Genomic DNA, 71,285 nt, shown 5'->3' on the forward strand with positions numbered 1-71,285 from the left:
GAACCTGAGCCCGACCCGACCATCGAGCCTATGTCTTGAGCCCGAGCCTGAGCCTCATATAAAGCCCAAAGTCCGGGCCTAAGCTCGAGCCCGACCAAAAATTTGAAAACATAATTTTTTCTTTTTTTATTCAATAAAAAATATTTTATTTATATTAAAAATATTCAAAACTAAAAAATAATAAACATCTCACAATTAGTTGAAAAAATAGAAGAAGAAGAAAGAAAAATATGGTATATATATTTTTTATTATTTAATGTATAGTATCATGTCAGGCTCGGGATTTTTTGAGAAAGCCCGAGCTTGGCCCAAAAAATGTTTGGCCCGGTGCTTTAGACCCAAGCCTGAGCCCGCGGGCCTAAAATTATGACCAAGCCCAACTTATAACTGGCTAGGCCATTGGGCTAGCCGACCCATGAACAAGTCTAGTTGGAACTGCCCTGGGTTGGGATCCCCCTTGACGGTTCGTGTAGTGAAAGAGACCTAGAGAAAAGATGGACCAAAAATTATCTTTTTCAATGGAACAAAAACCAACTTGATAAATTGTAGGAAAAAATTTAAAAATTTGAGAAGATGGAACTGCTGGGGAGTTGATTTGGTTGGTCTTGTTTGGGGGTTGGCTTTGTTTTGGGATGAATTTGTAAAGTTACAAGTAATCTGTGCAAACAGAAATGTAATTCATACAAAATTAGAGGATTAGGAATTCGATAGAAGCTGGTAGTGCACCTTCATATATAGGGAACCTGAAAAAAGCCAATGAACTCAATTTTGTGAGAAGTTATGTGGGATAGCGGTGAGAACATTTGGTCCTTGGTGTTGCATTGGGGTTTGTAATATGATTTTTAACTTGGATGATAAAATAGGACGGGAAGTTCTAACATTGTCCCTCATTAGGAAAAATAGAGGAATCATGAGAAATTGGGGGCTTGAAGAAATTCCAAGTAATGGACTAAGGTTTACTTGGTCAAATAGTTCCTGGATGCTAAGGTTTTTGTTTCAACTTCTTATGGATCAGACCATCTCCCTTTTTGTTTAAACACAAACCCTATAGAACTAAAACATAGAAGATCTTTTTTGCTTTGAGGAAATGTGGGTCACACATGAGAAATGTGAAGAGAGTTTTGGGGATGGGTGGAGAAACCAACATGGTAGAGAGGGGAACGTGTCTATGTCAAAAAAATGCAGAGGCCTTAGCAAAGTGCTGAAGAAATGGAATAAAGAGGAGTTTGGGAAAGTGTAGGAAAGAATTGAGACAATAAAATGAGAGTTGGAAGCTGAATTATCTAAGCATGGATCTGACTACAATCACCACAAAGTCTTTGGCTTAGAAAAACAACTGGATCTTTGGCTCAAGAGAGAAGAAATATTATGGGCCCAGAAATCTAGAGTGAACTAAATTAATTCTGGTGATACGACACAAGGTTTTTTTCATAATTCAACTACAAGAATAAGAGCAAAGAATAGAATTATGAAAATCAAAAGTGAGGATGGACGATGGATAGAGGGTGGGAACCATATTAAGAATGTTTTAGTTTCCTATTTTTAGGGGATTTATACCTCATCTAATCCAATTAATATTAATGAAGTTCTAGAAGGTATTAGTTGTATGATCAACAATGAAGATAATGAAGGCCTTCAAAGGGCTATCTTTGAGGAAGAAATCAAGGATGCTCTATTTCCAATGGTTCCTAGGAAAGCTTCCAGACTTGATGGCTTCCCATCTATTTTTTCAATGGTTTTGGTAGATTGTAAAAGAAGATGTGGTGAGGGAAGTAAGTGCTTTCTTTAGAGAGGGCTCCCTTAACAGGACATAAGCTTCGCTTGTATAGCTTTGATCCTAAAGGTTAAGAATTCAGAAACCCGTACTCATTTCAGACTGACCAGTCTGTGTAATACTATTTATCAATTAGTAGCAAAAATTATGGCCAATAGGTTGAAGTCTCTTCTTGATCAGCTAATCCCCAAGAATCAAAGATCTTTTATTCCAGGAATATCTATCTCAGATAATATTCTTATTGCATATGAAATAATGCACTTCATGTGCCACACAAAAGCCAAGTCAGGCTTTATGGCAATCAAGCTAGACATGAGTAAAGCCTAAGACAAGCTTGAACGAGTTTTCCTAAAAAAGCTATGGAGAAGATGGGTTTTGGTAGAAAATGGATTGATTGGGTCATGACTTGTGTGTCTTTTGTCACATATCAAATTCTAGTCAATGGCTCCCCAAACAGGAGGATCTATCCCAAGAAGGGATTACGCCAGGGAGATCCTCTCTCCCCTACCTTTTCCTCCTTTGTTTTGATGTTTTCTTTACTATTATGAATTACAAAGTTGAACATAATGAGTTTTTTGGTATTAAAATTTGCAACCAGGCTCCAATAATATCTTACCCGTTTTTTTTTTTTTTTTTTTGCAGCTGACAACTTTATTTTCTCTAAAGCTGAATTAGAGAGGTCGGCGCACTTCGAGAATCCATCTCTCTCTATGAAAGAGCATATGGTCAATAGGTGAATTATGGCAAATCTAAAGTCTTTTTTAGCCAATACCTACATTCTAAACTAAAAAAATTGGTATCTTCTTGTCGACACATTAAAAGAGTAGAAAAACCTTCTCTTTATCTAGGTACTCATCCCTTAATTGGAAGAAGGAAAAGTCGACTTTCGAATACCTAGCTGAAAGGGTGGAGAGCAAAGCAAATGGGTGGAGAAGAGCTCTACTATCTCAGGCTGGAAAAGAAGATTGATCAAATTAGTCCTCTCTACTTTGCTGGCTTACTACATGTCATGCTTCCTTCTCCCAAAGAAAACTTGTGAGTCAATGAAAAAATCTCAGAAAAGTTTTTGGTGGGGAGATAGCGTGGAAAAGAAAAAATTAAGATGGTTCCAATGGAATCAGATTTGCAAAAATAAATTAAATGGGCGTTTGGGGTTCAGAGATCCACATTCTTTCAATTTAGCATTGTTAGTTAAGCTAGCCTGGAAACTTTGTTCAGATACATCTTGCCTTTGGGCTAGGACTCTTAAAGCTAAGTATTATCCAAACACCCATTTTCTACATGCTGAATTAAAAAGTAGCCTATCTTGGGGTTGGAGAAGTGTATTCTTTGGAGGGTTAGTAATGGTGCTAATATTTAGGTGTGGGATGATCTATGGGTTCAGACCATTGAGGGTTTCATGCCAATGGGACCCCAGCCTATAGTTAATGCAAACCTTGTGGTAGCTGATCTAATTGATCATGTGCATAGATGTTGGAAGAACATGAAGATTAACTTAATTTTCCCCCTTTTATAGCTCAGCTCAGAAAATCCTTGAGATTGACCTCCTTCTAAACAAGGGGGAAAGATTAACTTCGTGTATATATAATTTTTTTTTAAAATTTTTATAAAACATTTTTTTTTCTCAAGTTGAGCCAAGCTCAAGCTTACGAGTTTTTGACTCAAACCGAGCTCGAACTCGAGCCTCGTACTATTCGGCTTGGCTCGGCTCAAATCCAACCCTACTAATAGGGCGGATAGGGGTGTAAACAGATTGAATTCGAATCGGATCAGGCAATATCCAAATTCGAATCCAATTAGAAAATATGATATTCGACGGATATTGGAAATTAATATCCAAATTCGAATCCAAATAAATATTTGAATATTCGATCTGATTAGAATTTGATTAATTAATTATTTTAGATATTTAATAAATATATAAAATAAATATTTTATTGATATAAAGTATATAAATATATAAATTATTTATATAACTTAATTATTATACAAATTATATAAAATATTTTATATAAGAATGAAATAATCGATCGAATTTGGATATTTATCGAATCAAATCAAGTCATATCCGAATTTGATCGATTAGATATTTGAATTATCCGAATTCGATTTAATTATGTTGAATATCGAATTCAAAATTAGATTTACGAATACCATTGACACCCCTAGATGCAGCTAAGTGTGAATGGAAGAAGTTGTTCAAATCTATGTGTGAAATCCCAATGGACATTTCTGAAGCCTTTGCTAAAGACTTTATCAGATGTAACTAGTTGCTTAGGTTTTTTTTTTTTTTTTTTATTTTGTTTTTCTTGTTTCTGTCTTTATGTTGCATTTCTGTTGTTTTGTCTTTGCTCTTACTTTTCTTCCCAAAAAATGAGAAGTACAGAAGACACAAATGGAGATCGCCTTAAAATCCCTACTATCCAGGTACAACTATTTTGGCACTCATGAATGTCCACATGTTAATTGAGTTGACTCCATAGATATAGTGGAATATAGGAATACTTGCCTCCAACCCCGTTGGAGGACATGGTCCTGCCACCTCAGATTTTAAATCTAAACCCTTAAGCCCTAAAAGCTAACCCTAAATCTTATACCCTATAATCTAAAATCTATACCCTTAAACCCTAAAGTTTAAATCCCAAAACCCTTAAATCCTAACTTTAAAAACCTTAGATCCTAAACTCTAAATTCAAACCTTAAAACCTAATGCGTTAATGCCTAAATCACTAAAGCCTTAGAGCCTAACTCTAAAGCTAACATTTATTGTATAAAATAGGATGCATGTCTTCCAAATGGAAAAGAGCCTAGTATTTTCTGTTGGTTCTCATGAATTTTAATGTTTTATCTGAATGACAAAGCAATCAGTCATGCAGTTGAGTTCGGCTTCAGTCCAAGCACCCTTGTCTCAAAGCCTTTTCCATCTTCTTTCCCCTTTGCCAACCGTACCTTGTTTACCTTTATTTTCATTGTGAACTAGATCTATGAATAAAAAAAAGCAGGTTTTCTTCTTAGCTTGTTTATTCATCGATCTGGGTTTGATTGGTTTTACTGCATAATCCATCCTTAAAAGAGGGATGACTGGTTCTCCGTTTTTCCTGGGTCAAACCGCAACGCAAACGATAGAAGAGGTTTCTTCTCATTATTTTGCATACGACCACCAAACAACAAGAAAACAATATCCTAGAAATGTGTTTCTGGAAATTTATATTCATAAAATCCATTTCTTTTCTTCGCTTTTGCTTTCCCACCGAACGAAAAAAATGGAAAAAGGTTGTGGATCATTGGAGCTTTACTGAAAACAAGTGATGAACAGGGACAATGGAAGGGAGATAAGTTGGAAATTGGAGGATATATTTTGAGATGGTAGAACGTTGTGGAACAGCTTGAAAGGAGGAGGGAAAAGAGCTGTGTACCTCCAAATGTGGCAGGAAAAAGGAGGCTGAATTCAGAGTTCAGACTTGAGACGACAAAACTGAACATGGGATCACTTTCCCATGAGGAATCAAAGTTGGGTATAAGGCCACAGGAGCCCATGTCACACCATACCTACACCATAACCATGTTCACGAGATCCACCACCCAAAACTGCTCTGCGACTATCCCTTCTTTATCTCTCTGCCCATTTAATATCCAAAAACTTTTTTTGTTCTCAGTCTGTCATATCTCTAGGGCTTCATTTAGTACTTCTCTCATATCTCTCTCTGGTCGTGTGAAGTGATAAACCCATTAAAGTTTGTCTGTTATCTGGTTAAAAATGTTTGTTTTCTGCTTCATACTCTCGCTTACTCCCCCCTCATTCTTTTTCCATATAACCTGTCCTAACTTTTTAAAGATTTATTTTTTGTTGCGTGAAAGATACATGTTATGATCTCCCCACATGGAAAATTTATTATCAATTCATTGATGCTGAACCCAAACCCCCTAGAAAGAAACATAATGAACACGAGTCAGAAAGCCATTCCTATTGTTAATGTTAATGTAAATGGACATAGAGCTGCAAACTATACCTGTTTGTTCAGGTTCTAAGTGGAATCTGATTAAGGCAATCTGAATTTGATCCCAAAATGGGTCCACTCCAATATTGAAATACATGTTTATATTAATAAACCTAAGGAAAATACACTTCTGTATTTTTTCGAAGCTGGAGTCTGGAGATCTAATATGCTTCTGTTAATAGGAAAAGTCATACAATCAACTCTTATAGAACTTATTTTCAAGTTATTTCATCATGATATTGATATACAATATGAAAAATATTTTGATCATTAGTATTAGATATCCCAAATGAATTTGATTTATAACTAAGATTCATCTGAACCAGGCATACCAATTGGATCTGATCTGTCTGCAGCGTCATTTGAAAGAGCATAAATCAAATTTTGTTTTAAATGAATAAGGGAAACTTTTAGAAAATGTTAAAAAAACTGTTATTTAAGTGCACGCTTATAAATTATAACAGGCAGAACTGGTGAATTGTCTTTATTATTATTATATATTTTTTTCTTTTTTCTTTGCAAAAGAGAGAAACAGGCGAAGGGGGTGTAGGATCTTTAACGTTTTTCATTTTAAATTTTGATGAGCCTAGGTTATTTAATGGGTGAAGCATTAAACCAGCTCGACCCTCGGGTTGACAGCAACAGATCCTTGGGCTTAGATTTCCCTTGGTTTTAGCAACCCATGCACTGTCAAATCTAAGGGCATGAAGCATTGAAATCAGTACCATTACTTCTTTTGTGCCATTGGTTAAAAACTCCAGCGGCCCAATTCCTAACAGATCATAACCTGTTCCCCTCTAAACAAGATAGAATCCATAGGCGGCTACACAGCGGAACCAGCGCTCTTTATAAACACTGCTCGACACTCTCCCTCTCTCCAGGTCTCATTCGTCGAACTCCTGTCTACGGGGGCTTTCAGTCCAATCGGCTTCTCCCGTCTCCACCAGATTCTACGGTCTTGCCGCCTCCTCCCCTTCCCGATTCTTTCTGTAGGAATAAAAAGGAGGGTTCCTCTACTTCAACAAAAGCATACGGTCTTTCTCCTTTGGGAAAAACCATTCTTCATCTGTTTCGTTGGGATTGGTTGGTTTCGTTGGAATATCCGTTTTACTCTAAGAGGGAAGTAATCCTTAATGGGGTTAGTGGGGTGCTCTGTTACGATCACAATGATTTGGGTTCATCTTACTTTTGGTATTATTCATCTAAGGTCTTGCATGTGGGAATGAGGTATCGTAGTGCAGCCAAGGATGACTTGCCGGCGACATATCTGTGTAGCAGTTGTTTCCTTTCATTTTGAAACCATGGCTCTGTTATAATTAAAATGGATATGTCTGTGTATTAACATGCTTAGCGAAGTAAAAAAAAATGTATTTAATTAACTTTGAGCATAACATGCAACTGTTAGACGATTCCCATGCTGGAGAAAAGGTTTCATCTTTCATGTAGAGAAGTCGATCGGCAAGTTGTCTTTGACTATATTTCTACCTCGTTTTCTCATGCTGGATCTGTGATGACTACGACGATGACGACGGCAGCTTGCGGTTCTGGTGGTGGTGCTCGTGAATCGTGATGATATGGTTTGGTAGCGAGATTTTAAATCGTTAGAAGATACATTTTTCCCTGTTTTGTTTTGTTTTTGCCTGGTTATCTCATTATTTTTGTTTCTCAAACTCAATATATCTCTGTTTGCAGATTTTGCCGAACTGACCACAATACAGCAAGGTGGTATTTGTTATATCTCCCAGCAAACTTGTGCTACACATTATTTACTATTTACTAATGGTGTTTCTTCTCTTCTGCTTTTGTTTTTCTGCATGAAGGAAAACAACTTCGTTCGAATAGTGGTGATGGCCTTTTTTATTGATGCCTTTGCCTTTTGCAGTATACCAGTTTTCCAAAACTTGTGCTAAACAAATGTTTCTGCAGTGAAATCAATCTATGGACGGGGAACAAAAGAGGTCATGTCTTTTTTATTTTTCCCCTTAAATGATGCGACCCACAAATTTGGCCAGAAATCTGAATGAGAAAATCCTAGTCTTCCTGGCTTTTTATTTTTTAATCTTCATTTTTCGTCTTCTTTCCATCGTTTCGTGCAAGCGGTTCAATACTGATCAGTTGTTAGAATTCTCGCTTACAGTTGGATTTTCTGTTTTTCTTTTCTTGTTACGTGGCTGGCAGGATTAGCTTTTAACAATCCCATGATCAAAACATGTTATTAACCGTTCAAACTGCTCACTGTGATTAATTCCACCTGAGCTACTGTGCCGGTTGCCTCCGGGAAGTGTCACATCGTGGATCGTGGTGAATGGTGGTGGCGAGTGGAAATGTGTAATAGACCGACAGATGTGGAGATAGACCCAGACGTAGCCTGGATTGATTAGTCTTCTACTTTTGTTGAGCGTGAAGTCAGCTCACCTCTTGAGTTTTGATAGTTTCGCTTTTGGCTCACCTGTACCTCTTTTTGTTTCGCCTTTTGCTTTCCTCCTGTATCTGATCAGGTGACAATTCTGTTTGGATGACATCTACAATTCTGCTCTCCCAACCGTCCAAAAGTTGTTCTTGATTTGCCACGCGTGGTGCATACGCGTTGGAATGGAGCAGTTGATGGCTTGGTACCAACCATTTGCCACGTTTCCTGGTGACCTGTCAGAGGCCAGACTCCAGTCCACAAAGCTAAATGACCAGATAACTCGTTTGTACAAAAGATTATTACCATCCTTTTTGCTGCAAAATTTTGTTTTCTGTTCTGTAAATTATAAAAGCGGCAAGCGTTTCATCCTGAAAAGCACTCTAATGTAAGAATATAAGCTTAGAATCGATGGGTTCGGTTGTTTTGGTTTGATATCTAACCAGTTTCAAACCATTTGTTGGTTCAAACTAATTCTATCTCTCTGGTTGAGAGATTTTCATTCTCTTTAATTAGACGCCATGATGCAACTCTGCGAGTGAATTAATTGTCCCGAAAACATGAAGCTACCTCGTTCCAATATTTTACTTGCAACGAATTGATTCCTGTTTGATGAAGTTGTTTTGTGACATGTAATGAATTCCGTGTCGTTGTATTTTTAGATGGCATATCTTTAAGCATGAATTTGATATAAGGCAAGATTTGGAGGATTTTAATTAAAGATTTAATTACTAAAGGCTTTCTGTTTTTCTGGGACATTTTAGCAATTATGGTCCGGCCAATTTCAAAAGACAGGACTTGAGAGACTTCCTTCAAAAATAACTTTTCCCCACAAATACTAGATTTTGGTCATCTACGTTATATCGCTTGGTTCCACCTTTTATATTATCAGCCAATGTGGATCAAAACCATGACAAAAGCTAATTTATTATGTTAGATTTTTAAAGCTTTGGCTTTAGTAGCATTTGGGTTGATTTAATAATGTTGTGTATATGCAACAGTTCTTTATTACTATTATATAGGTTTTATATAGGTTTGAAGCAAGGATACTCCTAAGGTTATTATTATTATTGTTCAAGAGGTTTTTATTTGATGCCTGAAAATTATTTATGAAAATGATCATGTTCTTTATTACTCAATGCGAAGAGGGTGTCACAAGATCTCTTTTATTTAGAGATGATACAATTGTTACTAAATCAAGCAAAAGAGGCCTCTAGAATTTAATGCGTTTCATTCTAGTCTATATGAAATGGCTTCTGGTAATTACAAAACAAAGAGAAATTGTGCTTTAATTGTTTACAAAACTGTGAAGTTTTTGGTCTTGATCAAACAGGTGATAGGTTTAACTTAGAATCAATCAATTTCCCTTCACATACTTGTTCGAAGTTTTTGGTCAAAATGGCGGTAAACTAACTCTCATCAAACATGTATTACAGAGTTTAGTTATTGATCATACTATTGGTGTTGTCGCTCCTTTCAAAGCAGTAAAAAATAAAATAAATAGCCTCCATGTTTGCTAATTTTCTTTGGTGAAATTCAGATTTTGGAAAGATACTGCATTGGATAATTAGTTGGCAAAAAAAAAAAAAAAACCGTAAACCTACCATAGAAGGCGGCTTGGGCATTAGATCTTTGTTTGATGTTATTATTGTTTACAGTGTGAAAGCTTGGTTTAGAGTACTTAGGGCTGCCTTTGGAAACAATGCAAATGGAGTGTAAATCTCACTTCGGAGTAAATTTGCACTCTAGTTCATTTTTGCCCGTATTTGGCAATATTAGTTTATGCATTGACAAATGAAAGACCAATGCATATTTACATTGATGATAAGATGTAAAAGTACATCAATAAAAAAGAAGTAAATTTGTATTCAAGTGGGCTTTTAATAAAAGAAAAACATGCTTTATTAAAATTCATATTTGCATCTATTACAACTAAAAGTCTGTTTGGTAAGAAGGGAAAATGGTCGGTTCAAAACTAACCCAATTTTATAATTTATATAAACCGTTTTACACTTTACATTTTTGCATTTGCACTTATTTGCATCGTTTCCAAATGCAGCCAAATGACCAAAGCAACATTTGGGCTAAATTTATTCACTCTAAATAGTAAGTAATACATCAAAGCAACTTCATTTCCTATGCTCTAAGTTTTGGAAAGAGATGATCAAAATTAAGGATGTGACTTTCATGAATAGTCAATAAATGGGAAATTTCCTTCTGGTATGATAATTGGAGTGATTTTGGTCCATTAATCTATGAGATTGAAGACACATTGGTTGAAGAAATCATGCATGTTCTCCAATTAAATGGGGAGTGATCTTGTCAGTCCAAGTTTAAAGTCCCAACCCCAACCCCAAACCAAGGCACATAAAACATATATGAAAGGGGACGACCTTCACAACTTTATCTGCTTGGAATGATATTAGATCTAGATATCCGATTGTTTCGTGGCATAAAATTTGTGTGGAATATAGGCCTCTTTGATAAAACCTCTTTCTTCATGTGGAAATTCTTGCGTGAAGTCGATCCTTGTTGATGATTGTTAATGTTAGGAAGCAGGGAGTTTCCATGGTCTCTAAGTGTGTTTGCTAAGGTAATAATCCAATATAAAAAGACTTTTCAGCATCTATTTGTTGCATGTGTTATGGATAGAGGTGTCAATTGGAATTGATTTGGTCTAATCTGATTCAGTCCACTGTGAACCTATTATAAATGGATCAGATCCAATCCAATCTAATGAATATTTTGGATCATTCCAATGCAATGTCTGGACTGCCCAAAACGTTTGATTGGTTTCTACCCAGACCCGGTCCATTGTTGACACCTATATTCTTATCTTATGCCAATGGATCAGATATTGGCTTAATCCAACCCAATCCAACATAAATTTATTACAGACGGACCAGGCCCAATCCAATCTAATAAATATTTTGGAATGGATTGGTCAAATCCAATATGTCTTGTTGGCCCGTCTAAATTGATTTTGGACTGGACGGGGTCCAATCCAATGTCTTTCAACTCAATCTCTTATTAATTAAGAAAGTAACTATGGCCATGTTTGGTTCAACTCTCATTCTTTCTCATTCTTACCCAAAATTCTAAAATGGACAAGAATGAGTACAAATGGGCAGAATTAGAAAATATTGTTATGAACTAAACACTTTTTCCTAAAATATGTTTTTTTTTTTTAAATTGACAAGTGTCCTATATTGCTCATTTTCATTCTTCAAAAAACTCTACCAATGGGCATAAACTGACGCCTAATTTTCCAAAACCATCAACATAAATATTTACTGATGGATAACCGGTAGTCAATGTCCATTGGTGTAAGTTTCCACAGCAATATGCTAATAAACATTCGTGGCAACGGTTTTGTAGATCTAAACAATTGTTGGCATAGAATTTTTTTAAAGAATGAAAATGAGCAAAATGGGGCATGATTATTTTTCATGCTGCAGGTTATCTTAATTTTTAAACTATGGGTTTATTTTTCATTCAGAAAAGAATGAAAATTGAGCAAGAATTAAAATATTGACGCCATAAAATCCCCATTCTATTCATATTCATAAACTTCTATAAAAAAAAGACAGATTCTGTTGCTCTTCATGTTTTGCGTATCTCCATAAAATCCCCATTGTATTAAAGCAAAGAATTTAGATGAGTTGCGTGGAATTATCCAAGTGCTTACTTTGGATTTAGAGAAAAGCGATAGTTTCTTGCTTGTTGAAGCTATGTTGGATAAGATTCAGCATCCTCAAGTGTATAACATATATCATGAGGAAAATTGCAGCATGCAAATTAAATTCATGCATAGTGTGCTAAGTTCTTAGCAAACCTGGGCTTGAAAGGAGAAAGAATTGTAGTTTTTGAGGATAGGAGTTCTTTAATTCTTTTCCTGCTACATTATTGAGTTTGATCAGGGAAGATCATCTTTAAATTCCCTCTGTTTTGATTGATTAGTTTGGTGGCTTCTTCTACTTTTGTTTGTTTGGTTTGCTGCTTCTTTGATAATGCTTAGTGCTCCCATGTATTCTTTGTTTTATGTTGGTGCGTTTGCAATGGGCTGGATTGAGTTTGTAAGGGAGAGCTATTTGTATCTTAGGTTAGAGGTAAGGTAGGCTATTTACTCCTCTGTAATATTTTGTTTTGTTATTGAGAATAGTTAATAAAATTTTAAGGTGGGCACCCCGACGCATCCAAGAATTAAAGTATTGGTATCAAGTATCGTATCAGACAAGTTGGATATGAATACAAGTATGAATGCGCTTCGGAAACACATGGATACGCTATGGAAATACATACGAATTTCATAAATATATTAATAACACTAAATTTAAGATCAAAATGAACACAAAATAGTATGTAAATACATAAAAAATGTATATATTAAGGATATATATATATATATATATGAAGAAATATATTACGATTAATGAACCGGGATGCATAATTTTATTTGTAGTGCATCAATCAAGGGTCCAAGACACTAAACATATGCACCTATTACATTTTAATTATTATATCAATTATTCTTTTTATTTTATTCTTTTCATTTTTTAACATTAAGAAAAAGTCAACTAAATATTAAAATTTTAAGTGCAAATTAAAATACCAATTAATAATTTTTAAAAATTTCTAAGATGCATATCATGTACAAATTCATAGTTTTTATTACTAAAATAATTATTCCATTATTCCTATTTTTATTTATATAAATTTTATGAAATAAAAAATCATTTTTTGAAATAAATGTAGATTAGTGGATTTGATAGATTCAATTTAATATTATATACTTCAATATTTTGTATATAATATTTTTATTTTTTTGTAAATAAAAAATATGTTATTATTACTTATTAATGTAAATTAAAATATTAGTTAATAACTAATAAAAGTATATAAAAATTTTAAGATTTATATCATGTGCAAATTTATTAATTTTAAGTATTAAAATAATTATTCTATTATTAATATTCTATTTGTATAAATTTCTTGATACTAAAAATCATATTTTTATATAAATGTGGGTTTGATACATTATTTATTCTATTAGTTTATAAAAGATTATTTTTAAATATTATTTTTTAACTTTTAGTTAGAGTTATTAAATATGAATGTGTGTTTTTTATTTAAATTGCTTTTGAATAGAAGAAGTTAATAAAAATTATTTTATTTTACTTTATATCACAAAATGTAGCATGACTTATTGGTTTGGAAACGCAACGAATTCTAAATGAGTGTAAGGTTATGGAGATTACTGAATGGATGCATCGCATACCAATGCATATCGGCGATGCGCATCCGTATCCGTTCGATACGAATGATCGATGGGATACTCTTGTATTCATAGTGTATTCTGTATCGTTACAAGGCGATACCGATACGTTACGTCCCGTATCGGGCGTATCGATATTTAAATCCTTGGATGTACCTACATTAAAGTTTGGGGGTTTAAAAAAGCACTTTAATTTTAGGAAAAATTGCTGATTAGTACCATGTACTTTGGGCCTAGTGGTCTCCCCACTTTAAAACGCAACAATTTAGTATCCAAACTTTCAAAACATATCAATCTATTACCCGCCGTTAACCGGCCATTAAATGAAATTTGAAAAGATACAAAAACCTTTGGAGTGTCATCTAAATTTCTTTATCAACCATCCAAACGTTGATAAAAAATGAAGAGTCCCAAGTCCTTGCTTCTTCTATTCATAAATGTCGGGGTCACCAGAATGTCCACAGAAAAGACCCTAATTTTCTTGAATAAAAGAGACCAAAATTTGGAACTGTTGATTTTTTATCAATTAAATTAATTTATTTTGGTTACAATTTTTCTGCAATCACCAACTGATGATGAGTTTGGAGTTAGACTTGAAAGAATCAATTCTTATAATAAAATTTGAGCCCACAAAAGAATTAGATCCTACGATTTTTATAATTTCAGGCTTAGAACCACAAAAGTAATGAGAGAATCAATTCTCTGAAGGCATATGAAATGCACCTACACAGAAACCCCAAACTAATGAGCTTGTGGATGATTTCAATTCTAGTGTTTTGTACTAGTGACGAAATCATCCGGTTGGTGCTCTGGGTTTTGTAGTTTGTGGATTTAAGGCATGCTCTGTACCATACTACCTTCAAGAATCTCATTTGTGGATTAAGCCAAGTTCTTGCCATGATCAGATAAGTTTACAAGACAAGGAAGAATGATTGGACCCTTTTTATGTTAGATCGGCATGAGATGCAACTTCTCTCCGGGCGGAGGGATGAGCTCTGAATTAATATTTCTATGTAATTTCGTTAGAAAGAGAGACACCTTTTAACTTGACACAGGGTAGAAAAACAGAAAATCATCAATCAGAACAGAACACTCAGAATACAGGATGGTTGTATAGATCAGCAGGTAACACACCAAAACGTACAATAATCACAATAACTCAGAATACTATATAAACCCAGAATTCTCTGTAGTGTTTGGAGTCTCACCTCAGAAGAAACTGCATTGTTTACAGAGAAATCAGACCTTCCCTTACAAGCAGACCGAACAAGAGAACCACGAGACCAAGTGTGACGCATTGGGTGGTGGAGATGAGGGTCTGTGTATAGGCAGACAATGTCATCGCCGCACCGATCACTCCGATTAGAAAGGAGGTCCAGATCCGATCCATTTGTCCTTCTTCTTGTCCCCCCTTGTTTCGTTTCTTCCGGGGAGAAAGAGTGGGGATTTTATATTTTGTCGGTAAACCCTGGAAGCTTAATTTCATCGTTTAGCTGAATCAAAAGAATAAAAAAAGCAGAGCCCAGAAGTGAGCGATTAGAGTGGGTGCAGATTGCCAGACTGTAGACCCAATTGGGAATTTGGGATGGATCTACATCTAGTCTAGTTCCCTTTGTTCATCGCTTTGGTTATGTAATCACAGCCATCCAATCGTGGCATTAATCGTTCCTTCTCATGTTCTTCTCAATCTCAACTACTGATTACTTCCTGAGGCATTTATATTGTTGGGGCTCAACTCATGAAGGGGATAACTGTGAGGGATAATGTCGAATAGGATGCTCCGAAGGAACCAACCTTTGAGGATGCAATATTTAGAGCTCTGTTCGTTAGTTTTTTTTTTTTTTTTTTTGCAAGGAAAGAGACCTATAACAGCTTCATCAATGTAGGGGATCTTGCAGGGTAGAATAAATTGTAACTAGATTTAAAAGTTGTAGACCACTAGTCTAGTAGATCATCTATGCCAAATAGCTTAAAAAAGCGTTAAAACTGATTTTGTAAACCAGTATTCGTTCAGCTTCTGATACTACTTGCATCACATGCGTTATTTGATTGAAGCATGTAGAGAATACAAACCATCAATTACCCTTTACATAAGATTCAAAACATCATTAAGGCCCCATTTGATTTATAGGAATAGGGGCCTAGAATTGGAATTGAAATGGTTTATTCTCATTCCACCCGGTGAAATGAAATTCTCTCATTTGAGTCCTTTGGGAATAAAATCCCATTCTTGTTAATTTTAATTTTCATTCTTATTCCTGTTTAAATCAGATAAATTATGAGAATAAATCATTCTGATTCTAAAAGATTTTAATTCTAACTGCAAACCAAACAAACCCAACACATAATACATAAGCTCAAATGTCTTCCACAGCAATTTAAGGGGCGTTCTTTTCATGGTTGTATTTGTGTTTTATTTGGTTAGAAGGCATTTTCATTTTGTTGGTTTTTGAATCAGCAAATCATGGTTCTAGAACCAACAAAATCCCTGTTTTTTTTTTTTTTTTTTTATCTTTGACCACTATGAATGATAACTTAACACAACGTAACCAAATGGTTCAAAAAGAATGGCCAAGTGATTATGTATATCTTGAGCCATATTACTATATTACATAAAATGTAATATATGTTTTATACCCGTGCAAAAGATATATAATTATATATTGTTAATAAAATATATGTATTTTCACATGTTGTATTATAGTTTTGACATATGATACACAAATACTCATACGGTGAAAGTTGAATGATGGGGGATGAATTGCTTCAATACATGAATCACATAAAAAACTAACCATATTGAATCCAAAAAAAAAGTGAACCATGGAAAAAATAGCAATTGTATTTTTGTGAGATTCATAACACAACCACAACCATAGACATGAATCTCACACGACCTCACAGCATGTGCCAGTTGCACATTGGAAACATCTATATGAAAATGTTCCCAATGTGGCTGTGAAGTCGGTGTGAAGAGCATAACCCAATTCCATACACCGCAGATGTTTTGAAACACAACACCCTATTTTTAACTATGAAAAATTGAAAATTACATCTCCTTATTATAGAATTTTAATAAAGTCAATATATAAGTCAAAAAGGGTTGGGTTTAGCCCAATATTATATTTTATCCGTACTTGTATATCCGGTGTAAAATCTCAAAACCCATTTAGCTAAAAAAAAAAAAAATCGAAACTCATTTATGCCCAGAAGGAGAAGGAGGATTAAATGGCGATGTAAATAGAAAAAGAGGATTAAAAATAAATAGGAATAAATGAACTACAATCCACCTCAAAAATCTGAATTACGTCCCTCTTAATCTATCATTAATAGTCCTCTTATAAATCGCATCCTGTTCGAAAATTTAATATCAATTCACTGTGAAAATTCAGTAATCCCCTAAAAATCTTAACTCTATCGTAAGAGTGGACTAAACTATAAAACCCAAAAAAATAAAAAAGAAATTATTAAGAAAGAGAAGAGGGAGAATGATAATGAAGAATGAAGACAAAAAAATCCGAGTCACATATGGGTCAGCGCCGCGTACACATGACATGGTGTATAATTTCAATCCGAATCGGCTGCAATTGTGGTGTTTGTGCACCTCCATTCTTACATGCATGTTTGGTCGCATATACATTGGTACTTGACAGTTGACACGTGTATAATTTCTGATCCACAAAATTTGAAACAACATGTGGGCACCGTGGAATCTGATTAGACGGGACCCACGTTTCGCCAAAACCAACTGCCCAGAGACTGTTATAGAGAAACACAATACGTGGCTCCTACCTGTCAACGGCCTTCTGATTGGCTGGTGTTTTTTTGGGTACGTCGCTGCTTTTTGTTTTTGTTTTTTCTTCCCTTTTTGCGTCGGTGTAATTGGGCATTGGGCATTGGGCTGGGCTGATTGTCCCCACTCCCCAGACACGGAGGAGTCTACAATTTTGGCCCCTTTTTACTCTCTCTCATTAGAAATTTAGAACTACTCTCCTCATTCTCTCGGTCTCGGACCACCCAGCTCTACAATCGAAGTTCTAAGCCTGTCACTTCAATAAAAATAGAATACGATTTTACTGTTGCCGTGAATATGTTTGGTTTGATAGAAAATAATGCAAACACGGAAAATTGAGGGAAATAAAATTTATGAAAATACTTAACAAACATGTCTCTTTTCTTACCCATTGGATTCTCAAAAATGAATTTCAAACTATTACCCAAATGTTTAAAAGCAGCAGTGTCGTGCAGGGCCTACGGCTGCAAATGGATCTGGCTAAATCGGACATAAAGTGTTTCTGTATTTTTCCATTCAAATTCAATCCTATCTATTCAGATTAAATTTAAATTCAAATTGCAATCAATCAAAACCATGTGGTTTCAAAACAGATTATTTCTCAAAATGAAAACACAAAAATCATATTCTCAATTGTGTCTATTTTTTGTTCTCAAAACTAAAATAAAAAACATGTTCTTGAATAAGATTTTAAAAACATATTTCCATCTAATCATTCAACTTTATGTTCTATGAATCATATAGTTTCTATACCAAGAAATTTATTTTTATTTTAAAAATTAATATTTTATTAGTTTCAAAAACATATTTTATTTTTTAAATAAAATCAATTTATATTTGCAAAAATAAATAAAAATAAAAACATTTCTTGTTGTAAAACGCTCATTATACATTAACCAATAATCAGAAGTTCATCTAAATTTATGGAATCCGATCTGATTTGTGAGTTATATGGATAGGGTTTGGATGTGGATAGATGATTCTAATGCAGTTAGTACCTTGTGGATAGGGTATCAGATCCCGGCTCAAAAAATTAAGAGTGAGTGGTTGTGGTTGTGGTTGTGGCTAGTGATGAGCATAAAGCTTTATTTTTTATAAGTTCCAGACTCTTCTGCTTGTCGTTTCTCTTCTTTTTCTTTGCATATTGAGTTGACACTATTTGATAATTGATATTACCTTAAAATTAAATGTAGCAGTGCCATATCCCCACAGGCCCCATCCCACTTTTCAAGGCAGAAGTCACGGGTTAAATCCTTAGGAGGGCAGAGCTGTAAAATTACTCCTGTTTTTATATTGTTGGCTTTTCTGTAGTTTGCGACCTCTCTCAAATCTTGGAATCTGGTGGATTGAGAGAAGCGCTGCGAGCCGAAGCCGCTTTTATCGTTTTATCCCGTGCCGTTCTCTCTCTCTCTCTCTGACTCTGACCCAGTACTTTTTGGCTGGTAACTTATGCTGTGGCGGGTCCACATTGTCTTCTTTTTCTTTTTTCTTTTTTTATTCTCAACTTCTAAACTCTTGTGGACGGCCGGCCTGCCTGAAATCGCTTTCCCCAAAGAAGGAAAATAAAACAACCAGCTAACCTCCTCCTTCTACTTTGTTGGGAAAGAAGTTTGATCAAATGAGTCGAAGAAATAAAGCAGAGCTCAAGCACTTTTCATGGCACTGAAAAATTTTCTAATGCAGTCTCAGTTCATTTTAATAAAAATAGGCAATTCATATTTCATAGTGTGCACTACAGTTTGACCAAACCAGCGAGCTTTATCTAAAAACCATAAAGCCCGCTTATGCAAATCGCATTTTTTGCACTGAGAAGAAGAAACAAATCGTACTTCTAAATGGTATATACATTCCTAGTAAATACCCAGAAAGAAAGAGTAAAAAAATATTGGAGCTGAGCTTTAATCTCAATGAAGTCCAATCCCAATACTTCTATTGGTTTATACGTTTGCCACCAAGATTGGATTTTCCTTGTCGAATTCGAAGCTTGAAGAGTTAGAGATGTTCTTCATTCTTGCACGAACCAAATCCTCCATTTCCTGTTTGCCCATGGATTTCGACGCCGAGTTTATAGAGATCTCGCCATTTGCAACTAACTTTTGCAGCTCCGATTCGTCAAGACCCTTCGCCGGTCCGAGATTACATCGTTCAGTCCCATGCTTTGCCAATGCATCCTTGAATTTCTTGACCTGAAAATGAAATATATATACAGAGAAACTTCATTCAATCCCATTCTCAAAACCAGGCCCGGATATAAATCCAATTTGATTACTGAGTTTGTGACTTACAGTTGCATTGGTGCAGCTGAAGCTACAGAGACGACCCTCGGCTCCTCTGTAAAATCGGAAGAAAGGGAGCACATGTATGTTGAGACTGTAACACATGCTCTTGAGCTTTTCGTAATTAACCTTGACAAAGAGCGCATTTGGGTTCGACTCCGCCAGCTGGCAGATCTGAAACAGAGAAAGAACATTAACAAATTTCCCAAATTCCCTTTTGTTTTTCCCTGAGCATTCGGTGAGGAGATCAATTACCTTGGGATGCAGAGCCTTGCAACCACCGCAACCGGGGGAGTAAAAATCGAGAACAACAAGCCAATCTCCGGCATTCAACAACACATCGACGAGTTCTTGCGCCGAATTGATGTCTATCATGTTGGGTTTCGGCGTCTTCTCCCACCATCTCAAAGCCCGACTTGTACAGATTGAAGCTTGTGCCTGAAATCCGAGAGAGTTAAGTTATGGATATTACTCCAGCAAAAAGTAAAAAAAAAAAAAAGAAAAAAAAGAAAAAAAGAAAAAAAGAAAAACAAGAAGACAAGAGAACGCCTCTCCTGACTCCTACAGAGGGTGAGCGGAGAATCACATCACATACATGAACAGAAAACTTTGGAGAGGGTTTGACACTCCGATCACCTAAGCCCATCTGATCTGATACAATCACTTGCTGTCCCCTGAAGTCGCTCTTCAAGACAGGGAGATCTACTGATTGGGAATCTGCAATCAGAAAGGAACCCAAAGACGGAGATAAACCGAGGACGTTACTCGATCTCAAGGCAATCCCATTCGACCCGACAACATGGAAATCACTCCCCAGAGGAAACGCCATAACAAAATCAACGAAATATACCTTGGAAGTTCAACCGAAAAACTCAGAACCCCAAACTCAATCAAAACTAGGTTATACTTTCCAATCAAAATCGGTCCTTTTTGGCAACAGAAAACCAGCGAGTATGAATGAATTTCAGCTGTTCCCAACAAACAAATCCAGAAACGCAGCTAAACCCACTTATCCTCTGAAGTCAAATTAGATTATTTTCAGTTGAAGATGGGGGATTTGAAGGGGAGTTTTGACAGATTCAGAGATGGAAAGGAGAAAGGGCGGAAGAGACTTGTTCAACGAGGGGGGCGAAGGAGGCGAGACGAGGCGAGATGGAAGCCCGGAAATAAAGAAAGGTTTGGTGGGGCCTCTTTAATCCGATTAACTTTATCCATTTTCGTTGTTTAAACTTTGATGACAAGTTGACAACGCAGAACGTGCTTCGTCGTTTGTCGTTCGTTTTGGTAGGTTTTAGTTACCGTTTTACCATATTCACAGTATTTTTATTTATTTACGGATTTAATTCTGGGCCTGGATGGGCTCGATTTTTATGTTTATTTTCAACTATTCATGGTCATGGGCCCAAATCATCCACGTTGAGTTGGAAACTACAAGGCTTTGTTTCTTTCTTTCTCTTTTTTTGAGAAATGCGAGGGAATCTTTGGCAATTAGGTAGGTGTTTATTGTTATCAGATGCACTTTCACTTTCTTAATTCTGATTGTTCACTTTTTAGGGGGTGTCTGGGACATTGCGTTTATTTTATCACTGTGTTTTTTCATAAAACGCCATCCATTTGAGTGTTTTCAATTTTTTGAGAAAAAAACATTTTTTTTTATGGTGCCGTTTGGTTTCATTGCTGTTTTTTCAGCATACTTAGGAACCATGTCAGCCACCAAACCAGAAAAAACTTTGTAGAAAGAAAATAATAAAAAATGGCGTTTTTTTAAGCATGGACAGTTTTTTTGAAAAAACGACAACAATTTTTTTATTATTTTTTGAGAAAACGACTAATCAAACAAGATATGCTGATGCGTTGTTTGCCGTTTCCTCAAAATCTGATGTGCCGAAAAAACGACATGGTCACAAACACAACCTTAGTACTGGGGCTTCAGCTGCTTTTGACTTGACAAAAATGCCTGATGAAGGCCCATCGAACTCAGTACTGGTCACAAACTTGTTCACACCATCATCGTCCTAGCTGACAAACCTCTTAGACAAGTTTTACTCAAACCCGAAGTCTCCGGTCGACTGACGAAATGGGCCATCGAACTCAGCGAGTACGACCTCCAGTACAAACCGAGAACCGCTATCAAGGCCCAAGCCTTGGCAGATTTTATCGCCGAGTGCACTTTCAGCCACGAAGCCCCACAGGTCGAGCCCGAGGTCCCCAGTTGCGGCGAACCCGGAGCTCCTGAGCCCATAGAGTCCGAACCCCGTGGAGTAGCACCCAGTGTGGCATCTCTCCTGGTCAGGCGAAGAGCGAATTGGGATGAGGAGCCCTGGATCCTTCACGTGGATGGTTCCTCGAACCGGCAAGGCAGCGGAGCTGGAATAGTCTTGTGTGGCCCGAGCGGCACAAAAGTAGAATACGCACTACGCTTTGAGTTCGCGGCATCCAACAACGAGGCAGAGTACGAAGCACTGATCGCCGGGCTGGACCTAGCGCGAAAGGTTAAGGCAAAACACTTGGTCATCTGCAGCGATTCTCAGCTCGTGGTAAACCAAGTTACCGACGAATACGAAGCACGCGATCTCTCCATGATCGCATATTTGGCCAAAGTAAAAGAAGCCCTACTCAACTTCCAGTCACACATCATCAGGAAAATCCCGAGGTCCGAAAACACTGAGGCCGACGCCCTGTCCCGGTTAGCCAGCACGAGTCACAACAATATGAGAACCGTGTACATAGAGGACTTACCTCGGCCTAGTATTCTCGGGGGGACAGAGGAGGTCGCTCCCATCTTAGAAGCAGAGCCGAGCTGGATCGATCCACTCGCGAGCTTCCTGATAGACGGAACCCTCCCTGCAGAACGCAATGCGGCCAAGAGGGTGCAGCGCCAGGCAGCCAAATACATCATAATAGACGAACGGTTATACCGACGGTCGTACACGCTCCCCTATTTGCGGTGCCTGCGACCTACCGAAGCCGAGTTCATACTCCGCGACACTCATGAAGGCCTGTGCGGCGGACACCTGGGGGGCAGAGCACTCGCCCAAAAGGCACTTCGACAAGGATACTACTGGCCAACGATGAAGGTAGAAGCTGTCGAGCTCGTCAGAAAATGCGACAAGTGTCAGAAGCATGCTAACATCCACCATCAACCTGCCTCCGACCTCAAATACCTCGCCAGCCCGTGGCCCTTTGCACAATGGGGCATCGACCTCCTAGGGCCATTCCCACCAGCAACAGGCGGAAGAAAATTCTTAGTTGCTGCGGTAGATTATTTTACGAAGTAGATAGAAGCCGAACCTCAAGCAACCGTCACGGCTCGAAACATACAAAACTTCTTTTGGAAGAACATAGTATGTCGGTTCGGGTTACCTCGGGTTCTAATCTCCGACAACGGCAAACAGTTCGAGGATATCAAGTTCCAAGAGTGGTGCCAGAACATGGGGATTCGGCAAAATTTCACGTCAGTCGCGCACCCACAGGCAAACGGTCAGACGAAAGTAATGAACAGAGCCATCCTGCGCGGACTGAAAACAAGTCTGGATCGAGCTAAGGGATTGTGGACCGAAGAGCTACCAAGTGTCTTATGGGCTCACCGAACGATCGAAAAAGCAGCCACGGGAGAAACCCCCTTCAACCTCACCTACGGCACTGAAGCGGTGATCCCGGCGGAAATCGAAATACCAACATTGCGATTAGAAACATACGACGATCGGACGAACGGAGACGAGTTACGCACCAACCTCGACCTACTGGACGAGGTAAGGGACCTCGAGCACATCCGAACAACGGCATACCAGCAGCAGGTAGGTCGCTACTACAATAGCAGAGTAAAGCAACGAAGCTTCCGAGTCGGCGACCTGGTCCTCCGTAAGATTATGGTGCCCGAACCCGGCGTCGGCAAGCTTGGACCTAATTGGGAAGGGCCCTATAAAGTAAAAACAGCGCTCGGGGGCGCATACGAACTCGAAACCTTGGAAGACAAACGAGTACCCCGAACGTGGAACATCGTGAACTTGAGGCGATACTACCTATAAACCACCTAGCGAAGTGGACGAAATCAGGCCATGTGCCACAAGGCAAGCCGAGGAACTTCAGCACATTATCAGCTCGGCAAAAATCAGTTCGCGGCATAAAAGGCCACAGAAATTTAAAAACCCGGCAAAGAAACAGCTCGGGGAAGATGAGCAAGGGGAAAAAGACACTCCATTGCAAGAAACAGTACACTGACAAAAAAAAAAAATTACATGCCCGGAGCCACTTCTTCGCCATTGGAAGGCACTTCAACAACATCCAAAGGCCCTGCCTCTCCTTCAGAGTCCGGCTCGCCATCAGCAGCATTGGCCATCTCCTGAGTTATACGCGAAGTGGTTATGACACTTACATCGAGGTCGGGGTATGTATTCCGGATCATCCACCGGCTCAACTTGAACCCCCTCCTATAAGAGTCCACCATCAGATCGTCAAAACGCGGGGAGGCAATGTAGTCTTCAACTGCCTTCTTCTTGGCGTCTTCAATGCCTTGGGAAAAAATCTGTGTTCTCTCCCTAATGTCCTCCTGAAGATACTCGACTTGATGCTGCAAATCCAACTTCAAGTCCGCCATATGCTTGACAACTACCCCCATGGCCTCGGTGTCACGCTGAGACCTCGCCTGTCTGGCCATCGCGACGCGAGCAGCCTTTTCAGCAGCATAAGTAGCCGCCTCAGCAGCCCGGGTATTTGTCTCTGCAGCACGGAAGGCTTCTTCAGCAGCATGAGCGGCAGCCTCAGCAGCTCGCGCCTGTCGCGAGCTCCTCTCCACTTGGGCCGCCAAGGCATGAATCGAAGAATTCACCTACCAAAAGAAACAAGTGAGCAAAATGACAGCAGAAGCAACAGAATAAAAAAGGAAGACAGAATCTAACTTACCACCATGGCATGTGTTACGGCGCGACAGGCGACCTGATTCAAGGGAAGATCGGTCCACGCCGTGATCTCCTCGGGGAAAGTAGCGTCCCTACTCTTCTGAAGAGCGTATTTCGGCGTCAACACGCTCCTAAACTCCCCTTGAGCTCCCGAGCCTGAGGGCCTAGTTCGCGTATGAGCAGACCCGGAGTGAGCAGGAGCACTTGAGTACGCAGGAGCGCCCGTATGAGTGGTTTCAGCGTAAGGCACCCCGGCAGTATCGTGCACCGGTGGAGTCACTTCGGGCTCCCTGGGCAGATCCTCTGGCGTATGGTCTGGGGCTTGGGGCTCCTCATCCAGGGGTAGCTCATTACGAGTTCGCTTGGCGACCCGCTTCCTCCTCTTCATACCTTGGAACAAACGCCCCCCACGAGTTCTCTCCGCATCCATCACACCTACAGAAACGAGTTCGACATAAAAAAAAAAAAAGCCGCATAGCCAGAAACCTACCTGAACTCAGGCCGGCTGCAAAAAGCTTAGCCTCCGTTAAGTAGTGGTGGCACTTTAAGCCTTGCCGTGCCCATTGCCGGAGACCCTTCACCGTCTCTTTATCAAGAGTTACGCCCAAATCGGGAGCGGCATCACCCCACCCGGTCTGAAAGGGCCATCCTTGTGCACTTCGCATGACGAAGTAGTCCCGCTTCCAAGCCGGGACCTTATTAGGAAGATCGTGCAGAAGCTTGAAACCCTGGTGAGGAGAAAGGTAATACGCCCGTCTCCCCCCAGGAAGAGAACCCGCCTGTCTCTTGAGCATCAAGATAGAGGAGAATATCTCTAAGTCTAAGGGAAAGTTCTTCTCGCAAAAAAGGGAAATTGTCCCCACTAGATTTCGAATAGAGTTCGGATGAAGCTGGCCAATGGTGACACCGAAGTGGTTTATGACTTCGACGAGAAGGGGATGGAAAGGAAGTCGCAACCCTGCAGCAAGCTGCTCTCGAAAAATCACGATCTCGTCGTGACCGTGTTCCCAAGGAAAGCTACCCGAAGGAATAAAATATGTGTACCCCCCAGGAAGATTATAAGACAGAAGTATGGATTGAAGCCCCTCAAGCGTCATGGTCGAAGGGCCAAACCGGTCTAGCATCTGACCTCGGCGGGAGGTAGACGCCAAACTGCCCGAAGCGACTCGACCTACTGGTTCGTAGTCCTCAAACTCCACCTCAGGATCACTGAGACAGTCTGGGGACACGGCTCGGTTGGTGGAACCTACATCGGCCCTACTCGAAGAATCGTCTGAGCTATCAAAGCTAGACATTGGGGAAAAGAATTCAAGAAAGTACTCACCGGAAGGTTTGAAGAAATACCAAAGAACTGTGAACTGTATAACCAGCCTTGACGCGAGCTAGAAAAGACTTGGACGCGAGCTGATGGGTTGGACGCGAACTCAATAGACAAACCGCATAAGTGACAACAACCAGGGTCCCCCACTATTTATATCTACAGTAACCAAGAATCGACCGTGCAGACCGGAGACGATCCGATGACCCACATTCTTACCAACCGCACAACCCTTAAGGTCAAGGCGTGACGGGCGCATGTCTTTTCGAGAAAAGCGAAACGTCAGCACGTCTTGTGAAACTGACGTCGCTTCGACACGCGTCTTTTCGAAACTGACGCACCGCACGTCTCCCTGACAGTCGACCGCGCACGTACAGCAGTGGCGTGCCTTTTTGAAATGACCCCCTGTCACGTCCCAGCGGCGCGAGTTGGTTTGAAATTTAAAACGCGCGGTCACAACCACCAGCGTTCTTGAGTAAGCACGTTCCCAGCCTCCTCGGAAATCGAAAGAACCCTAGCAAAAGCGTCTCGTACAGTGAAGGTTTGAAGGACGGGACAAATCCACCAGCTACCTCGCGAAAACTCCTCGCACCATGGCAAGACCCTCGGCGCAAGGAGGGGGGCAATTGATGAAGGAAGATTTGGCCCGACCTCTTCATTATGTGACACGTGGCAGAAACGACAGCTCGGCAAAAGGGGCCAAGCCTAGGCGGGATCAAGGGGACACACCGCCGAACTGACCCACCTTGTAACAGCTCGGGATACACTTCGCCGAACTGACCCACCTTGCAACAGCTCGGGATACACTTCGCCGAACTGACCCACCTTGCAACAGCTCGGGATACACTTCGCCGAACTGACCCACCTTGTAACAGCTCGGGATACACTTCGCCGAACTGACCCACCTTGTAACAGCTCGGGATACACTTCGCTGAACTGACCCACCTTGTAACAGCTCGGGATACACTTCGTCGAACTGACCCACCTTGTAACAGTTCGGGATACACTTCGCCGAACTGACCCACCTTGTAACAGTTCGGGATACCTCCGAGCTCAAGATCGCCTCGCTCAGCACTTCGCATCATCTTCTGGGCACCAAAGCCAAACAAGTCGTACCATGCCTGACACTACGGAAGTCCGGGCCCGAGGGCGCCACGCCTAACTGACTTGGGATCTGACGTTTGGCAGCAGCACTCTAAACGGCCACCTGCCACCGCCATTGACGCCGCCATCTTCAGTTAGACGGTTAGGCAGTGATGGTTCTGTCTCAGCAGAAAGGACGACGGCCGAGTTGACAAGCACAAGGGTAATCATACCCGATCTGACAAGGGCCTCGGGACGAGTACACGAAGTGACTATAAGAGCCCCCTGCCCCCTGACAACGGAGGTATGCAAACTTTGCGCTATCTGGTATTACCTTGCTTTTGAAGGATTCTAACTTGAGCTTCGGAGCCTCTACACCGGGTTCCCCTCGGAGCTTTCCCATCTCTTCCGTTTCAGGTTCCCTGCTACCCCGTTCAGAAGCAAGGCAACGGACAACTAAGACCAGCCGGATCGCGCTCCATCAATGCCCTAATCATTTATACCGTGAATGTGATGGGTGCTTGAAATGGGGATTTGTTCCTCACAACATATCTCACCGTATACTGCGAATATCTTCCTATAAATAACACCCACGTTCGGGGGATGTTCGTGTTGTAATGTGGTGTGAGGATCACTTGTTAAGGAGCAGATCCGATTCGGGTGCTTGGGCTGCTGTAATTCCAAGTGTTTTTAATGACGTCACCATCTATAATGCGCAGGGCTCTTCACATTTGGCGTCTCATATGCACATTTGGCGTCTGATTGTAAATATTTCTCGTACTTATTTATGGAAGATGTTCGCATGGACGGTAGATATACATATGAAGCGCCTATTTGTGAGAAGCAGATCCCGTCACTGTGTCGGGGATCTTTCCTTCCGGTAAGTGAATAATTGCTTACTGGATGTTAACAATTTGAGTCTCGTGTTAGTTATTGATGTTAATGAAAGGATAGGGTTGGGCAAAGGCAAAGTCATGAACCTCAACGGTCAGTCCAAAGTGCCACCGCCTTTTCATCAATTAATTGTCTTAATTTATTCGCACATGAATAAAATAAATGCGCTCTGATTATCGGGAAATTAAAAGCATTTTTTAATGAAAATCTTTCCACCCAAATCCACAACCTATTAATAATGATTATTAATTTTTTGCGACGGGTTACCTGCCACCGCCACCTCAGACGGACAGAGGTGGCCCTGCCAATTGGCGGTGGAGGTTATGATAACCAAATTAGCAATTGGTAGAAGAAATGACACTCAATTTGGCGGAGAAAGTGATCCAATCTAGCAGAGGTAATGATGCCCAATCGACAGAGGCATGGAAAGTAAGTGTACAGGGTGATTATAAAAAGTATCCATCTCACAAAAAAGAGAGTATGTGATTCTTGTGCTTTCTGGTCTTAAAATTCCTCATTTCCCATGTCTTCTGAAGAATACTAACTTGAGCTTCGGAGTGTTCTAACCGGGTTCCTCCCCAGAAGTCTCTATTTTCTTCCTTGTTTCAAGCACCTCCAATCTCATTAGAAGCGAGGTAATTGACAGCTAGGACCGACCGAATTGCACATCATCAAATAATTTATATATTTTTTTAATGTTTTAATCAAATAATTGATAATTTTGATATTTAATCACATTATTTTATTTATTTATTACTTATATATAATAGGAAATAACAGAAAATTATATATGAATTATAGGCCCAACCTATGAACCCGATCTACCCTGCCCTTAATTGTGGACTACTCTCAAAATCCAATTTACTACGGGTTTTTGAGGGTGGTATTTAGAGGTTTTGAAAAACAGGGGTAGGCTAAAGTGTTATACATTAGAGGTTGGTTAGTGGAGCAAAAGATTTACAAGGAGAGAGCCTTTAAGTGGGGTTGGGTTTGCACCTCCTTGTCAGATGATCACCTGAACTTACTGGTTCATTGGGCCAATTCAGATTTCAGACCAGTCATTAGGTGGAATGCTGTCTGATTTCTTCAAACCTTACCATCCCCATCCTTTGTTTCAAATGAACATAGCGTTCTTATTTTTTATTTTTTAATTTGGAGTGATATTTCTTTTTGGATATGAATATAGAATGAGAAGAACACCTGGGGACTTATTTTAAGCCCCAAAGTCAAACTAAAACATGGGATTTTTTTTCTTTTTTTTTTTTTTTTTTTTGCATTTTATTTTTACAATAACATTCAAGACAAAATCTACGATGCATGAAGTTCACCATAAATAAAAGAAAAATGAGAAGCATTTATAAAAAGATATGTCATAGTTGATATCTTTGACATTATTAAAATTTTGATGGTATATATGTGAGACATGAATCAATAGAAAATATGCAAGTCATGTGATCTTTTTAGTGTATGCAAATATGTGTAATGCAGCATATTGGATTAAAAAACTAAAAAATAAGCACTAAAAAAGACAATATGCACCAAGGCAATTCAATAATACGGATATCGGAATATGAATGACTACGTTTTGATGAATACCACGGACCTAGTCCAATAATATGAATAATCCTTGCAAAATTTAACAATTCAGATCTCTTGCCTGAGAATCCTATCCATGTCTACCCACATAATACTATAGCTGTAAATTTAGAACTCCTCCCCATGAATGATAACATGCAAATAAAAGAGATGTTCTTAATTAGGTGTAATGAAATGCACATAGGGTTCTTGTGGGTAAGAGATTCAAACTCAAAATTTGATGAACACCAGTTAATTGTTTATTACTTTTATGATACCAATTGATTGGCTACAAGGCTTTAGATATAATGCCTTTTTTTTTTTTTATATATCATAGTCAAATTCATAAAATTAACATATATTTATTAACAAAATTTAAATATTGTTTTTTTTTTTGTTGAAAAGTCTTAATGTTAAGTCTCATATAGGTCATTTTTAATTCATTTTATCAATACTAAATAATAATTACTAATTTATTTTATTAATAGATGTAATGTTTAATTATTTTCAATAGATATTATATTCCAAATCCTATGTGAGTCTCATAAAAAACCAACTGATGATGTGAATTTGAATTTGAATACTAATAGGGTTGAATTAAAATGTATATAAATTCCATCTGAATCTGGCATATTAACAGCCCCAGTGATATAAGAGGAGAAAATAGAATTTGTAAATGCTACTCACAGAATGTGCCTCACACCAATCTTACTTATAGATGAGAATATACAAGTATAAGAGATATTTCTAAAATAAAGTGGTAAATGATGTGAGATTGGTGTGAGGCCCATAAGACAAATCTGATGTAGAGAAAATGGAGGATACAAATGAAAAGAAGATAAATTTGGCAGATATTAACTTAGGTTGGCATAAATTTTCCTTCACTTTCCCCTCCTCTACCTTTTCTTTCAAATCAAATACAGCCTTAATCAAGTAAAAGTTTGGTGATGGAAAGTTGAAACTATTTGACTCGTGTTTCTTATTGTTCCATCGTTATTAATTTGATCACGGAAGTTATGTGGGCAATATATATAGCAATGAAGAAACAGCAAAAGCAAACGGAATTTTTATAACCGACTAGCAGCAACAGTTGATGATGAATTATTATTGTGTTGATTTTGGTAATTACGGGGGAAACACAAATACGAAAGGAGATACTACACAAATATCGTGGCTGTCCAATTGAAAAGACTAGGATTTAGTGTGATGCATGTCAAGTAGGAGCCAAAATATTTGTAGAAAGAAATTTAACTGTTCCACAATTATATCCAACAAACACAAAAAGTGTTTTTATTATATAATTATTGAAATGACTCCAGATTTCAAATTCCAGACCACAGATATGAAATTCACCTTTGTTTGATTATATCCTCCTTCATCCCTTTGTATATTTTGTTTTTTCTTGAAAAATTGTATCCGGGTTCTGATTGGCTTTGTCCACAAGTTTCTATACTTGTATCAATTTTTTGAATGAATGAAATAAACTTTAAGCCTTAAAAAAAAAAAGCTAAAATCAAGTTTCTATACAAGTTTCTTTTTTATTTTTGATTTACATAATACACATTACAGTGGAATTGGAGGTGAGGTAGATAAAGTGCACGTCAGATTCACTGGCCATACCACATAGATCCAGCAGTTTTATGGGTCTAATCCTGCACCTCCTTATTTATTTGGAAGGGTGCCAAGTGACGATATACATGCATTTATATATGTATTTGTTGAATGAATCGATGGTTCAACTGTCATGGTCAATGAATTGATAAAACGAAACTAGTTGTCTGTATAATTTTCGAGCCAAACAGTCCGACCATCCGGAACAATGATGATTTGAAAATATTAAATTTTAATTTAATTTATTTATGATATTCAACATCCAATTGCAATCTAAATTTAATTTGAATGCGATAATTAGATTCGATTCAAATTTGGATGCAAATAAACGAAATTAGGATTCGAGCCATTTGCAGTCCTATAAACTGTGATCCAATGCGATTTGACAGAAAATAATAGAGAAATGGAACTTTCTTTGGTCTGTCAAATCAAAGAAAGCCTAAGCCTTAGAAGAATTATTTGTTTTATACCCTTAAATAACTTCGATCCAAATCACCTTGGAAAGGGTTGGTTATAGACTGACAAGAAAATTTAGCAAAATATCATGTGACAACCTTACACATTGTTGGCTAGAGTGATGAGCCCAGAGCCCATGGTTTAGAAATTTGATAGTGAGATAGCCCATGGTTTGTGACTCTCAGGCCACAGCCAATGGCAAATGTAGTAAAAGGATGTTTAGGTATGGTAGTATGGAGAAAGCCCATGGTTTTGGTATTGGTCCATCTGGATCTGGGTGAGCTTGTAATTTCATTTTTGTCCAAAGCCGTGTTGTAATTAAACAAGCACAACAAGCATTGTGAAGCCAAACAGGGTGGGCCCTCGTGCTCGTGGGACAGGACACTATTGTGGAATGAACGATCATGCGGGAAAACATAAGAACATGGTTTTGAAAATCGGGACCCGGGAATTGGTTTCATTTCACCTTAAAATCTTTTTTTTTTGTCAAAAAATTGTTGGTTTAGTTAATGATTTACTGATCTGGGCAGTTGAATCATCAGCCCGAATAATGATTTTTTAGTATTTTTTATTTTATTTATTTTTTAAGTCAGAATGGGTCATTTATTCAAACCAAACAGTTGGACTGTTCAACCCAGAAATCAATTCCCAGAACAGTTACATATCGGGTCAACCTTGGATAAGAAGCTGAATAAGATTGAAGGAGGGGTTTGCTCAGATTTTTATCTGTTTTAGGTTCAGCTGGAGAATAATTTTAGTATCCGTTTGATCTGAACACTCAGTTAAGTTGCTTGCGCTGCTTTGAGACAATGAGAGAAGGGTATCTAAAGAGGCTGAAGCAAGAGAGGCCAGAAAGATGACTGAATGATTAACTGTGAATTTAGGCTTTCTGGATTCTTCCATGTAGAGCATGACTCACAAAGCGAGAAGCCGTTTTGTTAGCCCACCCAAACAGATTCTTAGTAGTTTATGATTTTCCGTTTTCATTGCTCCATGTGAGCTACCGACTAACGCATCTTTCAAGCAAGTAAGCCGGAATTGAATCTCTTACACATACCATCAAAACTGATGAAGTCATCAAACAAACTCTAGTCCAGTATTAGAAGACCAACAATTTCAATTAGTCTTAATCCTTTCAAGCAACGATAATAATGGACATTGAAGAGCCGCACCTTTCTCTCTCTCTCTCTCTCTCTAATAATGCTAATGGCTTTATTACTATCAAGATAGATGTAAAGAAATAAGCAAGAGAGTGAAGAGACCATAATTCTTAATCTTGTTGAACTGCCCCTTTTTTTTGAAATAAAAACTTATCAAACTGATTGGGCAATAACATGAGCTGTTTTCATCTACATAATACAGAATAAGTTCTCCCACAAGCCGAACCAATTAATATCGGATTAACTGAATGCAATGACTGTGTATGAGGCTGTAGAACCAATGATAACAACCCACGCCAGTCATGACCATAAGCACTACTCTCTCTTAAGGATGACTTGGGGCATTGTCATTAATTCCCCAACTAAGTTGCACATTCAGATTTTTTTTTTCGACTAAACATCCTTTTACTACAAATAATTGAGGTTCAACTTAGCCAGTTTATAGTTCGAAAGGGACTGCATCTTCTAAAACAGAGGTAGTTGTCGTTACAATTGAGTGATGAGAGAGAGAGAGAGAGTTCTAATAATTGAGTTGGAATAGGTCTACTTAGACCTTGCCTTTTTGTATACTCTTAATAATCATGCATCCTCATCTTATCTTATCTTTTATATATATATAGATATTAATACGATTGGGCCATGCAGTAAATGGAATTTATTCGTGCAAGTAGATTTCCACATGAGAGAACCCACTATTAATTATATAAATTGTTAGATAATTATCTAATTATATAAATATATAATAGTTATTATATATAATTATAAATATTGTTATTATAATTATTTAATTATATAAATATGTTGTAGTTATTATAAATATTGTTAATAACTAGATATCAAACCGTTTGAACAGTTTTGACCGTAATTTATTTTTGAATTTTTTTTGTCAGAATGGGCTGATTGTTCGACTTGGTAATCCACTTACCGGTTTGGTCTCTGGGTTAGTTTTAAAAACAATGATGTTATGTCATTTGAGCGTGTGACTCATATGACCCGAAAATGGAACCATTCTAGCCACCGATTTTTGGGTCGACGGTTCGACTGTCTGGTTTTAACGATTGGACCATTCGACCCGGTAACCGGACCCCTGACTGGTTTGGTCTCTGGGTCAATTTTAAAAGCCATGATGTTATGTCATTCGTGCGTGTGAATCATACGATTTGAAAATGGAACCGTTCTGGCCACCTGTTTAAGGGTTGATGGTTCGAACATATGGCTTGTTCTAACAACAAAAATAAAAAAATAAAAAAATGACCAAAAACCATTAAACGGGTAAGTGGTTCAACTGCCCGAGTCAATGGGTCGTTGACCAATTCAATTATTTTTGGCAAGGGACCAAGATTAGGATAAAATGGAACCGGTTGCCTGGATGGTTCCGAATTAAAAAAATAAAAAACAACTAATTTTATGGGTGAATGGTTCGACCGCTCGAATCAATGGGTTGTTGATCAATTCAACGGTTTTTGGCCAGGGACTGGGTCAAAGGATCAAATGGTCGATGGTTCCATTCTGACAACAAAAATTATTGGCAAAAAATTGAGTTTGTGAGGTCCATTAAGCTATATCATATGTGTTATGTCATTCGAGCATGTGACTCATACAACTAAAAAATGAAACTGTTATAGCCATCGGTTTTTAGGTCGACGGTTTACCATTTGATTCGAATGGACGACCAGTTTTGACAACCAAAAATTACAAGCAAAAAATTACAAAATCGTTATGGCCATCGATTTTCGGGTTGATGGTTCGATCATCCAGTTTGAATGAATGATCCATTCTAACAACAAAAATTATAGGCAAAAAACTGAGTGTGTGAGGTCCATTAAGCAGTATCATACGTGTTATGTCATTCGAGTATGTTACTCATACAACCTGAAAATGGAACCGTTTTGGCCACCGGTTTTCGAGTTGATGGTTCAACTGTCTGGTTCAAACAAACAGCCCGTTTTGACAATAAAAATTCAAAAAATAAAAAAATGGCTGAAAACCATCGAACGGGTCAACGGATTAACGGTTTGATTGGGGACTAGGATTGGGGTAAAACGGAATTGGTTGCCTGGACGGTTCCCAATTAAAAAAATAAAAAAATGGATGACCCATTCTGGCAAAAAAATTATAAGCAAAAAATTGAGTGTGTGAGGTCCATTAATTAGTACCATACGTTTATGCCATCCAAGTTTGTGACTCACACGACTTGAAAACAGAACCATTCTGGCCACCGATTCTCGGGTCAATGGTTCGACTGTTCGGTTCAAATGGATGGCCCATTTTGACAACATATATTAAAAAAATAAAAATACAATAAAAATCATTGAACGGGTCAATGGTTTGATTGCCTGGGTCAATGCATCGTTGACTAATTTAACAATTTTTGGCTAGGGACCGAGATTAGGATAAAACAAAATTGGTTTATCTGGATGGTTCCCAATTAAAAAAAAAACGACAAAAAATCATTAAACAAGTCAACGATTTGACCACTCAAGTGTATGAATCATTGACCGATTCAACAATTTTTGACCAAAAACTGAATAAATGGGTCAACGGGTCGACGATGCCATTTCAGCCCTCCACTAGTTTATCCTTATTCTAAAAATACTCAAAACCCACCCGTTTGATGTGAGGTCAGGTCATCTCTGATCTGTATCTGAATATGACCTTACAGACTTTTGAGCCAAACTGAACTACACCACAAATCGAGTAAAGGGGCAGTGAGTGAATGTATACTTGTTTATCCACCCATAAACTACTAATGCCCATTAATCACTCTTTTAAGTAGTACATCAGTGGGTCTAATTTTTCTTTATTTTTTAATTTAAGGAAAATTTGTTATGATTTTTAAAAACTAATTCGAAACAGAACCGGTCAGGGGACCAATTTCTGGTTAAGCAGTTCAATCATCCGGGTTGAACAGTTTAACCCGTGTCATCATAAATAAATTAAAAACAAAAAAATGTATTTATAAATAATAAAAAGTAGCATAAAATTAAATTAAAAACAGAAAAAAATACAAAAAATAAAACTATCTAAATAAAAAAATAATATAGTACAAAATACATAAAAAATAAAAAAATAAAATACAGAAAAAACACAAAAAAAATTCAAAAACTATAGGAAAAACAGAAAATTGCAAATTCGTCGTTTGCCGGTCACCATTAATCATCGCCAGATGCCGGAGGTGTTGGCCGCCACAGGTGGTCAGTTGGGTGTGAGGGTTGAGAGGAGGGAAGGGTTAGAACGAAAATGGTGTTCTAACCCTAAAGGGACTAAACATTCGATTTTGGGTTGGGGATATTGAAGGCATTTTATTTTTTCTTTATTTTTTTATTATTTTAAAACATTGAAAATAAAAAGAGTAACCTGCAAACCGCCGCCTGGGTCAAAAGGTTTAGCAGTTTGACCGCCCGAGTCAATGATTTTCTGACTTTTTCAACATTTTTTAGAAATTTCCAATTTTTAGTATAACCGGACCAGGGGGCTGACCGATTACCGGTTTTTCCTCTCCGACCATCCTATCTGGTCCGATTTTGTAAACCATGATTGAAACCCATCGTATAAATTTTAATTTTTTCATACACATAATAATTTAAAACTTCTAAAACCAATACTTATGACACCATACCCCTTGTATTGGCATCAATTCCCCCATCGATACTATTCTCAACTGTACAATGATGTGAAAATTTATGAGATGAGTGAATGAAAATTCCTCTAGTTTTAAAAGCCCACCTAACAACATCACAAAAACATCTTAGAAAGGGAAGCCTGTCTGAGTGAGAGATTTTGAGAGACATCATTTCCTGCTATATAAAATAGTCGGTACCCTTTACCCAATTCAATCCATGGATCCATTGGGTGAATCGACCCACTTCCAATTCCATATGCCAAAGTGGGTTGGGTGATAAACCACCAATCCTATGAATTCTTTATTTATGAAGTTATTAACTTCATGTCTGGGAAAATCTATGACGCTAAAAAAAGATATGCTACAAAAGAGGTTTGATCAATTATGGTTCCGATTAATTGATTAGAAGATTTTCAGATATCATGTCTATCTATCTGGTATCATAGTCGAATCCAAGATGTTTTCTCCCTAAATGAATTCGACATTTCGACCCTTACTATAGCCTAACTCCAGTATTGTTTTTCTCCTTTCTTCAATAAAGACAATCAAAGTTTGAACAAATTGTCACAAACAATGTTTTGGAATATTGGAGGATGCACATTTCAAATGCTTTTCCTTCCACTAGAAGTGGTGGTTGAGATGTTCGACTCCCAGCTTTTCCTCCCACTACAAGTCACGTATCTGTCACATGCTTTCTTCCCAGTTTCAACCCAAGCATCTAGGTGAGAGTTGAGACAAATCTCCCCAAATGTCATTTCAAATCCAACAAAATCTCTCCTTTTGTTTTCACACCGTGGTTAGATTTTATCTTTTTACTGCGAGGGAGGCCGGAGGGGTGTGTGAATATATTCCTACTTCCTAGGTTCCAGATATATATATATATATATATATATATATATATATATATATATATATATATATATATGTATAAGTTTTTCTTTCCATTCATTTCCTTCTACACATAGGATGATAACATACAAACAGCTTTTAAGGAGGCATGGGACCAGACCAGCACAGACCCTTAGGTCGTCTGGTCTCGGGTCAGGCCGGGTCGGGCATCCTGGTTGCCTGTATAAATTGATAGAATTATATTTTATAAAAAGTATTTTGTTAACTTAATTATATTTTACAATAAAAATCACCCAGGGCGAAATGATCAACCCTATTGTGCACCCTCTTTTAATGCTTTCCGTCAATTTGTTTCTTGCATTCAATTGTAGAAGTTGACATCCATGATCTATGTATGCGAAAAGTTAAAGAAACAAATTATTATTATTATTATTATTGTTATTATTGTCCCTTGTAAAAAAGGGGAAATGTGAAAATCATGTGTTACTCCTCAAGTCTTGGTGGAGTACTTTTTCACATCCCCTAAGGGTCAACTGGAAAGGAAAAGATGATAAATAATTACATAAAATTTACTTATTCTAATTATTGATATATAACATGCGTTATTAATTTAAAATCCTGTTTATCACATTTTAAATGATTACTAATATTTGATTTTGTAAATTTATTTGCAGTTGAAGGATGTTTGGAATCCTTTTGATTGTATTCTTTCATTATTCAACCAAAGAGGGGATAGGGCCTAGGGAGTGGGGGCGATCATGGACTGGTCTCGGCTAGGCTTGGCACCTGTTATTAGGGCTATAGCTCAGACCCGGGTCCTTGGGCCGGGCCGGGCTTTTGGGTCTATCTCTTTAAACATATAACATTTAACTAGTGGAATGACAAGTAAAAATAAGAAAAAGTAAATGGATGAAAATGCCTTTAGATTTTGACTTTTGTGTACTTTTTAAATGCCTCAATTCATTCATTTGGTTTTTTTCCTGTCTTAACTTATTGATTGGATTTACAGATTAAAATATTTGGACAATTGTCATTTGTAAGCATCCACTTTTTATAATATATGATGTTATTAAAATATTTTGATTTAACTTTCATTCTCTGCTTGAAAATTAAGGCAAGTATTGGCATATAATATTATATGACATATAGTATATGTTATAATTCAATGAAAACATATATATCGTGGATTAGACTTGATTAGACTTATTCATGGGCTGGGCCTGGGCTTGGCACACAGCCCAAACTCGAAATAGTATGGTTTTGAACCAATTGATTGGGAACCGATTATAACTCCGAGTCAATATTTAGACCCTAAACCCATCTGGCTGGGATTCGGGCCGGACAGTTGGACCATTTGACCTGGGAACCAATAATGGCCAAAGTTGTTCTATTTGCAGGTCAGTTTTTAAAATCATGCAAAACAGTGTAAAGCCGAGCCTGAAGTCTAGCTTGTGAGAAGGTATAGAAATGATCACCTTTGCTAGGGAGAAAACTAGTGTTTTAACAACTGAGTTGAAAAAAAGAGCCGGATGGTGGATCTATAGTTTAATCACTTAGATCAAATCAGTTAATTCATTATATCATAATTAAATAATAAAAATAAATAAAGTAGACAGTTTATCCGGAACCCCTCAAACCAGCTGAACCAGTTTAATTGAATGTTCTGCTCAGCCCTCCCAAATGGACACAACGTTTATATTATTTGTACAGATGAACCGGATTTTCTGAACCGAAGCTTACATTCAGCTCAGCCCTCCCAAACAGGCCCTAGATATTGGAGGTTTCTGACCATGCGGTTGTCTGACATTTCCCTTCATTTTCTCTTTCTCCACTAATTCCGTGATGCTAATTAACTAGTAGGATCTAGGATCATCCAGATCCAGATGGAGGAACCTATTGACTATTGTTGAGAAGCTACAAAGGAAAAAGCCACAACCTCTTGGTCTCAGGGTTGCCCGTCCGGGTCATAAGGAATATGAACTAAGCATGCATTTCTACGTTGGTTGTTGATACTCTCTCAAGTCCCCAACTCCCAACCGACTGGGTCGAAGGTGTATTACTTTTTCTAGTGGGATAACTCTTTTTTTACCAAGCTGAACCTCTTGTTACAATGCAGGTTGAACTTTCATTTGCGATCGGATGGGCTACACATTTTATTGTTACAATGCAGGCTGAACTTTCATTTGCGTTGTAACACATTCTTCTTTTGGAGAGACGTGTAAAAGTAACAGGAGGTAGGTTAATTCTTTGTCCTGTCTGTTTGTATTTAGGGAGGAAGGCTTTAAAATTTAAACAATGAAGAGAGCATCCCAATGGGTAGAAAGCTAAATGGAATTTGGAGTGGGTGGTGGAAGAAGACTTGAAGAACTGTGGTAGAAAAGAAGCTTTTCGGCAAGCCCTGCATCCTCTATTCTTCAGATGGAAGACATACATTGATTACTCTCTCTCTCCCTCTCTCTAGGTTCTTGGGTGAAAGGATTTGAATTGGGTGAAACTTATTTTTTGAAAGTGTTTTAGACTTTTAGGGTGGAAGGTTTTTAACAAGGCAAAAACTTCATGCTCCGTTGCCCCTACAGCGATAATGTCGAACCCTTGAACCTCTTCCTCTCCTCGTCTTTTTTGCCCAGTGCCTCATTCTTTTAAAGACTCTTAATGCATCATATTGCACAACTAGTTGGAATCTCTCCATTTGCAACATACTTAATAAAGTATTAAGATTTTTTAATAAAAGCTAATATGGTTTGATTAAATATCATATAAAAAATCTATGAGATTTCAGAAATCTTCAAAAAGACAATCAAAGCCTTCATGTATAATTTATTGGAATATATGGACTCGTTTTGAGCAAGAATGTCAACTAACTACAAGGGAATATAGAATTGGTGTGATATTGTTTAATATGGTCTTGTTACTACGTATAGGAAATTAATAAAGTATAAGAAATTCATGTGATTTTAGAGACGTCAAAGGTGTCCAAAGCTTCCATGCTCAATTATTAAGGTATATGGGCTTATTTTAAGTGAGCCATAATAACCATTGTTTGTGGGAATTGGGAATACTCTCTCTATTTGTCTTTTTTTTTTGTTCGTGTTGTTGGGAGAAAGATTTTGAACAATAGAGAGGGATTGGCTATGCCTTCTCAATGGGTAGACAAATATATAATTGGAGAAACAAATACCTGGGGTAGTAGAGGACTTGAAAAGAATATTGCAAGAGAAGCGTTTCAATTGGTTCTATGTTCTCTCTATTCATCGGATGGAAGACATGAACCACATGTTTTAACCCACCTCCCATTTCTTTTACACGTCTACCCAAAAGAGCAACGTGTTACAACGTGGATGAAAGTTCAGCCCATCTGGTCTCGTACAAATTTTGGCCTTTTCAGGTAGAGGAATGACACTTTCTTCAACTTACTGGGCTTTGGTGGATAATGATGGTTTAGCAATGGAAAGCAGTTGGTTCATGGCCTTAAAGTTTCCAGATACAAGCAAAACAATGGATGAGAGGATCAAAGTGTACGTACTCACTAGAGCTTTATTCTGCAGATCAATCAAAGGGTTGTGTGTTAAATGGGATTTAGTAGAATGGATCCACTCAGCAAACTGTTACTCTGTTAGCCATGGAAGAAGGTCCACAATGGGTGTTAGGCCAGCTCTTAACTATGACCCCAATACACTTACATGAACAATAGAGGCCCACAATTACTGCTCCGTGTTTGTTGCAAATACCTTACATCTCTACACTAGAGTAGAGATTGACTTTGCACGTATGTCATTATATGAAACGTACATAATTCGGAGCATATATACAGCATGTTAAGTTATGCAAGGTACGCTCCTTATAAATGGAGGGAGTTGGGGAATTGGGGAGTGATCTCTTATGTCTTAACTCTTAACCACCCATATAACCCTTGTTCATTTAACAAGCTCCTCCTTCCTTCCTGCTTCTTCCAACTCTCTTAGTCCTCCAACCTTTTGCTCGATCTCCTCGATAAGCTCCTCACGCCACAACTCTGCTCTAGCAGACTCTTCCATATCCTCTTGCTGCATCACATTAAGGTCACAGAATCATTTTTAAGGCTTTATTGATTGGGGTCTTCCTGTTGTTAGACCTTTGTGCTGCAGATTGGAAATGGGTCCACCTATAGCCAAAGGCTCAAGGCCGGTGTGTAAAGATAGGTGGAGTGTATTACTATTTCCTACCCAACCCAACATTGTTTTGGGCAACGCCCAAAATTTGTTGGACTGAGATTACTACGGCCTATGGGCCTGTATAGAATTTGACAAGAACCAGAAATTAAACTCATTGCCAAATGGGGTTCATCCGATCATCTGAATTGAATTGGTAGAAGAAAGGAGAAAGGCATACCTTCTCATAGACCCAGTGCCCTGTACCATCTCCTCCATCTTTCCTATATTGTTCTCCATCATAATATGGATCCTAAGCCAACCTCCTTTAATGTTAAAAAACAGAAAGTAGAAAAAAAAACCTAGAACCTGCTATGCAAAATTGCAAATGCTAATGCAAATGCAAATGCAAATGCAAAAACAAAAAATCCAACAACAGGTAAACAAATGAGAGGTAACTTGATGAACTTACTTTAGTGGATCCAAAGAAACAACATCCCCAACAAGTGAACATGATGTAAATTGTATCTATAATAGAAATTCCAGACAAGCTTTAAAACTTCAAACTTAATCGATGCATCATAGCAAAGACAAAATGAACAGAGAAGGAAGCGACTCATTACTTACAAATGGTCTTTATAGTTTCATCACTGAGATGCCAAATTGACTTGTGAGTAATCATGTCTCTTTGACCTTCCATGTGCTCAACCATAACAGCCATTAGAGGCCAATCCGGGAAAGCATTTGCCTTGCATAAATGGCCTCTTTTTCTCCTGCTACCTTCACTCTACAAAACAGAGCCACTGTTGAGGCAATTGACAAAGCAACTAACAGATCAAATTAGTTCTATCATCGGATTTGGCTAAGAAGACTGTGGCTATTAATGGGCTAGCATAAAAAACAACGGATTGTTGTTGCTGTTTGCCTGTTTCTGCAAATGTGTTCTTCTCTCAGCCTCAGCAGCTGAAACTGTAATGAACACTCAGAATTTGCAAATCAATTCAACTCCTGACTGAACCCAAAGTTCCAGCAATTAAATACTACATAGTCCACGAGAGTAAAGCAGTAGCTACCTGAAACCAGCCCTTAGTGAATCTAGAACTTGAACACTGCTTAAGCTGCAAGGGAAACGTTTAATCTTCAGTATTGGGAGTGGTCAAGGATTTCAGTCACAGAAAGCAGGAAGAGAGATATCAGTGCCTTACCGAATTCGGATGTGGGTAGGCATCGAATTTTGCTGTTTGGTAGGAAGGGCTCTGAATTTGTGGTTTTGGCATGGTGAAGCCCATGATAGCCTCAGCCATTTTTCTGCAAGTCAGGGGGAAATGTAGTTATACACTTGTGCTCTGAGAAAGGGAATTGGATGGTTTGATCCTTCGTGTATTTTTGTATGGCATAGTATAAGAGTCGTTATGCTTAGGGTGAGAGAGAGAGTTTAAAAGGATAAGGGAATCGTTCGTCTCCACTCCTCTCGTGGACACACGACAAGAATTCCGGGATATTCGACAAGTACCCCTGATGGTCAAGTAAAATGACCTATGTATCCCCTATTTATATTTTGGGTAAATCTGGGCTGGTATGATATCGGAAGAGTTTGACTAATAAAAATTCTCCTAAATTTTGGTTACCACTGCTATGATACCGGTTGATTGGTAAGGTTTTTCGGTATCATAGGATGGTTTTTGATGGTGTGCGATCTAAAAGAGTTTGACTAAAAAAAATTGTCTGAATGTTCTCACATGGCGAGTTGGGTCAACTTACAAAACAATGCTCAGAGGGACCAGGGTGGAAGACCCGGTGAGGTCGCTCTGATACTTAAGTCAGTATTTTGTGTGTTTCCGAGTTAAGTATGAATGCTAGAGAGTTTGAATGCAAGTAATCGCACATACCTTTGCCTTGAGGATCGATGCCTTTATATAGTTGAGTAATCGTGAGTCACACAGAAAAGCTTCAGGACCTTTGGGATAAATGGATAAGATCCGTTTCGTTTCTGAAGGAGAGCGATGAGCCAATTGATAAGGTTTATCTCTTCCCTATGATTCGGGCATCGTAAGGATAAGACCTGTTAACGGGCGTCATGATCCCGAAGGGTTCGGAGTCCGTTGAAGAAGCTTCCGGAGTTGGTTACATGGCATTTCAGTTCTTTGGCCCCAAACTAAATTAGGGGCTGAGGTGCCTTTATGCTAAGATGACCTTACGCCGAGGTGCTCAAGCCCCTAAGCTCCTGAACTGTTGACGAGGCTCCTTTGCTGAGTTGTCATCCTACTCGTTTATCGCATCCACGTGCACCTTGGCCGTTACGTCGGACCAAATCACCCCTCATCAATTTTCATCCTACTGGAATATTTGTCATATGTGCTCCATTCATTCTTTCCATGGTTTTTAAAAATGAACCGGTTAGGGGTCCAGTTACCGTCTCGAATGGTCCGACTGTTCGACCCAAACGACTGGCCCATTCTAACAAAAAAATAATTTTTTTTTTTTAAAAATTAGAAAACGATCAAAGCTGTTCAAACGGTTAACTGGACGGTTCAGCGATTTGCTGACCAAAATCAACAGTTTTGGGGAAAAAAACGGTTTTGGAGGAAAACGGAACCGGTCAGGTGACCGGTTCCTAGTTTTTCTAGTTCGGTCCGATTTTGAAAACAGTGATTCTTTCTCTAGAATGCAGGAACTGGTCCTGTCTGTGAACTGAGCCAAGTAATCAGTGGAATTATAGATTTTGTACTGTTGTTGAATCGAACTGTCGGATTATTCGACCTGAAAATTGTTCAGGAAACTTGGGCTTAGGGCTAAATACAAATCAAACTATTCAAGCTTTGTTAAGGTTGCATTTGTCATTTTTTATTTTAAGGATTTATCTATTTTTTACATTTAAAATGCTCCTCTCCAATGCTGATTTTTTAATTGCAAAAAGGAGATAAGTCCCTTGAAATAAGGAATGCCAAATGTAGCATAAGTTGGGTCCAAATCCAACTTAAGCCCAAAATAGGCTCAATTGCCAATTGAGTGAATTTAGATAGTATGAAACTCAGCTTGTGAGCCTAATTTTATATAATATTTTAAAAATTCTTTATATGTATAATAAGAAATGCATTTTTTATTATATAAACACTGTCTTACTGCTCAGTTTGAGGCAAATATACAAACTTTTGAGTGGACAATTCCACCTTATAATAGCTCCAATTGGACTTGAGCTAGCCCAAACTCTAACCTTATGCTTTTATATTGAACCAAGCTCTTTCAGCTTGGCCCGATTCATTTCCCCCTATTTGGGCCTGAGCCTAGTTGAGGACATTAATGGACCCGGCCCAGATAGAGTTGAGTCAAAACTCAAAAGAATACTTTACCCATTAGCCATCACAACATTTTTGGGCTAGTCACCAGTGAGTTATTAGATTAGTGGTTGGGTAGGGTCTGTTCGAGAATTTCCCTTTTTCATTGGACGGTCTAAATAGGTAGAAATTAGCATTGCCAACAGGGACAACGGGAAATAAAGGGAGGGCGGAACACCAAAAAGGCAAGGGGTGATCACGGTTCAGTTAATCGAACAGTGGGCTAATTTTTAAAATTGAATTGGGGATATCGGTTTTTGAAAAACCAGTAACCGAAATGAAATTGAAGCCGATTGGTTAATCATCGATTTCTGGATTTTTATTATTTATAATATTTATTATAGAAAAAAATATATAAATATATAATAAAATACTAGAATTATATATAATATTATATTTTTAATAATAAATAATAGATTATGTATTATAAATATATATATTTATATATAATACATATTTATTAATTTATATTGTATAAAAAAGAATATATATATATATATATATATTAAATATATGTATACTGATCAATTTGATTAACCGTGGATTATTTATTTTAGTTAAATAAAACCGGACTTACCGATTTGATTAACCAAATTTTTAGTTCGGCTTCGATCAGTTCGATTTTTCGGCCTATTAGGCCTACTAGGCCCCAAGGCTTCAACCGTACAAGTACAATATTCTAATCCAAACTTTGTTTTGCCATTTTTTTTTTTCAAGTTGGAGTAGATATAATAAAGGAAAGTGATCTGAGTGAGTAATGATTAATGAAATGAGGAAGCCTGGGAGGATCCATACAAGTGGGTCGGGAAATAGCTCAATGGGGTTGGAGTTAGCAACACTTGAAAAAATACTAGCTAGCCTCAATTAGAGTGCTAATTTACTACCCACTTACTTGCTTTACTCAAAAATCACATCAACATTTTAAGGCCTAACCAAAACCACCAAACCTGCCATTCCGTTCCTTTTGCTGCCCTTCTCCTCTTTTTTTTTTTTTGCCTTTTCAGAATTCAGACGCGTCTTGTAACTAATCAAAAACCTAAGATTTTCAGCTTGCTTATATAAGGAAAAAAAAGTCCTCTATCTGGGAGGCTGTGAATATAAAAGAGTAAACCTAAGACATTCATATTCCAAGTATTTAAGCAAATTTTCTTAATTTATTTTTAATTACAATGAATATATAAACCTATGTATATGTAATTGTTGTGTATACATATTTGGCAATTTAGGGAAGCTAAGCCTAAGGCCACCGCTTGTAGTGGAGAGAAGAGGCAAATGGCATAGATTTAATTAACGTGAATTAAATTAAAAATATAGGAAAAGAGAGCGAGCAAGTAAGAGCAGGTGCATTTAGTATATATATATGTATATGCCACATTATGAGACCACCAAACCTAATATATATATACATATATAACACTGATTGCATCGTGGTTGTGACGTTGGAACTTGGACGCCGCTGCAGCCTCGTCATTATTCTCTTTTATTAATTGGTTGATTGTTTTCTTTAAGTACATATCTTTCCTTCTCTCTTCTCTCAACTCTCAAGAGCATTTGTCTGGCTTGGATTCAGAGAAGAATTAAACAGTTTGATTGCTACGTAAAATGAAGGCAGCAGCTCTCCAAGTCCAAGTTGGAGGAGCTTCCATTTCCAAGGCTTCAACCCCAGCACGAGGGTTGAACAGAGGGATCTCCGTACTGGACTTCGTTCTGAGACTAGTCGCGGTTGCCGCTACAATCGGGAGTGCCGTCGCCATGGGCACGACTAATGAAACACTTCCTTTCTTTACTCAGTTCATCCAATTCAAGGCTCAATACAACGACCTCCCTTCATTCACGTCAGTTCCTCTTCACTAGCTACCTACTTCACATTTCCGATGATGAATTCATGAGTTTTCTTGCCTTTTCAAGCTACCTACCTGTTTGCTTACTTGATTATATACATAAATATATTATTACTCTGTGTGAATCTGCAGGTTCTTTGTGATTGCAAATGCGGTTGTAAGTGCGTACCTCATTCTTTCTCTTCCTCTGTCCATCTACCACATCGTCAGGACTACTTCATCCGCAAGAGGGAGTAGGATAATCTTGATCTTCCTTGATGCGGTAATTGTATAAAATAATCAACGCTAGCAAGCTTTTAATTACATGCACCAGTTTAATATAATCACTCAGTTGTGAACGATACAAGAAGCTAACTCACGCATTTGTTTCAACTTAATTAACTCCGATCTTATTGTGAAGGCGGTGATGGCGCTACTGACGGCCGGAGCTTCGGCAGCGGCGGCGATTGTGTACTTAGCACACAAAGGCAATGCTCGGGCAAATTGGTTCGCCATCTGCCAACAATTCAACTCCTTCTGTGAACGCACCTCTGCATCTTTGATAGGTTCCTTCATCGGAATAGTCGTGTTTGTGCTACTAATCCTGTTGTCATCCATGGCCATCTCCAGACGTTGATCGATTTGGTTGCCCCTTACTTGTCCATGCATGTTCTCTAGTACGTAATCCGTGTAGTATGAGTGCAGCTGGAACTGGAAGATAAATCCGTGCAACTGTTCTACCTTATTTCATACGTTTGTGTTGTTCTTATCTGTATTTGTGTACGTACTACTTCGAGTTCGAGACCTAGCTAGCTTCAAAAGATTTTCTTTGCTTGTGGCTGGGATCGATTAATATGTAATTTGATCTAAGTCATTCCACTATTAGTGTTTCCCTGAAAAAGCTTTGTGGGTGGTGGAAAGTCTTGGCATCAGAGGACAGACGCAAATCAACTTCAATAATTTGACGTAAGATCAACGCCGTTCTCGATCCGTCTTATTGTCCCTGATTGTTTACACTGGTGGCTGTGTGAGGAGTGCCAATTAAGCAAAATCAAATAGAAGAATCTGATCCCAAACAACATCTCCAATTCCATTCTCTTTTTTTTTGGTAATAATCTCCAATTCATTCCGTGCGACAGTGATGCGTCTGATTCATGTATTATTCGTACGCATATACTATTCATGTTATTTATAAAAGAAGGTAGTACGTAGCCGGCCTATTAGCTCAGTTGGTTAGAGCGTCGTGCTAATAACGCGAAGGTCGCAGGTTCGAGACCTGCATGGGCCATAACTTTAAATTTTTCATTTTTCAAATTGACTTATTATTGTTATTGATTTGATGACATGACCCATTGGTAGCACTACTCAAGAAGGCAAGATCATCTCCAACAGTATCAGTTTTGTTGAGCTTTTGTGGGTGACTTTAAATAGCCTTATGTTTGAATTTATTTTATGTTTTATAAAATTAAAAAAGAAATATGAAACTCTAATGGTTTTGGGAAGCGATATAACAAGAGAAATAAGAGTAATTTTAAGTATGTAGAATGATATGGAGTGATATATTATTAGGGCAAAAACTCTTGTCTGGGTATATCGGACACATAACTAGTTTGAGACCCCGTGATTAGTTAACAAGTTGAATGGGTACCTATCACGAAGAATTTGCACAGCCTTGGGGTAGACCCGTTCAAATTTTAGCCCGTCCAAATACAGCTTACCCATAACTTGTCGTCAACTATATCCTACATAAGGATTGTCAGGCCTAAATCCCAAATAAAGTGGGATTTGCCTTTGGAGATTTATTGGGCCAAAAAGTTGTTTTATAATGTTATAAAAAGCGTCAAATTATTCAAAAGAATTACTAAAAGAGTATGATTTCAGTTCCCTATGATATCATTCAGCATACTACAGCAAACTCTTTGCTATGATTTTTCTTAAAGTTATCCCTAATAAATCCTAAATCTATCACAAACCCCACTTTTATGTTCCATATTTTATTAATCAAAATTTTAGAACAAAGATAAAAAATGTTATTCATATTCTTTTTATTGTTATTATGAATGAAACATACTCTTTCAGAATTATATGTTATCCAAAAAGCAAATAGATAAATAGTTAATAAAATAAAATAAAAATAAAAATAAAGCAGAAATTATTATATATGTTTAGAAAATAAAAAAAAGAAGAAAAACAATGCAAAAATCATCATAGGGAGCTGAAGAAAAACAATACATAAGTTGTACATACCTTCTATGATTAATAGGATGCCTTTATATACGCGCAAGTTGTCGTGGACTTTACGTAGTGCATCCAAGGTCTCCAGGAGGACATGGTTTACTGGTCCACCTCATTTGGAGGTGGTTTCAAACTTTTACACTTAGAGATGACTTTTGCATAAAGAGATAGAGCTTATCCAGTTGCCTATGAAGCGGGTGGGGCAAGAGTTAGCTCCATCGATGAGGTGACGTAATCCTAGAGGATTTGAAGATGATAGCCCACAGGTAATGGTGGTTTGCCACCGCATCGTGCAAGTTGCCAATTGGGCCTCAATCAGGTCGGCAGTGAGAGGTTGCCCTGAGTTGAGGTCTCTGCCTAGTTTTGAGATCATCGGTTTGACCCTGTCGAGGTGTTCGTAGGTTTCTCCTATCAAGATGGTGCCGGGATACTGAAGGCATGTAAGCTGTGCCCGAGGTGTATTCAACGTCGTTGCCTAGGTGGCACTGTGGTATCATGCATCGGTTCTAGAATGTCATGTGTCATGGTGTCACTAGAGGGCCAAATCACTTCTCATTAATCAATTCCAATTCCAACTATTTGGTTGGATAGAATTGAAATCCCACTCCGATGGAATGGCATTGTCGCATTTGAGGGAATGGCCAAATCCTTCGTCTCTTTTGAGAATGAAATTTCATTCCAGTTTATTTCAATTCCTATTTCGATTCTTGTTTGAATGAAATTGACTATAGGAATAAACCATTTTGATTCATATTCCAAAAGATTTTAATTCCAACCCTGACTGCAAACCAAACAGACCCTTAATGAAATTACATTTGCCCATGTGAAAGAATGGCTAATTTGGCTTCCATTTTGGAATGAAAATCTCATTTCAATATGCTAAAAACGGTGCTGCCAATTAGGAGGTGCATATTTGTCCTTTTACCCGATGCAAACCCTCCTTGAGAATCGTGCATATTTTTTGTAACCCAATTCTCATTTCCATTTAAACCAAACAGATGGCGGTAATAGACAATTCTTATCAAATTTCATAGGATTTCGAACCAAACGAACCCTAATATATTTTTTCGGTGCTTGAGTGCTGACATACAAAAGTACAAACATAATGTTGAAGCCAAGTGTTAACATATGTCTGAGATAATTCGCATAAACGAAATTGACAGGGAATGCAGTTTAATAACTTTGCGTTCAAATTTCACTTGATAGCCTACCTACTCTATCATTAATGGTGACGGGATCTGTTCCTCATAAATGGGCGCCTTACACGTACATCGAACGCACATCGACTGTGTATTAAAAACATCCGGTCTCTCATCGATGTGATTAGGAGTTTGCTTTTTGTGTGATCATTTAATGACTTGTTAGATATTTTCACTCTTTTTTTTGTACCATTATGGTGTGTGGTTGAGGGAGACTGACGAGAGTTGTATTGTCACAATTCAAGTTGCACTCTTGTTAGAGTGGCTAATTTTCTATGTTTTAGATAAAATTGTATTATTTTTTTTTTATCTTAATGTTAATTTTCTTAAGAATTTTTAAAATTCTATGGTTTGTAATTATTTTTAGGTAATTTTTTATAAAAATATATATTTTTTGGTTTGCAATTATCTCTGAATAAAGTTGGTTAAGGGTAAATTTAGTATTAAAAAATTAATGCATTGTATCAATATTTTTCTATTTTAAATGTTGACAGATGGAAAGTACCTCTACTTTGTTTCAAAACAATATAGAATGTTTTTGTTAATGTCAAAACATATATAGGAGAAGTTCATAGGAGTTCACATTGGCGCCCCATAGAAGCACCATACAGGCCCCCCACATGCACAACTTAGTGTGCATTGGGAATATCTCCAGTACTTGTCAGTGGGAGGTTTTTATTGTTAGAAAACCCAAGTTGATTTTGAATTCAGTTCATAGTATTGTTAGAAAACCTAAGAAGGTTTTTATAATTTTTCTTATTTTTAAATAGAATTTAAGTTGATTTTGAATTAATTAATAAATTTTCTTTTTATTAATCCTTATTAAACTTAATTAATTATATTAGTTTTTTATTTTTAATGGAATCTAAGTTCGTTAGTAAAAAATAATTGGATATTAGTTTTTAATTCATCTTATTACATGTTACTAATTCATTTGCCTTTTATTGTATTAATAAAAATATTTTTATTAATAATGATAATGATTAATGTTTATTTTTATCTTATTTAAATAATTTAAAAATTATTTTTACTATAATTAATTATTTGAAATAAAATATAAATGAATTATAATTTATAATTGATTATTAACCAACCTAGTGCAGATGGGGTTTGATCCAAATCACCACTACAATCTTGGTGCAGAGGGTTTTAGAGCATCCGTGTTATTGATAACATACCGAAACCCAATTTTTGATATCGGATATTTTGATCCTTGTTTGAAGTGACACAACAACTTTCGACTACGACTTTGAAATAAGTTGAAACGGTCTCTTTCATATTTCAAATTCTTGACCTTATTTGTTTGGTTAACATAATTGTTTATTAGCTTTCTAGAAGAGCTTGCATTTATTGCAAACAAAAATCGTGTGAACACATAGGCCACGAATCCATCCGTACAATGAGAATATTTGGTATTTGAATGTTATAATATTCATGTTGAAGTCATCTTGACGTATAGGTGGATGAAATGCTGTCAGCGTGCTTCCATCGTGCATGAGACATAGGTAATGTTTGGGATCGATGTTATTTTTTTGAAAAATGATGCTATATCGGTATTTAGCATTTCAAGTTTTGGAGTTATATTATTTGTTTCCTGAAAAAATTGATCATGCTTAGAAAATCGGAAAAGTGTGGTCCGGAAAAATGTAAAATGGAGTGTTTTCTTATTTTTATATAATTGCTAGTAACATTTATCTAATGTAATGATGAAAATTATTTAAGTGGCAACTAAGGTTTTAAAAACCAACCTCGAACCGGAACTATTATGGCCATTGGTTTTTGGGCCAGTGGTTCGATCATCCGATTTGAACAAATAACCTATTCCAATGAAAAAAAAAAACAGTGTTAGCAACAATAAAACTAAACAATGAATATTGTATTTTCTAAGAAAAAAAAGGCATACCTTGCATAACTGTTTTGCAATAGAATCAATTGCCTATGTTATGTTCAAGTCATCCCATGTCCCTTGGACAAATTTGCTCCTAGGGCTGAACCTTGCATATTTGTGGGCTACCCACATGGCCAAAACGGTTATTGGGCATATGCCCTTGAAACTCAACGCATCTTCACAAGCCGAGACGTTGTATTCTATGAAGATCAGTTCCTTTTTCAAGATGGCCCACTACCTGCCCAACCCAATTCTTCCATAGTGGTACCTCTACCTCGGGATCCATATGATGATTGTGACTACTCCCAATACACATGGTCCTTCTCATGGGAAAACAACCATTGTTACCATTCATCCCGCCACTACTAATGATGTGTCCCAACCCATCATAGTTACAAATTCAGTTCAACCCACTACTCATGGTCACCTTTAGCAACCCCGTTGCCAAACCACCATCCCTACTCGCCTTAATGATTATTTTTACCAATTGCCACATTCAATTTCACAATCCAACCATGGTACTTTAGAAGTTGAGCCCAAAACTTGTGCCCAAGCTGCCCGGGATCCCTATTGGAGAAAAGCTATGGCAGATGAAATTTTTGCTCTTGAAAGAAACAACACTTGGACTGCTGTGTCCCTCCCTCCAGGCAAGTATCCCATTGGTTCAAAATGGGTGTTACAAAATTAAATATAAGATAGATGGTTCCATCAAACGCTTTAAAGCGCAACTTGTTGCAAAAGGCTATACACAGGTTGAAGGCCTTGATTATCATAACACTTTTGTTTCAAACAAAATTGGCCATTGTTCGTTGTTTACTTGCCGTTGTTGCCTTCAAATGTTAGGATCTTCATCAACTAGATGTCAACAATGTCTTTCTTCATGGAGACCTTCATGAAAAGATCTACATGACAATATCCTAAGGTTTTGAGACTGCATACTTAATGCATGTTTGCAAGTTTTAGAAATCATTGTATGGCCTTAAGCAAGTTGGCTTCACATCCTTACGGTTCAAACAAATTTCCAATGATTATTCTCTTTTACTGCATGCTTCCATACATCTTTTTTTGCTACTCTTGTCTATGTGGATGATGTCATCATCACTGGTGATGACTAAGACTGAACCATATCTCTCAAAAGGTACATTGATTAGGAATTTGGAATAAAGGATCTTGAGCTCTTGCGCTTCTTCTTAGGCTTTGAAGTCACTCACTCTGCTTCTGGAATTTTCCTTAGTCAGCACAAATATACTCTAGACATTGTGCACGACACAGGCTTTCAAGATTGCAAACCAAGTTTGACTCCCATCATTTCATTGATGATTTGAACCCTCCATGCTTTGATCCAACACAATATCATTGTCTTGTGGGTCGGCTTATATACCTTACAACAACTCGCCCAAATATTTGCTTTGCTATTAACTGCTTAAGCCAGTTCATGCATGACCCTCACCAAGAGCATTTTAATGATGCTCTATGAGTCATCCCTCTCTACTGACATCTTCTTCTTTGCCACAAGCACAATTCAGTTGCATTGTTTCTGTGATTCAGACTGGGCCAGTTGTCCTCTTACTTGTCATTCCACTACGGGATATCTCACATTGCTCAATGACCTGCATCTTTCTTGGAAAACAAAGAAACAATACATGGTTTCCAGTTCATCAGTAGAGGTGAATACAGACTCATGGTTGTTGCCACCTCTAAACTCGTTTGGCTACATAGGATACTTGCTGAACTTACTACTCTAGCCGAGCCTCTAACCTCCATTGTGATAGCAAAGCTGTTCTTCATATTGCAGCAAATCTAGTTTTTCATGAGCACAAAAAGCACATAAAATTTGATTGTCATTTTGTTTGGGACTTGGTCCAACATGGGGACTCACGTGACACGCATCTCTCAACTTGTTGACATATTCACCTAGGTTATTCCAATTCATCGTTTTCTCACACATTTATCCGAGTTGGGCATTAGAGATGCTAATATCAAGATTAGTTGAGACAGCTGCTATTGGGATATCAAGATTAGTTATGCCAACTGTTCTTTCTTACCACGTGTACAAGAATGGTATAACAGATGTGAACCGATGGCTATATAAATCATTTGTATTATCCTAAATTAATACAACGAAATTCATTTTTTTCTGCATATGATACTCGTCTTCATTTCTCGTTGCACTGTTGCAAAAGACTGTGAGCATAGTTGTGTGAGGATTGAATCCAAATTCTCTCATTCATGAGAAGATGTTCTCGGTTCTCACTACGAGGTGATCTAAGGCTTACTTATGTGAGGTAAAAGAGACCGGGTCTGCTCTTCACGATGCGCACCTCACTTCAACCTCATAGGTACATCTAGAACATCTCTTATAATTATATATCATTATTGATGGGAGATATGCTCAATATACGGTTGTTGTGCATGTGAGGTCGGTGTGAGGTGCGTTTTGTGTGGAACAGATACCGATTTCCATTGGAACCTGATCTGTTACAAGGAAATAAATACACAGACAGTACGATATCTAGTTGTGCTTAAAAACATCTCCCTTGCTTCGGATGCTAATAATAAATTCAAGGTGTGGCCTGTTGGAAGCAAAAAGCGTATGAATGAAAGAAACACCCAAGGCAAATTTTTGGTTGATGAAGGATTGCCGTAAAGGAATTGATGAAGGATTGCCTACCGTCGTTTTGGTTGATGACGGAGGGAGGCCCACATAAGGGAGTAAGTTTTGTTCGCCGGATTGGAATCTACTGAACACCCATATTCTACCTTCTTTTGGTTATAAGTTGTAACTCCCGTCGGTCAGGCTCTGCCACGTGATAATTACGAATTTAAATGATGGTTAGTTGTACACCAAACGCGACCTAAAGAGAATTAAGTTAAAAACCGACTCATGGCATGATTCCGTGAAATGTAATATGATATTGACGGTATGACCCATACCCATTCCGTAGTACAACATCCGCATATTAACAATCTGTCACCAGAAGCGTACATTAGCGGAGCTAGTTTTTACGTCTTGCCTCTTCAGCTTTTTCAAAATTTCTACAAGTCCAGACTCTAGATTATTTAGCATAATCTGGTTTTCCATTGCAATATGTGTTCTTCCGTCCGAGTTCTGACAACCCAGCTACGAAATTTCTGAGTTCTGATCCTCAAAATATCTGCTACTGTTTCCCCTGTCTCTCGTTTTTTTTTTTTTTTTTAACTGAAAACGCACAGAAACAAGCTGAAGAGGAAAATTTATTTTATTTGTTCTGGATTTTTCAAAGTTTCTAAACAGTTGTTCAATGGGAAAGACTGGCTTGTTTGATCTTGAGAAGCATTTCGCTTTCTATGGGGCTTATCATAGCAATCCATTCAATATAGCTATACATATGATGTTTGTTTGGCCAATACTCTTTACGGCTCTTGTTCCCTTTTACTTTACACCTTCCTTCTTTGGATTCCCTCACATTGAATTCTCTCTTTTCGGGAGCAACGTTCAGTTGGTTTTGAAATTTGGTTTCTTATTTACTTTGTTCTACGCGTTGTTTTACATCGCCTTAGATAAAAAAGCTGGCTCCTTAGCTGCCCTTCTCTGTTTCCTCTGTTGGTTCGGCAGCAGTATTCTTGCAACTAAACTTGGGTTTTCCCTGGCTTGGAAGGTAAGTCCAAGTTCCCCGTTTTTCCTTCTCCTTCATGAAAGTGATGCTCGTTTTGATTATTTTGTGAAATTGGGCATTCTTCTTGTCATCATAGTAATCAATCATTAGTTTGTAATGAAAATCTTACTACGTTTTGTATACTCTTTGAATTATTTGTTGTCAGATGAATTTTCGTCTCTCTTTGTATGAATTGTAGGGAGATGTGCCTTTTCTCCTTGATTACTTTATTATGTCATTTAAATTAGTTACGGCATTTTAGAATTGCTTCTTGATTCTTTACTTATAGATCTGCTTTTGTCTATCTGGTGATATCAGATTATGTTATTGTTTTCTATCGATGTTTTTCTTCTTACTTTCCTATTTGTTCTTGTCCATTACTGCATTTAAGTACTTATTTGGACTTGCATTTCTTTGGGCATTTCCCTCAATGAATGGTTATTATTCAGATTTCAAAAAGAACTTTTTCATAAGTTCCAATGTGGTCATTTCTGCATAGAAGAACATAATTTCCCCTGCTTCATTATATCTAGTCTGAATACGTCTTTCTGAATATTGATGTTTCTAATACTGCTGATTTTTTTTAATTCCAGATTTCTAGATAAAGGTGATTAACCTTTTGAAATGTTTAAACGAAATTAAGAATTTGGGACCTTTTGATACCTAAGTTTGACTGGACTGAATAATGAGACTGCTGTCCTTAAAGGACCTGGAGAACTGGCACTGTAAATCCGAGGACTATCTTACCTTCATGTTTCTGAAACGTGGTTACACACTTGGACAGAATTTCATACTCCTTTTTTTGCATTCTTTTTCCCATTGGACTCTTTGGATAAACCTCACAGAAGGTGTTTATCTTTAAATAAATTTGGGTTCCATGTGTCTTGGAGGTTCTGTAATGCCAAGTCATAGCATTTATGATGGAGAGATCTTGGTGATTCTCTCTCAAGGATTGACTTTGAAGGGAGAATAGAAGACTGGAAAACAGAGGATACTCAAGGATTGACTTTGAAGGGAAAATAAAAATAAGAGGGAACCCAATTAAGGAAAACTTCAAGATATTAAAAATTAGTGCATCTTACGGGTAATTGTTTTCTATTTACTTGCAGTTGTTTTGTTTACCAAGTCATATAAGTCAGTTCCTAGTTTTTAGGCAAGTATCAGTAGTGGAGTTAGAGGTAGAGATTTTGTAGGTGGTTGGTTAATGTTAGTGGAGAAATCTTAGGAGGATTAACGTTAGTATATCCCTATATATATGTGTGTCAGATGTAGTTGAGTGGTCAACAACCAAAAGAATTCCTAATAGTACTAGTATTTTCTCCAATATTTCCCTTATTTTTCTCTTAGTTATCCAACATATACTGCAAATTTTCCTCTCTTTTTGTTATACAAGAGAGGAGGGATATAGAAAGGATACAGAGCCGTGACTCAGAATGGAGCAATATCTTGGATGCAAGATAATACATAGTAACAGCTGAAGCTTCCTTGTTATACAATGGAGGAATTTGATCGTGTGCTCTTGCAAGTAACCGGGTCAGGAGAGGAAAAAAATTCGTAATGATGATGATAAGAAAAAACTAGGGCCAGAACATCCTCGTTACACAATGGGAAGGGTACTTTTTTATCATCTTACTAGTTTATGTGAAAACTTGCAGAAATTTTTGCTCCTATATGCCATACAGTCTGCTATTTAAAGGCTGATCAACCAAGGAATCTTCCACGTGGAATTTGGGGCCCAAAAGTATCCCTAAAAGTAGCCCTAGTTAATGGGGGTAAATTTGAAACTTCAATGGCCACTGTTACCTTTGGAAAACACTAATAAAAGATGGATGACAGGCTGACACGGATTTGAATATTGCAGAGGTAATCCAGAGGGTTCTCTCTACTTGGTGATCGGCTTTGATTGGCTATACTATCCCTCCACATGGCGGAAATATGGCAGGTCATATTGCGAGCTCCCCAGTTGGCTCAATTAGACAGGAGTCAAATATTTGAAAGAAATATTGAATCATTTCAGTTATTTAATCTTCTCCAATGATTAATCTAATTAACGTTTTTTCCCACTCAAGTTTCAGCTATGACTGTTATAGTTGGCACTGGGTAGTTGCACTTAGGAATTTTTATCTTTGTTTATGAGTTAAGTTGAGCAAGCATGAAAGGGGAATCTAGCAAGTTGCAGTTCACTAATAAGTCAAGAAGTAGGAATGCTTCTGTATAAGGTATCTTAGAGATTTTACCACACCATTCATAGAGATGAAAAGGATTACCTTATATACCACTATAACAAGAAAGGGATACTTACGTACAAATCATGCTAACAAAAGCCCAAGGCCTGTATCATACCGTTGTCAATCTAACAGAGCCTCAAAGGATTAACTTATGATAGAAGGGCAGGGAGAAACGTCCTGCATCCCATAATTGGTTATATGCTTCAACTGTTCTATTGATGCAATTCTTTTGGGAACCCAAAAGAATTTAGATTTCATAAGATTTTCAAGCTTGAGGTGCACATATAGTTGAAGTATGCAGCAATAAAGCTGTCCATTCTAAGTTTGTTTTTAATTTTCTTCTTGAGTGCAGTCGTCTCAAGCAAGCCCAAGTGTTACGGTGTGTGGTAGGCTTCTTGGAAAACCGAACATGTTTGTGTTGACTTTCGTAGATGGGAAAATTACAATTGTTGGATTGGTCAAATTCCAACACTACCATCATAACAACTTCTGGATTTTTGTCTTTTTAGATTTTTCTTTCTTGGTTGCTCAACGTAAAGATTCATCCACCACATATTATGAGCTTTTTCTTTTACCAGCAAAAGCTTGAAGGTAGAAAAGATAGCATTTCCACAATTGTTTGTCTTTGTCTATGGGTTTATAAGGGCCGTTAAACAATAATGGTCCCAGCTATCCTGGGTCTTGCAAGGGTGGACTGGATATGGACTTGAATCCATGTTCTCATGCTTCTCCTTCTTCTCTAACCTGGAGCTCTATAGGCATTTAAACCAGAAGCTGCCAAAATATCAATTGGACATAACAAGTGTCAAGTACTATTAGATACGAACTTGGATCCTTGTGTTTTAAAACTTGACCATTTTTTGTTACTAATCTGGAAAAGGGGTAGCATGTACCCAATGATCTATAAAACCAATATAATTAAGATGATTTACAATGTTATTACTAAAATTACCATTTACCCCACCTGATTTTGCCAACCAATTTGCATCCTGGTTTTCTTCCCTGAGGACATGCAAGTGATAAGCCTGAAGATCTTCCTTTACAACTGTACCATTACAATCTTTTATGAGACTCAAGATATTCCAAGGCGGTCTAATTACTCTAACACTCTCAATGACAATTTTTGAGTCCCCTTCTATTTGGACTGTTATTGCTCCAACTCTTTTAGCTATCTGATGTGCTTATGTAGTTGTTGAACGCTTCTCTGCACATTAAATGAGGTTACTCCAATGACCATTTTATGTCCGTGATTTTTTATTGCTTTCTTTCGACTATTTCAAGTGTCCATCTGTCTAGAATACTGATCAAAAACAAACTACTACCTTCTGAAAAAGTAGAAGCGGCCTTGGTTTCATGTGAATGCTTAGCCATGAATCCAGTTGAAAAAACCATCCATGCAACGTTGATAATTGACTGGTAATTATTACAAAGATATGAAAATGTGAATAATACATGGAACATCAGGCAAACTTTTGTAAGGTTTTTAAACTCACATTTGATTTTCTAAGAAAGGTTCTAATTAACTCTAAGGTCTCCTCACCCTGGATGTGGATTTTGGAGGTTCACATCCCATCTAAAGTCTTTTTCTTCTTGTAGATGCCACTTAGGTGGGATCTTGACCATCAATCATTTGATTAGGAATGGCAACAGGTCAGGTTCAGGGTGGGGACTATACACCCCATCCCTGTCCCAGATCCCTATCAGAAAGAAAAATGAGCTTCCATCGTATATATGATTGGGAAAAAGATTTATGGAAAAGAAAGAAAAAAAATCATTAATTTAAATTGGTTTAGCACTTAACTAACATCATTAATCACCAAGATAAAATTGAAATTTGTCCAACGTTTGGGCAGGGAGGGGGACTTCACTCCTCATCCCCTTCCCTGTCCCTGTCCCCATTCCTTCCAGAGCAATCTCCATCCCTGACCTGATTGGGTTGGAGAGACCAGGTACCCAGCAGGGACAGGCAAAATTGCCATCCCTACATTTGATCCAAAGAGGGTGCAATATAAGCAAATGTGCCCCTTACATGTCTTTGTTAGAAATTATCTCTTATTTTACTGATAAGAAAAAAGAAAGTCTCTTAATTGCTTTTGAAGTGCAATATCACCTTCAGAATTTGATCTAATGTCCTTTTGTTTTCAAAAGAGCTTGGTTGCACATAAGGATTTACCTATACTTTTTTTTCCTCATGCTCCCCTACTCAAGCTCTCATTGGGATGATTGAAAGAAACCTTGTGAACTGGATGCCAATGTTGAAGGACTTTGAAGGCTTATAATGTGAGCATTTATATGGTGGTGGGAAGCAATACTTGCTCAACTCTTCTTTTGATGCGAGTTTTGTATGTATGTAAATTGTTTGGGGGCTTGCCACCACTCACTGAATTTTTTTATTTTTTTATGGTAATCAACACCACTCACTGATTGAAGATTCTAGTTGGTAAACCTGGTTTATGGGCAAGTAGTATTTCATCCCAATGCGATGTAAGTTTTCCCCTCATCCATATTAAGGTCACTATCTTTTGGGGGTTTTCCACCTCTCACTGATTGCAGATCCTAGTTGTTAAACCCGGTTAATGGGCTTGTAGTACCTAATAAAAAAATGTAAAGAAAAAGCTTGCATATATTACCAGAGGCATGTCCTTTCTCATTTAATTTCTATTCTAGCGCTAATAATATATTTTTTTAGAATTACTTTTCAGGTAGTTCTAGCAGCTCAATTGTTCTGTTGGACTGGGCAATTTTTAGGCCATGGGGTTTTTGAGGTGACTTTCATGTCTCTTTTGAAATACGATTCATCACTGTCCATTAGATTTATACAAATTATTTAATATTTCTGCAGAAACGGGCACCTGCTCTTTTGGACAATCTCATTCAAGCTATTTTGATGGCTCCTTTCTTCGTTTTGCTAGAGGTAATTTTCTTTTTTTCTTTTCAAACTACCTTTTATCTTATTTTGAGAGTAAGGTACTCATTGTCATTGTTGGTTGTTTCAGGCTCTTCAACTATCCTGTGCTTATGAACCATACCGTGGTTTCCATGCAAGTGTTCAAGCAAAGATTTATGCCGAAATCAAAGAGTGGCAGTCTAAGAACCAAAAGAAGATTTCCTAATTTGGTGCTAGGGTATTGAAGAAGCAGAAGTTATCCTATTTCACAGCCATGGGTAGTCTGCAGTTCAAGTTACATAGAGTTGGTAGATTCTTCATCTATATTCCATTACATAATCGACTATAACTTATGAAAGCAAAGGTACAATGCAAATGGGACACATTGTATGGGATGCAACCATTCTGTTGGTTTTACTTTTACCTAAGGTTGCATTTCTTTTTTCAGTCAAATCAAATGGACTGAGTTTTTCATCAGGCTGAAATTTTTGAGCTATTATTTACACCCATTTTACAGCGAAAACTTTGTTTTCCACCCCTTAGTTTTGATGTAAATGATGATAAGGAAAACCAAGTTTTCATATTGTAGAAGAGGCAAAACCGCAAAAGTATAGCTTAAAACTTTCAGTACCTACAGTTCCCCTAGATTTTATGTTGAAACAAATGGAATCTTAAGAGAAATTGAGGAAATGATAATCATCGTTTGAGTTGCAGGCTTTTAACATTAGGAGTTCTATTAGAAATGCTGCTCAAGGATATATAGTTGATGATTGGACCAAGTTAACCTCTTTGATTGGATGAATACCTTAACCTGCTGGTTGTAAGAGTAATTCGGGTTTAAAGTTGAGCCAACAAGTATATAAAAGGTTTTCGTTATTATTAAATCAAGCATGAAATTTGGTAAGTTGTTTGAACCGTTGTGGTTGAGGACCTTTGCAGCAATGTTTTAAAAAGCCATCTCAGTTCTGGCCACCGGTTTCTGGGTCGATAGTTCAACCGTCTGGTTTGAACGAATAGTCCGTTTTGTAAAAATTATAAAACAATAATTAAAATAAAAATGCCCAAAATCATTGAATGGATCAAAAAAGTCGGTGGTTTGACCTCTTGGCTCAATGGATTATTGACTAATTTCATGGTTTTGGGCCAAGGAACGGGTTTAAGGTAAAATGGAACCAGTTGCTTGAATAATTTCTGGCCAAACGATCTGAATCAATGGTGATTCAAAAAATGTTGCTTTGCAGCAGTAATTACCCAATATTAATATCAACCAGTAAAATCCAAAGAAGGCTATTACCCAATATTAACATCAACTATCTCGGATCTTGGAAGGGATGGACTGGATGTGGACCTAACCTTAACCTTAGTGTTTTTTTTTTTTTTCTCAATTTCATTAAATAGTTAAAAATTCATACAGATAATTAAAGAAATGAGTAGAGAGCATCACTAATAATTAATTGAAGGGGAAAAGTTGATTTTATATCGGGTTGTCTTTTCAGCACTAAATACTTTTGTTAAATTGACTCCATCTATATCCATGGATACTAGAAATGGGGGGAAGCGAAGAATCGTCTCACCAAAAAGCTCATACAGAGTCCATCATCCTGTTATTATTTCTCACGCATGTTGTTAGGTGTTTGATTGTTTCTAATAACATTGGGTGAATAAGATCTCTTTGCGCGAGTTAGCTACAGTTGAAATTTGAATACATCATATATGTGCTAAGGGTACGTATTTCTTGGTTTAAGAAATACTCTTTACAGGACTTGTGATTACTGATGAGGTGCTATCAAAATCAACCTCAATCTCAATCTCAATGATGAATATATAATATAATGAAAAGAAGGCAAATGGCATGGGAATGTGGGTGACTGGAGAGAGGTTCAAAATACTTTTCAGAAATAAAAAGTAAAACCAGTGAAATTTACCCAAACTTTATTTTCCTGAAATTCTAAAATGATCTTGATCTTGTCTCCACAGCTAGCAATGATTAATAACATAGAATCGTACTGTAGATGACAAAGTAATCATGGTCATATACATGAGGTAGGCTACATGCATCCACATTCCACAGCTAGCAATGTCGTTCTGTTCAGTGCATATAAATCCTTAAATTATGGGCAATTAGCTAAATGAGCAGTGGCTCAGTTGGTAGTTTAGCTGGTTTGTTTCAGGATATGCAGATCCAGTTCCCACTACCACCGACTTTGGGGAATGGATTATTAGTGTGTTGTTTGTGTTATTCAAATGGCCTTTAAGGGGGATTCAAGTGTATAATCAAATACTAGAAAAAAGGCAATTAAATAATTTTTTATCATCTAAATCCTTTTTGGTTTATCCCTGCCTCTTCTAACTCCATAAATCACTTTTTCTAACAGGTGCAGAAATAAATGGTATTCCATGCCTGCACACGAATAAACCATCTTAATATGTTTCATTTAATCATCTATTGGAACTACTCCTACATTAGTTTCATATGATTTCATTTCTAGCCCTCTCTTTACTAGCTTTATTATATTCATCCATCCAAGCATTTGCATTTAATGCCACGCCTTTTGGATACACATTCTCTTAATCACCCAACACATTGCACCATGAAGTAATGGCCTTATATATGGTATTTTTAGACCTTCTATTTACACTGTAAATATTTATATTTGCACTCTTTCCAGCTGTACAAATACAAATTCATACAAAATATAAGATTTTGTGCTCTCTACATATTTCTATTTATACTCCTTCCATATCGAGCCATAAATACAAAATGTGGAAAGGGAATAATTCAGCCAACTACAAAAACAATAACATTTAATTACCTTCTATTTGCACTGTACATATTTGATATCAAGTCAGTGGAGTTTACATTGACCAGCTTTACCAACTATAGAAACAACATGTACCACATTAGAATGTTATTTTTCTTTGGGGTGGAGGTTTTGATAAATAAAATTAAAAAAAAAAATTATAAGGTGGGGCAAACCATAAATTTCCCTTCTTTTCTTTTTTTTTTCCACTAATTGAAGGGCTAATAAAATAGATTCATACCACACATTTGTAAGGGAATAGACAAAATACTCAAATATCTAAGCAGCTTTTGGTAATATTCGAAAAGAATGTTTCTAAAATCTGCAAATGGCTTGATTCGAATAATTGAAAATTGCCTAGATCCAAATTTGATTTAATAAAATTTTAATTTCAATAAAATCTTATCCATTAGATTTAGATGGGATCAATGCCACCAATAAATTAAACTAAATGTTTCTGGTTTCCAGAGTAACAGTATAACGTCTTTTATTTTTTTTTACTCCTGGGAGTGCCAAGTTGTTTGCATGGGACATCACCAAATAGCACCCATGGCTATTCTATATAGCATTTTGTCCCAGGAACAATAGTGATTCCATGAATTTCCTCTCTTTAGATGCAATACAAGTTTTCATTTTCAAGCATATTCAATTCCTTCAAAATGAATGGAGCAACTTCTTTCAAGGTTCAAAGTATTAATATGATAAAAATACATAATTTTAAGTATCGATAACAGGTGTGGATACTTTGAACCTTTGTTCCTTTCGTTCTAATCATGAAATGATGTTATTATATGTCAATATCTTTCGAATGCAAAGGGGAATAACCAGCCCTAGCCCTACACAAAAGGGTTGGTGGGGATCACAGAGAGGATCCTTAGAATGGGCTTATATAACCGCATAAGCTCCATAATATCTTGCTTCAATTCATGGTCGGTCCCTACCAGCCGGCCCGATTATCCGCAGCTTGATTTTCTTTGTGAAACAAGCGATCGGTCCAAATTTCTGTGCCATGTCTTTTAGCAATTTTCCAACAATCCTTGTCTGATGCATGTACTGCTCGAGAGGATGCAATTCTATCCATGGAACGGGTAATTAATAACTATAACTTGGAGTTATCTTCAAGCCAAAACTGGTTTGCAGCAATATTGAGCAATCCACTGGACTAGTGAATTGAAACCACTTCTCTTTCTATCCACCACCCTACAAGATACTGCTACCTTTTATTGCTGTGGTCCATCAATTTTTTCTTTAATTTGATTCGGATATGTATTTACCCATTTTATCTCTTGCTCTCCACAGGACACAGCCCACACTTTGTGCTCAAAACTTTAGGGATAGGTTCTTCTGTTTAGGCATAAATGGGGTGGAACCGTGGAATATTACTGTTTTATCCTAAAGGCTGTAATATCTTGTTTTCTGCCCATTCTAAATTGAAAGAAATGCAGAGAAAAAGGATGTCGCAAACAAATCATCCATCTCATTTCATTTCATGTAGTATCAAGTTATATATAGTAGAAATTTTGTCAAATAACAAGAAAATTAATTGTACCTTTTTTTCCATATGATGAACACGACCAATTCAACTCAAATTTCATCTAGTTTAGGAAGATAAAGTGTATATATAACCATCGCTGTATGTTCTCTTGTACGTACTTAATTTTCTTCCTTGATGGCCGCCCCTCTTTCTTCCTAAGGTAAAGTTTGGGGCTCAAAAAAAGTTTATATATAAAAGGATAATTAAATTACAAGAACCCCTATAGTTTGGGTAGTCTAAATTAGTTGAAATCTTGGTGGCACTTGTTTGATTGAGATCAATTCATTGTTCTTTTGGAGATCACTTCAATGGCTTAGATACATTGATTTGGTACCTAATCATTTGGGTGGGCTAAAACAGTTGAAATCTCAGTACGCAATTTGGATGGTTGAGAATAATTGACTAAACTTAGAAGGCCATTTTGATGGTCAAGATCTTTGGCTTATTTTTTGTTTATCATTTTATTTAGATTTGATTTCTTGTTTTTTTTTTAGAAAATTTGGTGTTTTACTTGGATAACTAAAATTAATTGACATCTTGCTGCAAATTTTGGATTTTTTGGTAGAATTTTAATTGTTAGATTACTGCTTTAATTTGATTGACTGGATTTTTTTAATTGATTCAATACATTATTTGAACAGCCCAAGATCATCGTTGAATTTTTAATGTATCACTTGGATAGTTGATCAGATTGGTTCACTGATACTGATCTTAGGAGACCATTTTGAGGGCCTAGGTCTTTGGGTTAATCATACATGCATCATTTGGGTGGGTCGGATTAGTTGAAATCTTAATACATACATCATTTGGATGGTTGAAATGAGTTGATTGATCCTAGGATGTATTTTGATGGCTTAAGATATATATATTTTTTTTAGAAAATTTGATGCTTTATTCTTTGGAGTGTTGGTACAAAGACTAATTACATGTTACGTATACATTACAGGAGATTTTGGGGTGGGAACAGAACAGGGTGCAGGGTGCATGTGAGGTCCACTAACACGTTATTCAGTACACACAGATTTGATTATTCCGCGTCTCAGTATTCTGATCCACTTGTCCTATTATAAGAAAGCATTTATTTACATGTTCTCTCAAGTCCCAATTCCAAACAGTTGCATGTCCCAACTTCCAAGGGAAGTTTTTCAAACAATGGCATTACATTATGTAATACTTGATGAATTCATCAAATAGTTGTATTCCACAACATGCCTACCATAACCTCACCTGACCACATTTTCTCTCTAAGCATTTCTTTACATGGATAGATTTAGATTTGATCCTTCATTTTCCACAGTCGGTCCGAAAATAAGTCTCATTAGTCACATCATATTCGCATTAGATGCAGAACCCCCCACACCCCGCGGCCCTCCTCCCACAATTGGGCACAACACACTTTCAATAAGACAGCGACTCAGACGTACTGTCCCATATCAATCAATGACCAGAGTGTTAGACACCGGAGACTGGAGACTGGAGAGCAAGCCCAAGGCCCAATGCGGGGGGGGGGGGGGGGTCGGGGTCCATTTGTGTACAGTGTCAAGGCTGTCCATCATAATTAAGAATAAGACAGCCCATTTGTGTATGTATCGTACTGTCCAACTTTTGAACCCCAACTCTATATTCTGTCACAACTACATGACAGTTTAATTCCCTAATATTAATCCCACGATAGTTTAAGTATGGGTCAATCGTTTCTCCGAACAAAACCCAACTGTAGAAAAACAGTAAAATAGTGGGTTTCATATGTACCAAATTGTCCCACCCGGCCTACAAATGGAATCAAGTGGCCAGCATGTGAATAATAAAGAAAGGATGCAAATTGGGCCGGCCAAGTTGCTCACTGATGAGGTGGGTCCTTCCTTATATGTATGTCTACCTTGAATGAAGTGAACTTGGGATGGACTGGCGCTTTATTTAATTTGGAAGAATATAATTAATCTACCTTTCCTTTCAACCATCTCTCATGCAGGCTTGAAGCAACTTACATCAGGGCCCCAATTTTACTTATAGTCCATTGATTTATATTGATATTTTCTCTGCTGAAGCTATTCATCGATTATATGCATTAATTTATATATGTTGGTATATATATACACTTGTTTATATACGCAACATATATATTCACAAAAATTTATTTATGAACCAAAACAAATTTCTATATTTATATATGAGCTGTTTCTTTGGCACTACTGGTGTAATATTGAAGCTAGGCAAACCCATATCTCCATCTTTTTCTATTTGTGGTTTTCCATGCCAAACTTAGTTGAGATGTTTACTCTTGGAGACAAAATCTTGTGTGAAGGAAGGACAACTGAAAATAAAATAAAATGGTGCTGGATATTTTCGGTACAAAATAGCCTGACCAGTGTACCTAACTAATTAAACTTGTCAATCCCCGGATTTCACCTTTTCATACTGTTGGGGAAAGCCAGAATGAAAACTATATACATATAAATGGCATGGAGTAGAGTGCAATACTATGGATGATGAAATATAATGCTAAATCATAAAAGAAGAGGAAATAAGGAAACTGCCAATCGAATAGTGTAGATCAATCAATGGGAAAATAGCTACACCAAAATAAAAATAAGCAAATGGCACAGATGACCATTTCTTAAACAAAAAGCTGATGAGATGAGTGGGATCCCTGGTTGTTATAAAATAGGCCAACCAGGTGCTACCACCTCCCACTGAGTTCAGAATCCCATGTCACACATTGGTTGGGATTAAATTAAATTATTCAATGCATCATGACTTCTTTAGAATATAATTAACATGCATGTGTTAAACTAACTCAGATTATATTATACAGCAATAAACACAGAATTGGAGATCATTTAGCTAGTCTGTTTTGGTCAAAGAAGGAAAGACACTATCTTTTTCCCTTCTTCTTCTTCTTCTTCTTCTTCTTCTTCTTCTTCCTTTTGCATCTCCTTTTCCTTTACCCTTTTCGCCCTCTATATTAAAATGCTTCAATTATCTGAACCACTTTCTCCTTCCTTTTTCATATATTTTATATTTTTCATCTGACTGGTGCAGGTTTTGAACTATATTCCTTCAAACTTTATAGAAAGCACAGTTACACCTAATTCCCAGATATCTGTCCAATTGCCCAGAAATTTATTTCTCTCTCTCTCTCTCTCATGTGTTAGTGATCTTTACTTGAATCATTGAATCAGTCATTTGGTATTACTAGTATCTGGACTGAATTACGTACAATATTTCCATGTAATAAGAGATTACACATACACAGCATTCAGACTCGCAGACCATTTTAGTTGTTTTCCAAACTGGTCTTCTAACTCTTTAACCATACACACCTCTACAACCTTAGTTTCGGGTTCGGCGCCTTAATCAAGTTTTGCCACGTGGTTACAGCTTGTCGGTGACGATTTGCTGCTGCTACTGAAGGAGACATGGGCCACAAGGCTTTATATACGCCAGCTCAGCAATACCTATTGTTAATAGTCAACTCTGGAGTTAGCTTAGTTTTACTTCAAGTGCAACCAATCAGAATTCAGACAAGGGGTGGGTTACTTACTTACCTTCCTTCCCCCACCCAAAGCAGCAGCACTGCCCACGTGTCCATTCCTTTTTCTCCGCTGCTTACGCGGCGGATATTGACGTCTACTATTAGACCCAATCCTGATCATTGATCAAAAAGGTTGCCAATACGATTGAAATTCCTGTGTCTAGCTGAAGCTGCCACGCGTCCTCCCTACTATTTCATTCTGTTTCCTGTAAAGGAAGGAGTTTGCATTTTTTGGCTTGATGGAGGGCTTTGTTCAGAAGAGAAAGCTACCTAATTTCGGGTATTAGTGAGAGGAGAACAGCTCAAATTACTTATATCTCCCTATTTTCGGGCAAAATGACAAGTTCCTCCCTTTCCCTTTTTCACTGAATTCTTATTCTCTCAAGTTTTTTCTTGAAGAATAGACAAATGGTCCTCCTCCTTCCATGGCCTTGAGCAAGATTTAGGGTGTGTTTTGGTCCTTCCAGCTGAATATAGATAAAGTTTTGTTTGCTTTATTTCTTAGTTCATTAGTTTAATATGATATTAATCAATTATTAATGGCAAGAAAAAACAAGAGGAGGAGCGAAGTTAAATTTAAAATATAGTATTTTTAGGCGAAGAAAGTTTTCCCCCTATTAGTTCTACGTTGAAAGTTGAAACAAGAGATCCAGCCTCAGTGACCTGGTGGTTAGGTGGTGAAATTAGCCACTAAAAGATAGAAAACATCAATTCAAGATAATTAATTTAATTAAGGGAATGATTACATCTAATGCATTGTTATTGTGTTTAAGCCCCATGTGTTTGCTGGATCACTAATTAAATTAATAAGTTAGTAAGCCTTACCTAATTAGCTGGGTAATCCTTTGCAATTTTTCTTAGTAGGACAAATAGAAGATACTCTCACAAGTCAGATCAATCAAGCAAACGCTGTGTAGTTATGAGACGAGACAGGTCCACCAACGTTGGAGCTATTGTTTCAACCAAACGCACCCCTGACGCAACTCAAGTTGTTGTATGTGGTGCAAGTGCAACCCTAATGTGGTTGGTTCACACCCAAGGACCCAACTAAATAATCCAGCCTACTCGTGTTTGCCTTTGGACCCACTTGTTGCTTGCTCGCCCAGAGGTGTCTAGATGGGTCCTTGGTGTTTCTTGTGCATTTGCATTGGTGGATGTTTGGCCCATTTAAGATAGACCAATCACTAGCGTCCTACCCTGAACTTAATGCAGCAACCATATGTGCCAATTGCCACACCCATGCAAACATTATTTGCTTGATTACTAGCCTAGCCATCTCTAGCTGCTTGTCCTATCAATGCAGAGTCCAAACAACCTAACTCTCATCATCTCCAACCCAAAAGACAAGAGTTATGAAGAAGATTGCCTGATTCCTTGATCATTGTAGCTTTCTGACTATGGTCCATCAAAGTAATATTGGTAAATCATCCAGTTAAACAATCGAATTCAATTAATTCGAATAAGTAAATGATAATCAGTAAAATTAATGCTTCTATTATAAGGAGTATATTTTTGTGAACATTTTTCTACAACATGAAAAATGGGGGGAAAATATTTGTTCAGGTGGAACACAAATGGGACCATATTGGTCATCAGGTGGTAGAACAAAGGGACTTGTTCCTAATTTTTGAAGAATTGGGGTATTGGTTATTGTTGTCTTCTTTGCATTCAGAGTTGGGACGATTGCAGATGGGATGAGAAAAAGTTTGTTGGGGATGTCTTTTTGGCATTAAAAAGAAAGAAAAAGTTTCCTATTTTATTTTAATCTGGTAGATGACTTTGGTTGGATTGATTCAAACAAAGAAAGCGACCTTCAGAGATTAAAAGAAAAAAAAATCTCAATTAATATTCTCTCTACCTGATAATTATTTGTTTAAGCTTGATTACAGTAATATTTGAGATGGTTATTTTCATGCTTGGAAGCAGGATATTTACACATGGTTGTCTTTTGTCAAATTTTAGAATAAAAAAGAGAAATTATTTGGGATAAGTTAAGGGGAGCTATAACTACCCTCCTGGTTGCCTTACAAACCACGTTTCTTTCTCTCCAAAAACCGGTATTTAGGGGGTTGGGTTCCTCACAACACTTTTTTCTTAACACCGCCTCTCAATCTCTTGGTTAAGGAATTTTTCAGTTCTGACCCCCTTCTCTTCATCTCTACCACCCTTTTCTTCCAACTCTCCTTGGTTCTACTCCACCCTTCTTCCCTTCATTACAAATAGAATTTGGATTAGCCTTAGGCCTTAGCTCAGGAAAAGAAAAAAAGTAGGGCTGCTTGATTAGAATTCATTTGAAATTTAGAGTTTCTTCACAAATCCTGGTCTCAGGAAATTGGGTTTCTCTAAGAAATAGAATTAGTGCTTGTGGTTCAAAACCAATATCAGTTCTAGGGAAAAATCTCTGTGGCTTCTGAGAAAAAAAGATTGTAAGCAGGAATGGAAAATGTCTCTGGGCTTAATATGGAAGAAGAGCAGATTGATTTGCCTCCTGGTTTCCGATTCCACCCCACCGATGAAGAACTTATAACTCACTACCTGTCCAAGAAGGTGGTTGACAGCAGCTTCTATCCTATAGCAATTGGGGAGGTGGACTTGAATAAGTGTGAACCTTGGGATATGCCATGTAAGTCTTTTGAAATAGATTTTGTCTCTCTCCTGTATTTGTTCCTGGCAATGAATTACGTTTTAACTTTAAGATTTGTGTTTTGTTGAATAAAGGGAGAGCAAAAATGGGAGAGAAGGAGTGGTACTTCTTCTGTGTTAAAGACAGAAAATACCCAACTGGTTTGAGAACCAACAGAGCTACTGAAGCTGGTTACTGGAAAGCTACAGGAAAGGATAAGGAGATTTATAGAGGGAAAACACTTGTCGGAATGAAGAAAACTCTGGTTTTCTACAGAGGAAGAGCTCCAAAAGGAGAAAAAACCAACTGGGTCATGCACGAATATAGGCTAGAGGGAAAATTCTCTCTGTCTAACCTACCAAAATCAGCCAAGGTAGGGTGGAGAGCTCTTCCTCTGCTTTTCTTTCAATTTTCTGCTTTTCGTTGTTGATCGACAATGTTATTGTGTG

At 37.5% G+C, this 71,285-nt stretch overlaps 6 protein-coding genes and 1 non-coding gene across 8 annotated transcripts in view; 4 read left to right on the forward strand and 3 right to left on the reverse strand.

The window, feature by feature from the left end:
- Window positions 1–14,513: 14,513 nt before the first annotated feature.
- On the reverse strand, window positions 14,514–15,432 carry LOC148863180 (uncharacterized). Its single transcript, XM_088979436.1, has one exon. It carries the CDS (start codon window positions 14,938–14,940, stop codon window positions 14,683–14,685), a length of 258 nt encoding a protein of 85 aa, XP_088835562.1. The 5' UTR covers window positions 14,941–15,432; the 3' UTR covers window positions 14,514–14,682.
- A 3,485-nt stretch (window positions 15,433–18,917) lies between these two features.
- On the reverse strand, window positions 18,918–20,722 carry LOC148863181 (thioredoxin-like 1-2, chloroplastic). The gene is made up of 4 exons (XM_088978546.1): window positions 20,119–20,722; window positions 19,779–19,961; window positions 19,533–19,697; window positions 18,918–19,433 (listed from the first exon to the last, which is right to left on the reverse strand). Exons 1-4 carry the CDS (start codon window positions 20,350–20,352, stop codon window positions 19,185–19,187), a joined length of 831 nt encoding a protein of 276 aa, XP_088834672.1. The 5' UTR covers window positions 20,353–20,722; the 3' UTR covers window positions 18,918–19,184.
- A 19,981-nt stretch (window positions 20,723–40,703) lies between these two features.
- On the reverse strand, window positions 40,704–42,541 carry PNSB4 (NDH dependent flow 6). Its single transcript, XM_088979221.1, has 6 exons — window positions 42,322–42,541; window positions 42,190–42,234; window positions 41,744–41,903; window positions 41,589–41,644; window positions 41,358–41,429; window positions 40,704–41,032 (listed from the first exon to the last, which is right to left on the reverse strand). The coding sequence occupies exons 1-6, from the start codon at window positions 42,418–42,420 to the stop codon at window positions 40,904–40,906; spliced, it is 561 nt and encodes a 186-aa protein (XP_088835347.1). The 5' UTR covers window positions 42,421–42,541; the 3' UTR covers window positions 40,704–40,903.
- Window positions 42,542–46,028: 3,487 nt separating this feature from the next.
- LOC148863183 (casparian strip membrane protein 1-like) lies at window positions 46,029–46,993 on the forward strand. The gene is made up of 3 exons (XM_088974700.1): window positions 46,029–46,286; window positions 46,425–46,554; window positions 46,693–46,993. The coding sequence occupies exons 1-3, from the start codon at window positions 46,054–46,056 to the stop codon at window positions 46,906–46,908; spliced, it is 579 nt and encodes a 192-aa protein (XP_088830826.1). The 5' UTR covers window positions 46,029–46,053; the 3' UTR covers window positions 46,909–46,993.
- Window positions 46,994–47,485: 492 nt separating this feature from the next.
- TRNAI-AAU (transfer RNA isoleucine (anticodon AAU)) lies at window positions 47,486–47,559 on the forward strand. The gene has a single exon. It is a non-coding gene; the product is annotated as a tRNA-Ile (tRNA).
- Window positions 47,560–54,492: 6,933 nt separating this feature from the next.
- On the forward strand, window positions 54,493–60,828 carry LOC148863185 (2-hydroxy-palmitic acid dioxygenase MPO1-like). 2 transcript variants are annotated; one of them, XM_088974862.1, is made up of 4 exons: window positions 54,493–55,231; window positions 60,159–60,221; window positions 60,299–60,370; window positions 60,453–60,828. In XM_088974862.1, exons 1-4 carry the CDS (start codon window positions 54,875–54,877, stop codon window positions 60,567–60,569), a joined length of 609 nt encoding a protein of 202 aa, XP_088830988.1. In that variant the 5' UTR covers window positions 54,493–54,874; the 3' UTR covers window positions 60,570–60,828. The 2 variants fall into 2 exon arrangements, with proteins under 2 accessions (XP_088830988.1, XP_088830989.1); XM_088974863.1 differs by lacking the exon at window positions 60,159–60,221 and having other exon boundaries at window positions 54,499–55,231.
- A 9,345-nt stretch (window positions 60,829–70,173) lies between these two features.
- The window catches only part of LOC148863186 (NAC domain-containing protein 100-like), a 1,971-nt gene continuing 859 nt past the window's right edge, over window positions 70,174–71,285 (forward strand). Inside the window, exons 1-2 of the mRNA XM_088981308.1 lie at window positions 70,174–70,836; window positions 70,932–71,209. Of these exons, the coding sequence (XP_088837434.1) occupies window positions 70,650–70,836; window positions 70,932–71,209 (465 nt within the window). The 5' untranslated portion in view covers window positions 70,174–70,649. The remainder of the gene's footprint in view (window positions 70,837–70,931; window positions 71,210–71,285) is intronic.

This window comes from Nelumbo lutea, chromosome 3 (genome assembly GCF_056320005.1).
Source record: "Nelumbo lutea isolate HS-2025 chromosome 3, American lotus-T2T, whole genome shotgun sequence".
NCBI lineage: Eukaryota > Viridiplantae > Streptophyta > Magnoliopsida > Proteales > Nelumbonaceae > Nelumbo > Nelumbo lutea.

What these genes read in the sequence shown, in the direction of transcription:
- LOC148863180 (XM_088979436.1), bottom strand. Translation starts at nt 14,940, where the DNA reads ATGAAATTAAGCTTCCAGGGTTTACCGACAAAATATAAAATCCCCACT.
- LOC148863181 (XM_088978546.1), bottom strand. Translation starts at nt 20,352, where the DNA reads ATGGCGTTTCCTCTGGGGAGTGATTTCCATGTTGTCGGGTCGAATGGG. An exon ending in CTCCAAAGTTTTCTGTTCAT is followed by an intron (nt 19,962 to 20,118) that starts GTATGTGATGTG and finishes CTCGGATTTCAG; the next exon opens with GCACAAGCTTCAATCTGTAC. An exon ending in TCAGCTGCACCAATGCAACT is followed by an intron (nt 19,434 to 19,532) that starts GTAAGTCACAAA and finishes TTTCATTTTCAG; the next exon opens with GTCAAGAAATTCAAGGATGC.
- PNSB4 (XM_088979221.1), bottom strand. Translation starts at nt 42,420, where the DNA reads ATGGCTGAGGCTATCATGGGCTTCACCATGCCAAAACCACAAATTCAG. An exon ending in CCTACCCACATCCGAATTCG is followed by an intron (nt 42,235 to 42,321) that starts GTAAGGCACTGA and finishes TTTCCCTTGCAG; the next exon opens with CTTAAGCAGTGTTCAAGTTC. An exon ending in GGCACTGGGTCTATGAGAAG is followed by an intron (nt 41,033 to 41,357) that starts GTATGCCTTTCT and finishes AATGTGATGCAG; the next exon opens with CAAGAGGATATGGAAGAGTC.
- LOC148863183 (XM_088974700.1), top strand. Translation starts at nt 46,054, where the DNA reads ATGAAGGCAGCAGCTCTCCAAGTCCAAGTTGGAGGAGCTTCCATTTCC. An exon ending in AACGACCTCCCTTCATTCAC is followed by an intron (nt 46,287 to 46,424) that starts GTCAGTTCCTCT and finishes GTGAATCTGCAG; the next exon opens with GTTCTTTGTGATTGCAAATG. An exon ending in TCTTGATCTTCCTTGATGCG is followed by an intron (nt 46,555 to 46,692) that starts GTAATTGTATAA and finishes CTTATTGTGAAG; the next exon opens with GCGGTGATGGCGCTACTGAC.
- LOC148863185 (XM_088974862.1), top strand. Translation starts at nt 54,875, where the DNA reads ATGGGAAAGACTGGCTTGTTTGATCTTGAGAAGCATTTCGCTTTCTAT. An exon ending in TAGGCCATGGGGTTTTTGAG is followed by an intron (nt 60,222 to 60,298) that starts GTGACTTTCATG and finishes ATATTTCTGCAG; the next exon opens with AAACGGGCACCTGCTCTTTT. An exon ending in CTTTCTTCGTTTTGCTAGAG is followed by an intron (nt 60,371 to 60,452) that starts GTAATTTTCTTT and finishes TGGTTGTTTCAG; the next exon opens with GCTCTTCAACTATCCTGTGC.